This window comes from Coffea arabica, chromosome 2e (genome assembly GCF_036785885.1).
Source record: "Coffea arabica cultivar ET-39 chromosome 2e, Coffea Arabica ET-39 HiFi, whole genome shotgun sequence".
Taxonomy (NCBI): domain Eukaryota; kingdom Viridiplantae; phylum Streptophyta; class Magnoliopsida; order Gentianales; family Rubiaceae; genus Coffea; species Coffea arabica.
In genome coordinates, this window is record NC_092313.1 from 34284583 (window position 1) to 34356671 (window position 72089).

General features: G+C 36.6%; 3 protein-coding genes and 1 non-coding gene across 4 annotated transcripts; 2 read left to right on the forward strand and 2 right to left on the reverse strand.

Moving 5' to 3' along the window:
* Nucleotides 1-4612: 4612 nt before the first annotated feature.
* On the forward strand, nt 4613-7463 carry LOC113729702 ((-)-germacrene D synthase-like). Its single transcript, XM_027253953.2, has 7 exons — nt 4613-4727; nt 4840-5116; nt 5339-5711; nt 5990-6208; nt 6363-6501; nt 6761-7009; nt 7099-7463. The coding sequence occupies exons 1-7, from the start codon at nt 4626-4628 to the stop codon at nt 7390-7392; spliced, it is 1653 nt and encodes a 550-aa protein (XP_027109754.1). The 5' UTR covers nt 4613-4625; the 3' UTR covers nt 7393-7463.
* A 1577-nt stretch (nt 7464-9040) lies between these two features.
* LOC113728999 (probable inactive purple acid phosphatase 27) lies at nt 9041-18704 on the reverse strand. The gene is made up of 14 exons (XM_072081453.1): nt 18059-18704; nt 17631-17718; nt 14497-14763; nt 14056-14164; nt 13392-13506; nt 12917-13049; nt 12628-12815; nt 12082-12268; nt 11904-11971; nt 11013-11112; nt 10720-10908; nt 10092-10172; nt 9326-9410; nt 9041-9283 (listed from the first exon to the last, which is right to left on the reverse strand). The coding sequence occupies exons 1-13, from the start codon at nt 18439-18441 to the stop codon at nt 9354-9356; spliced, it is 1965 nt and encodes a 654-aa protein (XP_071937554.1). The 5' UTR covers nt 18442-18704; the 3' UTR covers nt 9041-9283; nt 9326-9353.
* Nucleotides 18705-33511: 14807 nt separating this feature from the next.
* LOC113733595 (small nucleolar RNA R71) lies at nt 33512-33618 on the reverse strand. Its single transcript, XR_003459100.1, has one exon. It is a non-coding gene; the product is annotated as a small nucleolar RNA R71 (small nucleolar RNA).
* Nucleotides 33619-34512: 894 nt separating this feature from the next.
* LOC113729000 (uncharacterized) lies at nt 34513-35406 on the forward strand. Its single transcript, XM_027253331.1, has one exon. It carries the CDS (start codon nt 34513-34515, stop codon nt 35404-35406), a length of 894 nt encoding a protein of 297 aa, XP_027109132.1.
* Nucleotides 35407-72089: the final 36683 nt, after the last annotated feature.

Sequence of the window (72089 nt, forward strand, 5' to 3'; positions counted from 1 at the left end):
TATTAGAAATATCAATAGCTGTTTTATCAGGTAAGGTTTCATGATATTGTGGTGAAAAACATGTAGTTTACATACAAACATGTTTCTGATCCACTATCAGTATATGCTGCAAAGTATTCAACTTTATAATCTGTATGAGTTATTCCTATAGGCATATAACTATTATATTGACTCATCATTTTCTTTCAACATATTTTTTTTATCGTTATGGGCAATAACTATTCTACTAGTAGTTATATTATAGGGGGATACAATTTCAATCATGAGCTCAGATAATGTCATTTACCGTCTAATTAATCTTTTATTTTGAAACAGAGGTTTAATATTATTTTTAATAAATGCTCTTACTTGAAAATTATCCTTTTGTAACTTAAAATTTTTTAGGTAATAAAAAGTAGTAAAATTTATAACATCCTCTTATTACTGCAAGTAAATCTTTTTCATTTATGTGATATTTGTTTTGTATCTGAGAACGTTCCAAATGCATATCTACATAAAAGATTATTTTCTATTTTTAAAACTGCACTCCAAACTTTTTCAGAAGCATCGGTTTCTAATATAAGATTATTTTCATCGGATGGTAAATTTAAAAATGGTAAATTTTTACATTGCTCTTTTATTTCTTTACTAGAGCACTATCATTTTCAAAGAATTCATATTTATTATTTTTCTTTAGTAATTTTTGTAATTCTTTCCTTTTTTTCACTAAATTACAAATAAAATCAGATGAGAATTGTCTTGCAGATTTTCTCACTAGAGATGAAAGGCCAAATGAATAAGCAAACTATCCTCTTGGATAAAGTCTCGAAATTAGTTGAGCAAATTTCTCAATTGCAGACGTCATTCAATGACGTAATAGATATTGTGAATTGAGATAATTCACAAAGATATTGAATGCTTTTGCGATAGATATTGTCAACCTTATCAAGCATGCCAAAAAAGGTCACGATACAGTCACCTTTTACAATAAGGTTGAAAAATTATTATATGACCTATTCAAAAAGGATGAAATAGAAAATCTTTTCCTTTCACCGAGACAAGAAAATTGTCAACAGACTGAGAAATTTGGAATGAATTCTCTCAATGACGGGATATCGTTGAAATCGAATTTTATCCGAAAACAGACATTTCAAAAGATAACCATAATGGGTAATATAATTACTGAGCACCCGCTCGTTTCTGAACACAATTCTGTCATGAGAGAATTATATGCCTTACAAAATACAGTAATATATTATATGGATTTTGCAGGGATCTATTCTCGAATAAATTGTGTGCAGGGATGTGATAGTAATTTTATTCAAAAATGGTACAATTTTGGAGTAATTAATACTATCTATATGACTACACCTACCTTTTTCTGAATTTTCCAAACTCCCTCGGTGGATTCAAGAAGGAGTTAGGCATATTTATCAAAATAATCTTACATATGGTTTCAAAGACATTTTAATGCTTAAGATTATTTCAACTGGACAAGATTTTGAAAATTCAAATAGATATGATGTTTTTCATCATATTAAAGTTATATATTTGATGAATTGAAGATAAAGGTCTACCCTCAAAGGAAGGAATATGAATATTTTTCTGAAAATAAAATATATTATCGAAGAGCTCTTAGGATAAGGATTATTTTGCAAAATCCTAAAAATACCCCTAAGCAAGGATTTCGTACATATGGAGGAAATGGAACATTTTTTTCAATTATGACTACATATGCAGAAAAGACCCCTGAAGCAGCAATGAATTATTTGAATTGAAAAATACGCTTACTGGAAAGCAGTTGAATAAAATCCAGCCAAAGTTTAAAAAAAAAAAAAATTATCTTGCCTACGGGGCTTAGTCAGCCTTGTAGGCATAGTTTTGTACCGCTGCATTGTCGGCCTGTTTCGGACCAGTATCTGTTTTAAATTGTATTTATCAACATTAGATATAATAGACTTGTTTTCAATAACTTAATATAAGCGATAAACAAATCATTTCAAATGAAATACAGTTGGTTTTGAAAGTTTGTTGAGACAACATGCTTTTGTTTTTCATGTTGGAAAAGCTAATCACTATTTCTAACAACATCTCACGGGCTTTCACAAAAAGCAATTTTCCATTGCAATTATGTGCTTATAGCTTCTTATGAGGTGTTGAGAATAAACCCAATGACTGGAAAAGTCTGCAAGGCCTTATAGTGTTAAATGGGGCATTCAATTTGAGTTGGACTATTTGATTACTTGCTCATAGATTTTGTAATGCAGTTAGCTGAGCGTGAAAAATAGTTTGCTTTTCCAAGAAAATCTTCTTTAAGAAGATAATTTTGACTCTGTTAGGATTTGACTTTTTTGATAAAATTATTAAATATTATTTTGAATTGTAGACACATTTCTCTGATAGTTTTCTTAGAAGTGTATTACTCAATTTGCCTTTACATGAGAATTCTTTTTGGGGGCCTTTTGTTACCTAAAGAAAAGGATCATATTAGGTAATATAAAGGTTAATACACATTAGGGTTCACATGGTCGTTAAGTGATATTTAGTCATTAAACTTTTTTCAGTTCTTTAAACTTTGATTTGAGTTAGTCTGAGGTGCAAATTTTCTGTTTCCTTGCAACATTTATATTTTTTTTTCAAAGTTGCTGGTCATCTTCTAAACTCTTGACAAGCGTGAAGTACTGATATTCTTCTTGAAAGAAAAGGTATTTAATGTTGAGATTAAGAGAAATACATTAACAGGGAGTAACAGCAGAGATTGAAACAACCAAGCCAAATCAATTTTAATAACTCTATTACTTGCTTGATATATCTGAAGCTTGACAAGGTGTCATCCTATGAATCTCTTGCCAAAAGTTACCCTTGATTCATGAAAATAAATACGAAAGAAAGATATGAAAGATGCAAAACTAGACTACTGACTGAGCATTCTTGGTTGTAGATGTTGGTTCTGGTACTTTATTTTCATCTGTTAATGTCTATCTGCTGAAAAAAATGAGAGCTAAGTCAATATTGTAGCTTGGATTTGATTTCTGAAATTCTGAACAGTGAATATAAATCATCGACACACTTTTGATGTATGATCTAGTTTTTTTTTTTTTTTTTTTGGTCGAAACGATATATGATTTTATAGATGAAAAGAACCTTTACAGTTTCAAGTAAAGACTTGAGCGAACTTTACAACCAGTGCATACTAACACTGAGGAATCCAAAATTCCTGATCTAGTTGAAACTTACCTATTTTGTCTTTTCTTCTAGTGAGCAATGGCCATTTAGTACTCTTGGTTGGCCAGACTTGTCGGCAGAAGATTTCAACCGGCTATATCCTACATCAATTCTTGAAACTAGGTATGGACATCTTTTACGTCATTGCATTAGTACTATATTTGAGAATAAAGGAAATGTTATTATTTGCATAATTGCTTCTGATTGCATATTATTTTGCTGAAACAAATTGTTTGTTAAACTAAACTCAAATCTTAAATGAGTGTAAGATAATACAAATTTTCAACTTGTGTTGTTACACCCTACCTGGTGCGTTCCCATCCCGTACAGGCATCAAACATAGCATATAAATTTCTCTATGACATTTCACCAAACATCTTATTAGCATTCCTAGATTAACCACATTTAACATAGATGCCTACATACTGCTAAGTTTCACATAAAGGGTCCGAGTCATCTCCCATGTATTTTGCAAGAAAATCTTGACAATCAAATCAAATGAAAGGTAAATAAATTAAAGCAATATAATCAAACGATTTTCAAGAATGGTCTAATCTCTTGGCTGCAATTTTTCATCTGCTCCCTCATCAACTGCCATTACAGCTAATCCCTATTAAAAATCTCAACTCATTTGTTGGGTCTGCATATGTTAGCATCCAAAACCGATCAATCAGGAAGGAGAGAGGGAAAGTGTGGACTAAAGAGGAAAATTTTGCTAGAGAAAAAATTTCTTCAATTGCTACAAGACAAAGTACGGAGCAAAGAGGAAAATTTTGCCAAGATCATATCGTGAGAAGACAATAAGAAGAAGGCATGTGATTTTAGAGAGATGTGATAACCCACAAGCATTTTAGGAAACACGTCATTTTTTTACTTAAAAGATGCAAATTTTTTACTTTTAGTATTAGTAAGTTTAATTTAAATAAAAATAACTTTTGTCAAATTATAAGTAAATTAAATTACTCAAAGTGTAAATTTTTATTTTTGACTGAAACTTACTATTTCAGACATATACTTACTAATTTTAATTAAAAACTTACTAATGTTAACATTAATTATTTTAATACAATATTCAAAAAAATGCTAAAAAACGTGATCTGTCACTAAAGTTAATAGAGACGTACAATAGTAAATTACCCTAATATCGTTCTGATAATTATAGGCACTGTAGCATTGTCATAAATCGTTAAACTATAAAATTCTTCCCACTTTATTCCAATTTTTGATGGAATGAACAAAACCTAACGAAATAGTTGCCAATTCCTTTACTTCTTGCTATAGTCAAAGTTAGCCAGATCTAATAGGGACATAAATAGCGGAGTAGAGAGAGCGGCGGGTGCATAAAAGCTGCATTGCGGGAACTTTGCAGTCTGCCAGGAAGTTTTACTTATATAAACTCTAAGCATTTCTTAAAATCGATTATGGAGGATGTTGTTGAAAAAGTACCAGTTCCCCGTCGCTTTGCCAATTATCATCCAAGCGTTTGGGGAGATCATTTTCTTGCGTATGCTTCTCAGCATAAGGTGATAGCATTAGCATGCGATTTCCAGCTTTTCTTGTGGCAGTTACTTTCTTGATCTTGCGAATCACAAACTTAATTTTGGAACTGGTTGTTTTTTTTTTCCTTTTTTGAAGGAAAAATTCTTCGAAGGAGAGGGAGAGCTTCAACGGCTAACAGAAGAGGTTAGAAAGATGTTAACTGAAACACCTGACGAGTTTCCTGGAAAGCTAGACATGATAGACAGCATTCAGCGTCTTGGGGTGTCGTACCATTTTGAGAGTGAAATCGAGGCATCATTGCAAAAGATTTTCGATGCCTACCATGAGTTGAATCACAAAGATGGCAATGACCTCTACACTATTGCTCTTCGTTTCCGATTACTCAGACAAAAAGGTTTTCATGCCTCTTGTGGTAAGTAAATCGACCTTTATAACACACATAGATGTAAATCATGTTCACAAATTGCCATGCACTTTAGCTTTCATGGACCAGGGCGTGCTACACCAGAGACTATTATTTCTTTCTCCATTCTCTAATATTTATTGATAACATAAAAGACGTGCACCGTTTATTATACTTTTAGTGGAGGGCATTACTAATTTATTTTTGTTTATTTATTACGTTTTTCAACAGACGTGTTCAACAAATTCAAGAACCCGGAAGGAGATTTTAAGGAAACTCTGGCGAACGATATGCGAGGAATGTTGAGCTTGTACGAAGCAGCAAACTTTGGAGTACACGGGGAGAAGGTTTTGGACGAAGCGCTGAAATTTACTTCTGATAACCTTGAATCCTTGGTTCCAAACTTGAGCAATTTTCTTGCTGCACAAGTTGTTCAAGCTCTTAAGCTGCCGATCCAGAAAACTTTGACAAGGCTGGGAGCAAGGCAGTACATATCTCTCTACCAACAACATGAATCACATGATAAATTGCTGCTTAAATTTGCAAAATTGGATTTTAACAAATTGCAGAAGTTGCATCAGAAGGAACTAGGCGGTCTAACAAAGTAAGTAAATGACTGCATATATCCTATTACTTAGCTTAAAAAGAAAAAAGAAAAAAAAAAGGGACCTGGGCAAGGCTGACGGTCCCGCAAAATACTGATGGGTGCTACAATAATTATTAAAAAAAATTTTCTAAATGATTAATATCCTATGATAGGTGCTACATTAAAATATTCTGAAAAATTTTCTAAACGATTATTCTAAAAGCTTTTCCAAGTAATCATATGTCCAATTGGTAGTGAGTAAAAAGAAACTTCTACCCGGATTCTTTACATTTCAGATGGTGGAAAGGCTTAGATGTTGCAACGAACTTGCCATTTGCAAGGGACCGATTGGTGGAGTGCTACTTTTGGATTTGGGGAGTGTATTTTGAGCCCAAATATTGCTTCGCTAGAGAAGTGCTAACAAAAGTAATCTCCATCATTTCTATCATTGACGACATTTATGATGTCTATGCCACTCTGGATGAATTAATCATTTTCACAGATGCGATAGAACGGTACTTTTACATTTTTGTTTGTTTTTTTCCCCTTTCAAATCCTCTTTAAGCTTTTCAATGTACATGTATGAAGTACATATAGGCTTCAGTCCTAAGTCCCTTCCAATTTTTGTAACAATAATTTGGTCTGGTGGTCTGCATGAATGATACCCAGGTGGCACAACAATGAATTGGATCGATTACCATCTTATATGAGACACTGTTACCGTGCCTTGCTGGATGTTTACAAAGAATTCGAGGAAAAATTGGCCAAGGAAGGCAAATCAGATAGAGTCAATTATTCAAAATTAGAGGTAATATGCTTGGATTAACGCTTTTCTGGGCTAACTTGCAAATTCTGATGGATCGGGATCCCAAGTTAGACCATTTCACAATCAATACATGTGAAGTTGTATTCCAATTTCCACATGTGGGATTCATTATGAGAGTCATATATTTGTTAGATGGTCTATTCGCAGAGTATATATATTACAAATTTGTCACTTGATTTTTGGAGTATGTATGGCGATAGATTAACTCAAAAATTAATGTGATTATTGTTCCATCTTCCAGATGAAAAAGTTAGTGAAGGGATATCTTCAAGAGGCCATATGGTTCCACAATGGCTACATCCCAAAAGTTGAGGAGTACATGAAGGTTGCACTTGTCACAGGAGCATACATGATGCTAGCAACAACTTCCATGGTTGGAATGGGAGATTCTTTGACTACACAAACTTTTGATTGGGTAACAAACGAACCATTAATCGTTAGAGCTGCATCAGTCATTTGTAGATTAATGGACGACATGGCTGGACACGAGGTTTATATCAAATAATTTACAATTGTAAATTAATTGTCTGTTATATACAGGCCTCCCCAATATTGCTACTAATATCTTATGTGGTGCAGTTTGAGCAGGAAAGAGGACATGTAGCCACAGCTGTTGAGTGTTACGTGAATGAATATGGGGTTACAAAGCAAGAGGCATTTGATGAGTTTAACAAACAGGTAGCCAATGCTTGGAAAGATATAAATGGGGAATGCCTCAATTCAAATGCAGTGCCTATGGCCGTTCTTGAGCGAGTTATGAACCTTGCAAAGGTCATAAATCTGTTATACAAAGACGAAGATCAGTATACGCATTCTGCGACCAAGCTCAAGGACTTGATTACCGCTGTGCTTATAGATCCAATCCCAATATGAAAGGTTTTTTTTTTTATTTAATAATTCTGGCTTTTGATTGAAAAAGCAATATTATTTTTCTATTAATAAGATGCTTGTAAGTGAAGATCAGAAGGTGAAACTTCAACGGTTAGTTTTACTTCATAATGTTATTATCCGAGATTATTAAGGAATGCTGGGAATATTAGTATTAGCTAGTAATGGTTGATATGCACTAGCAAGCATCTATCTCTTACCATTTTCTTTTGTCTGTATGGTTTTATAATTAATAGTGGGTGAAGTAAATGCCTTTCCATGTGGAGCACCATTTCCGTACTTCATTGTCTCACACAATTGCAGGCCATATCTCGATTTGTCTGTAATGTTCATTGCATGCTTGCTACTGCTACATCACGCCATGTTGCTTGCTTCATTTAGCACTCCACTCTTGAAGCAACTTGTCCAACTGCGAACTATTACATTTGACACTATGGGTGCAAATGAGTTCAGTTTAATTGAGTAATTCGTGAGTTTGTTCGATCAAAATTCGAGTTCGAAATCGCATTGACCGGATTCGAGCTCGAGTTTAAGCATGTCCACCTACTTGATGAGTCGAGATCGAGCTTAATATGTGAAACTCGAAAACTCTTTGAATTTAATCGAGTTCAATCGAGCTTCACACACATACACTTCTACATCACATCAGGTAGTATTGGAGCAAGTCGTTTGTGAGCCTCCATCTATTTTATCACACTTCGATATCGTATCAATTAGTATCGGAGCAAGTCATTTGTGAGCCTAAGATCAAGGAGGAGGAATTTATCTATGATCTCAATCTTGAAGATGAAGAAGTTGAATTTCCTCCATGCTTGTATGCGATGGATCCTGAAGTGGATCTAAATTCTCCAACCGTTAAATCTGAAGGGTTGGATGAATTTCAAGATTTGGTGGTTGATGAAATTTCTCAGGATTTCTCGCCAATAAATCGACCACCACCACATGAGTTGCCGGTTAAATCTATAGAGCCAGTTGATATCTTGGCTCACCAGAAATTTGATCTTGGTAAGGAATTTAATTTCGGCAAATCTTCTTTTATTGAGATTTTTCCTGCAAAGGCCAAGCATGTTGAGTTCCTTGTCAACCGGGGAAGGACAATAAAATATGTTTTGACAATGGAAGGCAATGAAGTTGTTAGTTTCGAAATTGCCCCAAGATGGTATACAACCTCTTATGTGTATAGTTGGGTGCAGCAGTTCCATTACAAATATTGATCCTACAAAATCCGTGGATGAATTGTAGCCGTGTCTTCTTGTGGTTTGTGTGTCAAGCTCCTTCGTGGAACTCGACAGCGAGTTCTAGTGGCAGTGTTTGATAAAGAACGGTAACTCTCAGATTCAGGAATTCCTTATTTGTATCGATATTACTTAATTTAGTTTTTTCATTAAGATATTTTCTTTAATTTTATTGTTGTATTTATTTATTTTTAATAGGATTATTATTGTTAATGTTTGCATGTTTAACTTGTTGCTCGAGTGGAAGCTATGAGAATGATGATGAGGTAATAAGTAATTAGAACTTCTTAGTGGCTGACGCTATGACAATTTCCTTTTTCTTTTCTGTCAAGGTTAGTGCTGAAACTTGGAAGCATATAATTTAGTATATAGGATGAATTTAGTTAATGAAAAATCAATAAATCAATCCGAATCTTTATATTATTTAATGAATTAAATTCAACTTGGATCATCTTCCTATACATAACTTGCTTTCAATCCGGTTCAGATAAAGTTATGGGGCTTTGCTATGGTTTGCAGCTCATATATGTTTCTCTCACTAGATATTTATATGGATTGTCCTCATAAAGGATTTCTACCAAGGAGTAAGGACAAAATATGCAATTTTGCTAAAGGAATACTTGTGCTCCCTATGTGTATACATATATATATATATATATATATATATATATATATATATATATATATATATATATATATTCTCGGTAATCCTTATGCTTTGATGATTCTGAAGCTATCTTCAACCTTTTTCGTACTTGAATTTACAAACTGCAATATTGAAGAAAAAGAAAAAGTGAGAAACTTCAACTGACAGTCTCCTTTCACTAACTTAACTGTGAGAATTACGGAGTGAAAATGTATAATTAAGCAATGAAAATTAGATGAATACAAATAGTCAAACATTTGAATGTGCACTGTTACCATAGAATCCTGTTTTATTTTTCAGGATTATGGGGGCATTAATCAACGAGTTTAATTTTGCTAGTACAGCAGTACTCAATGCTCAAGGAAAATGCAACATAAAAGGTGTGAACTTAAATAATTATTAGTCTTTCAAATCACACTACTTATCAGGGACAAGGGCAAATACAGTTGGAAAATTTGTACAATTTTCTGGTTGTTTATACTTTTTACATAACATGATTTGCGGTTATATAGCTTTATTTTCACAAATTTTATTCATCCACACCAATTCAATGCATAAATACGGTCACATTTCTAAGTGTATACTCAATTATATACGAAGTACTACAGTCATACCTAACTGTTCCTGTCCTGATATCCTGCTTATCGTTGCTTTTTATCAAACTTTTCAGACATGTTTTTGGTAAAGGGTGTTTGATATATTGGAGATGTTTGGACAAGGGATTATTTGAAAACATGTTTATGATACAAGTAAAAATATTTTTACAAATAAGATCAATATCCAAACAAAATCTGCAACCTTACCTCAAAATTCAGTTCTTTCTTTGTTGCATGGACCCTCACGTACCCAAACTCCGAGACCCGAACTAAACTCCAGCGATCGGCCTGTTGATCACGAGACAAGTGTATTAAAATTGCTTCATCTTAATTCCATTGAACGTAGATGGACACTCAAAACTATAATTCCATGGTAATAATCGAATGAGATTCTTCAACATCAGCGCTTAGATAATCACGTTTGACAAGAATTGTTTGGAAAAACCTCGAGTACATTTAAAATCCCAAAAATTTCTGACTATCATAGCCACGTATAAATTGAAAACAGCTTTTCTTTGGCTTCCATACAGTCTACAGATTGGAACTGTGATTCAAAATGGTTGGACTGGTTTTTAATACAATTGGAATAGGGATTTGTACAAATCATAATTGTATTGAAAAAAGTTTGTGAGGTTCATATAGATTAATTGTTGAAAAAAGTAACTTCATACCTGCTGATTTTTGACAACAGATGTTCTAAAATCTAATTATCCTATCAGTGAATTGATACGAGCAACTGTTCCTGTCCCAAATCCATTTAAAATAGGCGTTTCTTACGAGTCAAGCACGGGGATGGGGGAGGAATTTAAAATTGAGAAAGGTTCAATATGCTTACATTACTTGGAGATTCGTCGAGGGTAAATCCAGCCATTCCAATAACAGCATGAACTGGTGCACTGTAATTGGAATTGTCATATGTATCAATTCCATTTTTATCTTTCTTAGGCATTGCTTTGCAATCGCTCCGGTATACTGCACATGTTCTCTCGTAATTATGAACATGACCAAAGAGAGCTAGGTCGACCTAGAAAAAGAGCATTCCAGGTTGATTTATCAGTAATAGTACAAAGTCTGAAGTAAATAACTATCAAGTAGTAAATGGTTGTTTAACTTTAGTCAGTTACTTACCTTGTTTGCTAATAGCAATGGTTCCACAGCTTGAACAAATTTTTTATCCACACTTGGAATAATGACTGAGCCACCATTGGAGGAGTACATAGGCCTGTGTCTGCAATTTGCAATTTTAATTTCATTACTAATTTGGAATACACGGAAAAACAAATGCGCTAAATGAACATGATCTAGGTGGCCTTGGTAAGATAAAGTACACGTACACGGTATTGGTCTTTCCACAAACACATTTTGCTAATTGACATATTTATAATGCTATGCCAAGGAAGCCTTGATTTAGAAGGTAAGATTGAGATACCAGATATTAGAGGTCTTTGATTCAAATTTCCATGGTTTTCCTGTCCGTATCTTAAATCTCACTCTTTTTCTACTATAAAAAAAAATTTGTTTTTCATAAAAAAAATTGTATATTAGGCTATTCCTAGTTTTACAAAATAAAAGCTTAAATTGCCATGTTTATCCTTGATATGCTTGGTTTGTAGTATAAACTATAGTAAACAATCAATCATAAGTTGATGATGCTAGAAAGGCCAAGATGCAACGTAAGAGCGGAGACGAAGTATTTAATCATCAATTTTTAGCACTGCAAATTTATAACATGAGTTCAACTTAACAAAAATGGAGTAGCAACAGTGGCAGAGCCAGAAAAAATTTTCAGTGGAGGCAAAAGCAACATTAAAATTTCCTACTGAAAATTTTTTACCTGCTCTTTTTCTAGTTTTTTAAGCAAAAAAAAAAAAAAATTCACCAATAAGTTAAAATGAAAAACCTTTTTTAACTTATTTCAAATGGAATTTTGTAGCCCATATATCATTTTAGAATATTAGTTCATAAACTAATTTAGAGAACCACGTAATTCTTTCACTGAGTAGCAAGGACAAAACTTACCCAGTAAAGACTAGCCAAGGAGTTTTAGATCGATCGACTGCAGCCATGTCTTTATTCATCCAATTGTACTGTTATTAATATAGAAGATATTGCATTTCAGTTGGAAATTGATTGGAATGATCAAAGAATATTATTAAAAAAAAAAAGCGAATATTGCACAGCTTAAGAAGAGATTTACTTGCTCAGAATTTTTTGTCCAATCATGTTCGGTTGAGATAACGGTAAAATGAATACTTCCTTGCTCTATAGAGTACCAAGGCTTGTCTTTTGCTGCTGTTGGCATTGGAAAGTAAGTTTCATAAGGCACCCCGCATTCTCCACCTGAGTCTGGAGTAATATAGACTGATCCTGAGCTCACATAATCCCTGAAAATATTTATTATTAATATATAAAGAAGAAATTCTAATGGGCTAGCTATATTTTAGTTTATTTTAGACTGATTATTTTAATCCACTGCAAGTTCTGATTCTGGATATTTTTTAAAAAAAAAAAATTTCTATTGTGCTTTTTTCTAATTTAAATTATAGATTTTTTTAATAATAAAAAAAGTAAATATTCACAATCTACTAAAGAGTAATATTTGCTAATTCTAATGATTCTTCGTAATCATTTTCCCTAATTAGATTTTGCAAAAATTTAAAGCAACAAGAACAAGGCCATAATCAAAAAGAAAATCCTGCATGTGAAAGATTAAGCACATAGCTATTCAAGAAAGTGAACCAACCTCTCATGGTTCCCAATTGCTGTCATGTACGAAACAGTAGAAGCCACAGGGTTAATAAGGTGAAGGAAGTAATCCCATTCTACTAGAAATCCAGTGGCATAACTTATGTCTCCAATGTGAAATATAGAATCTATATTTCCACCAGATACTTCATTAGCTATGGCTTCAATTACTGATATTGATCCCGGCTGCATATGTAACAAAAACCAACTGCTCAATCAACCAAAAAGGTCATGAATTCTAGTCAAATTCTTGAAGCCAATTGAAATGCTATGTGTCTTTTATTTACCTGAATATAGTGTTCGACTGAAGGATCACGAGGGGCCTTGCCCATATCTCCAAATGCAACAAACTTGACTTCATCTGATCCACCAGCAGGTGGTGTTCTGAATGTGATTTTATCACTCCAACCTGCTGAATCACTACAAGATAGAAAAGTTTTAATGGTGCATCAATACATACCAATTAAGGCAGCTAAAAAGCGAGCATAGAAGATCCGTTTTTGGAAATTATATTTCATCCAATTTCTACCAAATCTATCTCACACTTACCGATTCAAAATAAATAATTTAAGAGGGTTAGTGTAAAATATGTGAAGTCCATCTCTAAGTAAAGATAAATCATCTGTGTTCCGAGTATTGGTTTATTCTAATTCCGGGGAGGGATTAGCTAATAAATTCATCAGATCAGACATTTTTTTTACTTCTCTACTCTTTTTAAAAAAATTCAACTTAAATAAAGGATTTTGCTAGTTAGTTTATTACCTGCCATATCTGTAAGAGAATTGGGTTGAAGGTTTAAGTCCAGTCATCACTGCTGAATGAATGTAGCCTGGATCATGCCAGCCGAAATCGCTAGCAGGACTTTTCACAGCCGAACCTATCAAATAGACAAAATTTTTTTAAAAAAATTTTAAGATTGTATCTTAGCATTATTTTCGTTTTCAATCAATAGTAAAATTATTTCCAAGGAATATCAATGTTACAAGAACTGCATGTATACCAATATTAATGTTGAGGAGAGATTTCTTATGTTCTAGTTATGGAATCTCTGATATTGTGCTCATCCAATTTTTCACTTGTCCCAATTAAGGTTATATATCAGTTTAATTTGCAGCGAAGGGTTGAGAAAAAAAAATTGAAAAACTTATTTGCTAAACTATTTTGAACAAAAATTGCAGTCAATACATGAAACCATATCATCCACACTCTGAAAGTTTGTATTGTTATTGAAAAGAATTTCTAAAAAGTTTGAATTTTAGCACATCTCCAAATTAAATTGGCCATACAAGACAGTGATCATGATGAAACTATTGAGTGGATTGATCTTGCAAATGTTTAGTAGTTTTCATTTGAAGATCTTTTAATTTGAGTACAACTTTAAATTCGGAATGAAGTAAAAAAAAGGCATAGGAAACATGTCACTTACTGCACATGTTGTCTTGAGTAAATGTAGTCACTTGTGATGTTTGGGATTGCCCATCTCCATATTGAACCTTCTGTGGCTGTTTATCCCCACTTACCCACGTTACTCTCATCTGTATTTACAAAAAGAAAAACCCAAAAATTTTGTTACACCTTTAATATTTTTTTTTTAGAAATTGTGAGTTTGCAATTTTATCTGAGGCTTACAAACCAATTTTGTCACTAAACATCCATTTTGAACACTTTACCTTTTATAATGTATAAATCCTATTTCATGACAATCTTTTTTTCAAATTAATCACACTATGAACTAATGGGATAATAAACTCAAATAAATATTTTATTAAAACTGTTTATATCGTAGAAAGATGGGATAAAAGGCTCAAAATGAATCTGCATTAATGGGACAAAAAAAAAGCCTAAAATGCAAGAGTAATTTACTTACAGATGTTCCAGTTGAATCAGTGCTGGAGAGGTGCCCATATAGAGGCTTTTGGGGATTGGCAAAGGTAGCAGAATCAGATATTTTTAGAACGCAAGGAGTCTCGAATCCGCCACCATAGAAAATGAATTTTATGTCTGTTCTGATGTTAATAACATGAAATGATAAAGTGGCAGCACAGGTGCTAACTCTGCACTTCCCATCCACGTACTTTTGGCATGTCTTTTTCTTGCAACCCAAATAATCTGGATCTTTGCTTGCATATTGTGCCTGCAAATTATGGCAAAAAAAAAATTAAAAATTTCATTCCTTTCTCTTTGTTTTTTTTTTTTCTTGAATTTAGTGTTGCTTTAGATAAAATTAAATTGAAAATTAGGGTACAACTTATAAAAAGAGAAAGTTGAAATGCCCTGTTATATAAAAATATAAGTTGTGTTCTTTTATTTTATCTGTAGGTGAAACTATAACATTTGATTTCTCCATGTTCTTGGTAAAGCTTGCTCTCTAATTCGTGGTGTAAATGTGGGGGATAAATAATTCCTAGGTATTTAATAAGGATTATAGGACATAAAGAACAATTATTATTGCTGATTTAAAATTGTAGTCAGGACCAATTGAGTTCACATTAATTCAAGCTGGCAATAAAGGCAATTGAAGAAAAAAATAAAGGAGCAGAAAAGGAGTCAAATATGATTAAAAATAAAAACAAGATTTATTTTTTATCTATCTCTAATTATCTCTGAACATTATTTAGTAAATGGAATTCCAAAAAAACAAAACAAGATTAGTTTTTATCTATCTCTAATTATCTTTAAAGCAATTGGAATCCGAGAAGCCGTGTCGTGCAAATAGGTATAGGAACCTTTACGCCGTTTCCGCCGAAGACTTTGCTGCGCGACCCAAAAGTTACGGCATTTTGCATGAAAAGTTCTTTTTTTTTCAGCTTTTTGTTTTGTCTAATTGTATAAGTTAGGATAATGTTAGTCAACATTGAACAATGATTATATAACTTAAGTGCATGTTGATTACAGAATGAAAAGGGTTAAGTTTAGATTATTAACTAGTGATAGGTCGGAAGTGTCAAGAAAAAAAATGCTCTTAATTTACTAATAGTAAGAGATTAGACAAGATAAGTGGTTTTGCTATTAACCAAGATAAATGATTTCTAGTGGTAAAAGTTGAGACTTTGGGACGTAGAGATTTCTAATTTAAATTCCCCTTCACTGTCCATCACTATTTTTTTATAATTTATCTTTTTGGAGAAAGAAAAAACAAGAGAACTATCACGGTACTCTTGTGTGCAAGCAATACTAAGACAATTGATTTGATCTGAAAAGCTCATATTATTAATTCATTTTAGCATCATTTTGCTAACCCATAAGTAAATAACTGTACCTTTAACTCCTGTATATGTAACGTGAGTATAAAAGTCTTACATCTAGAATTACCCAAAAATAGCTTTTATTAATTCTAATTAATCCACCTTTTGAAAAAGCTACTGCAATTAGGAATGGTCCCATTGTTCTAACCTTAGTACCAAAGCATAATTATAATTTGCGTCTTAGTCAAAATGTCGAAAGTTAAGAGACGGCATAATTTGTATCACGTCCGGACAATAAATATGGTGTGCTGCCACCCGTTGGAAAATGAGTGGTTAGGACGGACAAATTAATGGGGAGTGGCTTACTTAAGAGGTAAATGGTTCCATGACCATTAATTTCTTATCGGTAACTGAATAAAAGATTGTTAAATTTTCTTTTTTATTGTAAGTGGAAGGTATTGAATCTAAAACTACATATTTATAATTCTTTCTACCTTATCATCCAACTCAACACTTCCCCTCCTTGTTAAACTATGTTAATTATCCTTGAATATGGTATAAATTGGTGTTTTTGGTACATTCTACTGTAGTTGTTAAATCCGATGCGGCAAGAAACCTGACAGAGGAATTGGATCCAGGATGAGGGGTAGGAGCGATCATCAGATGGACCGTTCCTAAACTGTTCACGGCCAAGATTTGATCCTAAAAAATTGTACGGTCCATATCACTTCTTGTATCTCGTTTTTAACGTGTATGGAGTCCACAAAAATTTATTCTAAAGTTACACGTTATGTAAACAAAGTTACGCTGTCTGCAAATAAAGTTACGCAGTGTACACAATGCACAAAACCGTTCCTACCCGTGGGCCGTGGTCCTTGGATCCATGGGCCTTTTTCTATTTGATGGCCTAACGACACCAAATAAGCACATTAAAAAAAAAGAAAATGTATCGACTATAAAATTATCACCCACCCCTGAGTTGAATTTTTTTCCAAAAGATATTTATCTTTTTATCAAAAATATGATACCGGGCCCACTTTTTATTTGGTGCCATAATGGACAAACCCATTTAAAAACTGTAGTATAAATTTGTTAGGGTTGAAGGAAGTTAGTCTATTGAATTTTAGAGTGAGAAAGAAGGGGAAATGAGAAGTTGAAACTTAAACAGAAAAAAGGGTATTTAAATAAACACATAAAATGACAAATTTGTTTCTAGCAAATGCAGGGGTATTGATTGACATTGATGTAGATTTTGTGATATCTTCTGCTATTCACTGGGATTTTTTTACATACATGCGGAGCTATACCATTATTGTAGCATTATGCATCCTAACTTTTAGGAAATTACTTAAGAAACTTCCATGGAGCCATTAGACAACTATTCCCTCAATTTGTATATCTTTAAAATGACAGTTATCTATTTTTAAAAATTTTCAAATTGTTGCAATCTAAGGTTTAAAAATACTTATTTCACCATCCAATAGTCAATTTAACTCGAGAATATGATACCCAAAATGGACGATAGACAATCTCAATTACTTAAATGTAACTAATGTTTCGTACTGAAGATTACTGAGTTTTTCTATAGAAACATGAACAGAAATTGCTATATGATTTTTCTACGATCGACAAATGCCACTATTTATGGGCCAGTAATGTTACTAAATTTTAATCTTGTTCCTTTGATAGCTAAATACTCGTTGAGCCACAAATTTAGACTTTAGAGACCATTATTGTGGCAGAGAAAATAAATTCTTGTTCTTATCTCGCAAAAAGAAATAAATAAATAAATAAATTCCTCAACTAAAGCTCCTACCTTCACGGGGTAATGGCAGAGAAGTGGAAGTTTACTGAGATCGCCAGTCTGCTCATATTGAATTGCATTGAAGGGACAAGCTGAAATGCTGCAAGTTCAAAGTTCATGGCACAAAAGGAACATAAGTGTCAAACCAAGCCAAAGAATTCGATAATTAACAATTTGTATATATCCTATGCATTGTCTGTAAGATGCATGTTTTGGAAAATAACTTCATGCCAGTGTCTTTGGATGTGCTAAAAACCAAAACAACATTCAAGCCTGAGTAATGGTATCAGAACATCTAAGAAAGTTAAGGCAAAACTATTGATGGATTAATGACTATGATCTGGCACTCCGAGATCAGTGTCCACATGAATTAGTATTGCAAGATAAAGTCCAGTGTATTTCTACTCTGAAATCATTTGAAAAAAACAAAATTTCCTTACTTAGCATGAGAAGGCGAGATCATAGCAACCCAATCACTCTCTGCAGGAAGCAAAACTCCACTGACATTAACCGTGACAAATTCATCATCAGAAAGCAATGGATTTGATGAAATGTTGATTTGGAGATATGGGTTTGGATCAGGACAAAAAATGCTACGTTTTCGATTGAGTAACCGAAATTCATGTATTGCAGTGTAGTTTCGATACTCAAAGGTGATGTCCCCAAGTTCTCTTGAAGACAAATGCGAAGAAGAAGAAGAAGATGATGAAGAAAATCCCAGAAAGATAATGGAGAAAGCTAAGAAAAGTCTCAAGAAATGGGATGATTCCATAAGGGATGGTGGTGAAGATAACATGGTACTTGGTAGTTGGCAGCTTCTCATGTTCGTGGTCTAGATTTATATACATGTGAAATTGTGAATCATCTTCGGTAATTGGTCATATGTGTCAAAAGTGGAATTGTGGTAAGAGACTTCAATAGTTTTGACAAAATGAAAGGGGAAGGTAATGGGTAGTTTAAAGTGCATTATGGTGCCTACTTTGGTGAAGGAAAAGTGGGAGTGGATCCGATTTGAAGATAGGTGTAATTAAGTAGTTTCTCACCTTCTCTTTTCTCTATTTACTTACGAATCTTTTAAATTGTAAATCTTAGAAAATATTTTATTGGATTAGTTGCCAAACATCTTCCCTGGATAAGACTAGTGTAGTATTCAACTTTATACAATTGTATTGCCTTATTTAACTCCGTCATGAATGGTAATTATTAAAAGAAAATATGGAAGTCTAGAATATAAGAAATATATTTCAGGGAATATTATAGTCCCTTTAGAGTAACTTGTTGGGAATGCCACCAGCACCGCATAATTACAAAGAGAACCATAGCTGTTCTTGTAAGGTAGGCTGTTTAGTCCATTTTGCATTGGGCAGAGGATAATTTCAAAGTCAGGTATATTCCACTACAGCTCTTTGGTTAGGCAGCGTGGATTATTGGTTAAGAAGCTATTGTGTTCATAACTGTCTCCTTAGATAATACCTTCCAAAAAAAAAAAAAACTATTTCTTGGTATGAAAATAAAAAATACTATCTGGAAAGTATCTCTTTCACTTAGTGAAAACCAATTTCTTCCACCAAGATGCCATAGTTCAAGGATTAAAGCAATTTAAAATTCATAAAATAAAAGCAAGGGTAGATTGCTTAATTTGCGTCTCTCTGGATATTTTCGAATGGTTCAATTCTTTTTTTTTTTTTTACGAATATTTTTGAATGGTTCCATTCGAACTATTAAAGATTTGGATTAATCCTGTGATTTTATTAAATGGCAGCCTTGGAACCGTTGATATGAATTAGAAAATTATATGCTTATGTGACCTTTAATCTTAGGAATAATTAATACAAAAAAAAAACCTAAGTCACTTTACACTTTTTGTCTAAATTTACTCAATTTTTTTTGTTTTGTTTTGCAATGAATTGTTTTACTAGAATAACTAGTATATGAAGAAGATAATTATTAGGGGTGGCAATTCCTGACACGACCCGAAAACACGACACGAACCTAACACGAAATTAATGGGTTTGGGTTGAGGTTTCGAGAGTTCGGGTCAGAATCGGGTCGAACCCGATGAACCCGAAAAGAAAACAGGTCAATTTCGGGTCAACCCGTGGTGACCTGATATGACCCGATGTGACCCGTTTATGAATTAAAACTAATTTAATAAACATAAAAATTATTTTATCTAACTAAACTAAATCATTTTTTTTCCAAAGGCATTAATTACTTAATCCTAAATGAATTTATTTAACTTGTGTGAAGTTAAAATTATTATATTTGAACAAATAATATATTATGTTATTTTTTACTTTTATGCTGTTTTAATTTATTTTATATTTGGTTTGGGATAAAACACTTTTATGGTGTTTAATTTATTTTAGATTTGGTTTGAAATTATTTATTTAAATTTTTATTACTTGATGATGTAATTAATTTTGTGAAAAATTGATTTTATTAGAAATTACAGTGATAAATTAATAAATTAAAATTAAGTTTCGGGTCATTTCGGGTCGACCCGCCAACCCGCCAACTCGAAATTTTCGGGTTCGTGTCAGGTACCCTGACCCATTTCGGGTCGGCGGGTCGGGTTCGGGTCAGCAGGTTCTTTGTTATACTTAAGCATCAACCCGACCCGCCAACCCGAACCCGACCTGATTGCCACCCCTATAATTATGTATCTAGGTGTTGGGTATATGTTATTGGGGCAACCAAAATTGTAAGGGTAGCCCAAAATGTAAATTAATTACCCATGGCCCAGACTCTAAAAGCCCATCTGCCTTTGCGAAGCAAAAAAAAATTGAGAAACGATGGTTTTGAACAAGTGGAGGGAATGTTCTGCCATCTGTCTTAATTCTGCAGCCCAAATCTCTGTATCAATAGCGCTCTTTCCCGACGACTCCTCGGCCTTCCGTTTCTTCAGTTTCCTACCTTTTAAAATATTTTATCAAAATTTAAGCATGTAGATGTAGAGAATGTATTAATTTTATGTACACATAGATACATAGGATAACCTTATACTTCTAAAATTGTGGCTGGGGAAATGATCATGTAACTTTACTGTTCTAAATCAATGACGTATTACGGAATTTGACTTCATATTTTCTAGTTTGTTTTGTAACTAAGTACTGATATTGACGTTTTAATTGGTAACCAGAGTATGTGAATGTGAATGCAATTGTCGTCTGACTATGTTGGTGGCGGAATCAGGAGCCACGGCCAAGGTATTCAATGCGAAAATGCTTTTCGTAGAATTAAAAACTTAATGTCAATATGAGTTCGGGTAATGTCATTTGCACTCTTTTTTTATTATTATTATACTCCCTGACAGGTTGTCAGTCTGTGCAATAATAAAACCTGCTCAAACTAAAAGTAATTTCTGTAGATAGCGGTGAGCAGGGTCGAATCCACAGGGACTGGGAGTAATTGTTTCTTTTCAAATTCACAGTGACAAAGGGGTGTTTTTATATCAGGGGTGACAATTTAAACAATTCAACTAAAAGTAAAATAATAAAAATAAAATAGCCAACTGGCAATTAAATAACAATTTACTAAAATTAAATGCGTGGTAATTAAGGATCTAGCTAAGGAATAATTTCAGCAATGGTTCACCTAATTGATCATTGAAACTAAGGCAATTCCAATTATTTACTAATAAATAGGTTATAACTACCAAACAAGCGATGACAGTCAACCCCTCCTTACTGAGTCGGTGATTAAGGTACGCCCGTTAATCACTACTCTAATTGAGAAATAATCTTAGGTACGTCCGTAAGATTTAATTCCCCAATTGCCTTACGTATTAGAGGGACCCTATTCTAACCAAATAACACACTACCAGGGTTATTTTAGGTTAGCCCGCGTATTCCCCTGATACAAACCCAATCATGCCAGTTATCACTATTTTGAGACAATTAAACAATTACGAATTTAACGTCCCAATTAACAATAGATTATTAAATTAACTAATTATCCGGATCCAAGACAATCAATTAATTAAACAATCATAAGCACTATAACCAGGGAATATGCGAATACCAATAAATAAAAGAAAAAAATAAAATTAAATCAATCTCACAATGTTTAGGCAAGTCAAAGCATCCGTTGCCCCTTGACTAGATAAAGGGATTTAACTCATCCCCTGTCTACTCCTACCGAAAAGAAAAGAAAAGCAACTAAAGATGAAAGGAAACGTCAAAGGCTCTGCCCTTTGCTCCTGCCATGCTTAAGAATCAAAATGCAAAAAGAGATCCCATGGAAAAAGTCAACAAAAGCTAAGCTAAAGAAGAAAAAGAAGTCCCTGCTCCTAATTCTAATTCCTCTCTACTTGCTAACTCTACAGTCTCTACTGTGCGGCGCCCCTTTTATTGCTATCCTTTGCGGCGGCTCTCCCCTTCCAGGAAGACTTCGGCCAAAATGACTAAAAAGGCCTCGCGTCTCTTTTGTTCCAAAAATGTCCCTGAGTGTCTTCTTTTTGAATTCTTTCCCGATGACTGTCAAATTGGCATTGGTTGTGGCATTTTCATTTTATTTCCTGAAATAAATGTAAATTACGAAAAGTGAGTAGAATCTAATAATTAAGTCACATCAGGTCAAATAATAGGGGAAATTAATAATAAAATAAATGATAAAATCGCACCCTATCACTCCCACTATCTGTTTATGATATAATCTAATAAATAAAAGCATATGATTAAAATGATAATAGGAGTATGATTAACAAAAATAGAAGTGCAAATACAAACACTTTGCCTATGAGTTATAGTACGTATTGCCTTAGGCTTCAATTATTGTGATGACTAAATTATTTAAGTTGAACAAGGTCGAATCTTTATCTTTTCCTCAAAGAAGTAACGTTTATATTTGATCTAAAATAGATCCAATACTTATACAGGAATTATTTATTACAAAATTTTTAAATAAGAATGCGATTCGATGTAATTTAAAAAGGAAATGTAGACAAAATAATGAACTTTTTAAAATTTAGAGGGGGAACAATGTAGTAAAGGAAAGAAATTCTATAAAATTGGTGGGGGGAGGGAGGCAAATAACGTGCAAAACTGAAAATAAGGTACAAAATTGATTTTATATCAATCTTGTTGCGTAATTTTTCAAAAGTTTAGGGGGGCAGTTGCCCACACTTAAGTGTGAATAGCTCAGCCCCTGCGTGTATGTGTGGCAGATTTTTCTTTTCTTAGTTAATAAATCAATGTGTACTGAGTACTGACAGGATTGAGGATTATGACTTTTAGTTAGTTAATAAATCAATGTGTACTGATAGGATTGAGGATTATGACTTTTGAGAATTTATGTCTCCAGCCAAGAGAACTATAGATGAATTGTGGTTTACTGTCAGTTATTGATCTATAAGGTCATATGAGATTGTAACGAAGAATCATCAGCCAATGGTATCAGCTTTGGCTGTAAAGTTTGGTTATAATTGCCTTAGTTAGAAGGGGAATTTTAGCTTGTTCTTTTTTTTTTTATATAAAAATTTCGGCAGAGTTTCCCCTTATAAAGGGACGAAACTTCCTGCCAGCAACTCACAATTCAACAATAAATTTACATCATAGTGAAAATTTTAAGCATTTAAGATCTGAATCTAAGATTAAATCTTCCCTTTTCAACTTCAACTCTTCCAGTCAATCTGAAGGATGATCCTTGAATATTAGCGGTCAATCTCCCCCCCCCCCCTTGATGTCCTCCTAATAGCTGACATTCCTAACCTATCCAGGCGGGATTCCTCCCTAGCTAGTTTTGGATAAGTGTGGATATGCTCATAGACAGTACAGGCACGTTGTTGATGATAAACACCCTTGTTAGTTAGAATGCCTGCCACACGATTAGCCTCTCGGAAACAATGAGAAACCTGCGTCACATCTCCCACCATTTGCCAGATCTGCTGTATTTCTCGACGAAAGCTTGTTCTAACCTAAGGCGAGGTGGATTAAAATGTAAGGTTTGTATGCTAAATTATTAGACAATTCATACACCTTATGGAAGTTTTCTTTGTGGATAAGTTGGATGCTATTGACTTCAGCAATTAAATAATTGTCATAGTGATGTTTTTGCAGATTAAATTGACTCTAAGAAATGCCTTCTGCAGATTCAAAAATTTAGGAAAAAAAAAGGGGGAAACGTAAAGTTTTAATGCCCAATATTTAGTTTGTATGCTAAATTAGTTTTTAATGTTTCGTCAAAACAATTTGAGTCCCCGAAGTTTATGATTTTAGACAAATTTAGGATAATTGACAAAAAATTCATAATAATTAACAATAAAAATCAAAGTGAGATTCTTCAAAAGTTTTGAATTTTCATTTTTGATCTGTAATATTTGAAGTTTGAATCACTATGGCCTCTTTTTTTTTTTCAACAAACGATATCATTTTATAGATATTAACACTTGACCTTATAAGGATTAGTTACAAAAAGAGGATACTACCCTCATATCCGCCCTAGCTAAGTCAGTCAGCCATATTGGGAAATCATTCTTCCATTCAATATCGTGTACAAGCTACACAGCATATTGTGCTAATTCATGGCTGATTTGATTTTCAGTTCTAGGTATAAACACAAAGGAACATCTTTCAAAAGCTAGCTAAGTTCCTGCATGGCTATTGAGTTTCCAATAATAAGTATTTGTTGTCAAAATTTTGTGTGGGCCAGGCTCTTCTATTGTTGGCCTAATATGGGTTCAACACAAAATAATATGATATTGACGCCAAATTAAACATATTAAACAATCTTCTCATTCTTGTCCATGGCAATGATTTTACACGAGACGTCAGAATGGTAACAAACATATAGTACCGGCTCACATTTGATTATATGTATCTATGTATGTATGTATTTTATTTTTTATTTTAATAGTGAAAGTACACATATATATTTCTAATATTTTATTATTCATTAAGAAAAATTATTATTTTATTCATTTTTTAAAAAATAAAATTATTTTATTTTATTTTTTTTAAACTTGGCTGGGCACGAATTTGTGATTGAGTTTGAAATCAAGTTTTAAGTTGAGAACTCATCGAACTTAAGTTCATGTTTGAATTTGATAAAATTAAGTTAAAATACAATTTAATTAGATCAAAACTTGACTCAACTCGATTTGTTTGCTATCCTAACTTGAATTGGCCAAGATGTCACTACATAGAGTTGACAGGATATTGATATACAAGATCATACGTTAGTACTTGAATTCAGAAATCCTTGTCTAATTTTGGACTGTGGAGTACTCGTAAATATACTCATTGTCTAGCAATGTGTCATGATTATCGAACTATTGGACCCCGAAAGGGTCTTTTGTTGTGATTTTGGGCCCTTCCGAACTGGTTTCTATTTTGTTTCATGTGATTGTGGAATTGACTCCATCTGCAGCAGATCAATTTTATTGTTATCGAGAATTTTCCGGAAAGGGGCATTGTGACTATAGTGTTCAGACAATGTGCTCAATTCCAGTTATAGCTATATTGTAAATAATTATATTATTGAGTAGTAGTTATTATAATATTTCTTCTAGTTGTTTTGATCAATAAATTTTTACTCTCAGAAAATGCATGCCTTGCCTGCTAGATAGGCTTGTGGTGTGCTTATTGGGCTAGTGAACTCACCCCAACATAGAACTATCAAGCGCTTGTTTATAGTCATTAATTTGACTATCTAACCTTATTGTCAAGGAGGTTTTGTGAAAGAATAGTCCACCAACTTAGGTCGTAGTAGATTTACAAGTGATAGGAGAGTCAGAAAATGTTTACTAATTTCAAGTGTTTTATAAATATTTTTTTTTGAATGTGCATCACTTGGGACTTATCAATGGCCTGTCTGCAGGAATTTCTCGAGCTATTTTATCTTTGAAACTTGCACTTTATAAATGCTCCTCAAGAGGGGTAAAACATGAGCCATTAATACTCATCTCTTGAGATTCAATGTTAGTTCCAAAGGAGCCATCATGCAAAGTGGGCATTTCATCATTAACAAAAAAAATTAGATTCATCATCATCATCACAACATAATCTACTTGCACATGTGATATTTCTACCATTCAGGCTAGGATTCATATCATTTGAAGAAATAACTTTACACAAAACAGGCAATTGGTCATACATTCTATTAAAATGTGAAGTCAATTCTTCCATTCTATCCTCTAGCCTATCAAAACAGTTGTCTATTTCATTGGCTAGCTTTTCAAATTTTGAATCCATTTCACTAACAAATTTTTCTATAACTAGCCCCCAATATGATGTAGATTTGTTAGCTAATTTTTCTATTTCTAGCTCCCCAGGAAAAGGCGTATTAGCCAACTTCTTAATTGCCAATTCCCAAGATGGCCTATAATTTTGTTGGACATAATTAGGTTGGAAGTCATAAAAATTTTGAGAATCATTATAAACATATTGATTAGACCAACCATAGTCATGCAAATAACCCCAATTAGGGTCATGTTGATCAACATGAGAAGTGCAATATTAGAGTAATCTACGTGTTGTGGTTGTATACATTGATAACCATCATGCTAACCTCCACACAAGACACAAATCCATATAATTAGAAGTCAAAATATTAACATTCCTATATTGTTCAACCAAGTGCATCAAACTATCCATTTAGCATTTAACCTCAACATGCCATCATCAAGGGTCAAATCTGTGAGATTTCCTTGCACTCCACTACCATTCATTGTGCATTAAAAATACTGTGGATTAGATCCCCAAATTCCTTCTCTCACATGTTGACCTCCAAAATGACTTATCCTGCTCATTTCTTAAAAATGCCTTCAAACGCCTCAAAGTAAGATTAGGCAAGAAAGATAGAGTCTAGTAACACACGCTACAAAACAAAATGAAACACAACAATACAAATTACACACAAACACACAAGCATGAACGAAAAAAATATGACAAGAATAGCACAAAAAATCAAGTAAAAGTGTCTAAACTAATAGAGTCACTCTTCATGTCAATATTGCCATAAATCTTCCCCAACAATGGTGCCAAAAACTTAATAGATTTGGAATGTGTCTACAAAAACAATCTCTTGCTATGCCTCAAGTTTTAAAATTTTAAATTCTTAAATACCCCACACAACACTACAAGTGTACAGGTCATGTTTTAGTATAGGTATAAAGGGTCGAACTCATAGAGAAGACGGACAACTACAGACACTACTAAAGATTCTCTATTATTTGAACTATCATCCAATTAGAACTAATATGCCTAAGCTACTATTGGGAAGAAAAATATAAATGAAAGTTTCTTGGTAATGGAACCCCTATCTACTCATGTTAGTGCAATTTCTTGATTGATTGAGTGCCAAAATCTCGGCTAAGGTATGCCTAAATTTCCTAATGTTTGTGACACTCATTTTGTAGGTGTAACCTCTATACTTATAATTAATAAATACCTACTTTCTTGGATATGAAACTCGATGAAATTACTATAGAATAAGCCACAATAGTGCACCTCTACATGCATGAGTGTATTTTCCAGCATTAGCACTTTCTTGAACTAGTGTCAAATTTCAATTCTCATTACAAATCTAACACCTTGATATGATCACAATCAATGGCCGGTTAATCTTGATTATATAAACAAAAGTGCTAAAAAGTTTGTTCAAGATAATGGCATCAAAATACCCAAGGAAATATCACATAACTATCATAGATAGTACAACAAACACCCAAGGCATAAACTTTAATAAAACATAAAGCAAATGGAAATGCAATCCAATCTTGTATTATAACTAACAAATGAATCAAATACAAGAGTTAAAATGCTAGGAGAGACTAAATCCTTGTCACTAGGGGTCAACGTCTCTATTTTCAACCTCAATCCTCATCCAAGTTAGCTATATACGAAGACTAGATGACTAATCTACCCCTACACTAATATAATCTAACCTAAGATATAAGAATTTGGGTTGACATCTACATTTTTGCTGGTGTTTTGTGGCTAGTTTCCTCTCTTAGAAGTTATTCCTTCATTCCTCTCTTGTGCTATATATAGGGGGCGACCAATTATGAAGAAAATAAGAGAGGAAGCCCTAAAAATCGCATTTGCTAACACATATTTGGCTCCATATTATGCACTAAACTGGGCCTGATAGCCATGCTCTGTTATAGCTGCAATACTTTAGAATCTACCAAGTATCCGGCCCTAGTATTCATCACACAGTTTTATGTCAATTCATTGACAACTCATCACTTTGTGATTCTAATAATCACAATTTTAATTGATAGGATTCTTGTTTGATCACTTGTCGTAACACCAACAACAATCTGACAATTTTTTGACCAATCTTATAGTCAAATTCCTCACCATCTGCATACTTCAGAGCCAACATTGTGGTCTAATTTGATCAATTAATTTCTTCACAGCAATTTTTATACTTTAACTCAGACAGTAGAAATGTCTAGGACTAACATCGTAGTCTGGCAAATTTGTTAATGTTCACAGGAGATATTAGATCAATTTCTTGAATGTAGAGCTCTGATATTAGATGTAGAATCGAAATAATTGTACCAAAAAATTTATAGGAGATAAATTTTAGAAACCATTTATATAGGGAGACAATTCACATATATACAAATATGTGTGGGAGACGAGGAATATATCAACAATATAATACCAATAACACCATAATATCAACGATGCTCTCAAACTTTTACTCTTCTCAACTAATCACAATAATATGACTTCCTATTCCTATTTATACACCACAAGAAATTTTCTAATAAAATACCAATTTCTAAATAATAAAACTAAAATAACTTAACTTCAATCGAATTACTAAAACCCGAATTTGCCTAAAACACTATTAAATGATAACATAGAAATTTCTATTTTTGAACTTAATTTAATATGCCAACATTTAGGGAGGCATTGTTGACTTATTTTAAATCAAACATATTTAAAATTTTAATAGTTTTAGAAATTGATTTGTTATTTGGTAACTATATTAGATTTGGTATCACAGTTGGTTTAGGAAATAGAGTTCAGTCATGCTCTAGTACTATAAATAGAATAGTGTTGATCTTGATCCCTATCTTTTGATGTTTACAAAACAAATGGATGATACTAATATTTCTTCAAGATATACTTTCAGTTTTGAAGTTGTTTGATTCCATGAACAAGTGCAATTGAAAGGGGACTAAGTATGCTGAAGCTGTCGGACGCTCAAATAGTCAGGATCGGACGTCCGAAAGGATGAAGAACATCAAGAAGGAAACTCTGTTGGACGCTTGTAAGGAAGCATCAGACGTCCTGAAGGATCGGACGCATTCTTCGGACGCACATCAATCTCATCGGACGTCCTAAAAATTCCACGAAGATTTGATAACTCTCTGGACGACGTTCGGACACAGAAGCTCGGACGATAAAATCCCATCGGACGTCCGAATGACAACTTGGCTGATTTTCGGACGATGGGATCGGACGGTGATTAATCTGTCGGACGTCCGACGTCCCCAACGGCTAGTTGACTGTTCAGCTACTTTCTATCCGTTGGATGCTTTAATGAGGCACTTTCTTGGTCCTATATAAATAGTGGTTGGTCAGATACTTCAGATAACTTTTGCACACTGAAGATACAAAAGATCTAGAGTAATTTTAGTAAGAAAATACTCATCAAAGAAGATTTGTAGTCTTAGTGGTGTGAGGTTCATTGTAAGCTTTTCATTTGTGAGTGAATCTTTCATGAGTGTAGCTCTGTGAGGGTTGTCCTGAGGGATAGTAAAACGTCCTGGCTTGACCGAGTGGAGTTCGGGGCAAGGAGGAGGTGAACCTTCCTTTGTACACAAGAGTGATTGTAATTCATCAAATTGAAGTAGCTTATTTGAATTAATCTACAAGCTCAAGAGGAGTTGGGTAGTTAATTGGTTTGCAAATTTCTTCCTTTTTATTTACTTACTGTTACGTTTGTGCTCTTTAAATTGATTATCTCTTCTACTCCCAAGCAGCCTTGCTTTCTTGTTAATTGTCTCATTGGTTGTTTTCGGGCCTTACAAATAGAATTTATGATTATGTTTTTTTACATTTATGGACTTGAAGTCCTACGTTTGTAGGTTGAGGAAATTTGGTTATCAGTAGAATAGTAGTTGTTAATTCCTCCGGTGCCTTCTTCATTGGTCTTGTGATTAATCAACAAATAGCTTTACTCTTATTCTTTTGTTTCATGTTTTTGTGACTAATCAAAGTTGACTAATAAAACACACCAAAACTAAATAATAAAACATACTTAAATACTCAAAATGCATACTTATCAAGTCCACTTGCATCCATAAATATACAGATAGGTATCTGTTGCAAATTGGAATTGCATTTGAGTTACACTACTAGAGATTGCAAAGGAGATTAAATCTCATGATGGCAACATCAAGAACTTAATTTAAGGGAAGCATTGTTGATTATTTAAATCAAGCGTATTTAGAATTTTAATAGTTTTAGAAATTGATTTGTTATTTCATTATATTAGATTTGGTATCACAATTAGTTTAGGAAATATAATTCAGTTATGTTTTGCTATTATAATTAGATTAAGATTCATGGTTATGTTTTTTCTATTTAAGGACTTGAAGTCCTACATTTGTAGGTTGAGGAAATTTGGTTGTCAATAGAATAGTAGTTGTTAATTCCTCCCATACCTTCTCCATTGGTCTTGTGATTAATTAGCCAATAGCTTTACTCTTACTCTTTTTTTTTCATGTTTTGGTGACTAATCAAAGTCCATGGCTCGATCGATATTGTGAGTTATTTCTTGGTTTATCAATTATTCATCATCTAATATTTTAGCATGATATATTTACTTCCAGTGCATGATTTTTTGTGCTAATAAGTGGTATCAGAGTTCTAAATTTAAGAGTTTGATCCTGGAGTATCTGTGGTCTCTGAAGGGCGTGTAGAGTTTGTGATAAAGTAATCTATGCCATAGAAGGTGCAGAGGTTGCAGTACAGTACTCGTATATTGAAAATTGAGCCACGAGAGTTGGTCTTAGAGTGCTCGTCTCGTTCATTGATTGGAATTAGGAAAAAGTGATATAGAGGTCTAAAAAGAGGGACTTTGCTGAGATTGTTGGTGTTGTGTAAAAAAATGTCCTACCAGATTATTGATTGTCATAATGGTGTTTGATCAAACTTGAAACAGGTATGCCAAAACATTCAAGCAAGGAAAAAATATTTTGTGAAGGTACGTAAATTGTTTTGAGTTGCCATGGAGAGAGAATTTGTCAATGGTGAAAATTTTTACCATAAAGAAAATTGTGAAATGCATGATTTATTAGTTGAAAGTTATGTGGATTGTTATTTGAGAAAATATGGTGGCTCTAACTGCGAAAGGGTCAATATGGATAACTTTTTGATGAAGGAGAATTAGTAGAAAAATTGTATGCCAATAGTCCTGAAATTATATGGAACAAGCCATTATAACCACAAAGGTGCTCCTCTACTCTTGTGAGTGAACTTCCTAGGTTTAGAACTTCTTTAAACTAGTGTTAAATCCCAATTCTCATTGCAAACTTAACACCTTAAAATTATCACAATTAATGGCCAGTTAATCATGATTAGTGATAAGTGAATATTTAACGTATACTTTGTACAAGTTTTGGCATGAACTTTTGGTATGTTTTGAGAAGATTAAAGCCATATTTGAACTCTTTTGGTAATAATTGCTTAAATATTATTTAAGTGTTCAAAACTTGATAAATGAGTGGATTAATGCATTAATTTTGTGAAATTGTGAAGGATATTGATGTATGAAATTCATGCATGAGATGAAGAAAATGTAAGGATCGTCCAGAGGATAAAGTACACAAGAAATTAGGAGCAAAAGTGAAGAAAAAGGAAAAGAAGTGAAAAACTGGAAAAAAAACCAGCACGAATCCGTGTGAATCAAGGATGATCCGAACCCTCGTCTGTACTTCTGGAGCAATGCATCCGAGGCCAGATGATCCGAGCTCGGATCATTAGTGAAAGGCCTCGGATCAGCCTTGATCTGAGCTCGGATCTTTGTGCACCACTCGGATCCGAGACTCGGATCTGCCTCTCTCTTCTGCAAGTGGTACAACCGTTTTTTCTCACTTTTCACACAACTTTTCAGCTATTTGGAGTGAGTGAATTCGGTGGCACATGCTTTTACAACAAAAGGGAAGACAAAATGAGTTAAAGAAAGTCAAAATAATATTTCTTTTGACTTTCTTTACAAAATTTGAGTTGTTGGAATCATGAACGAGAAAAAAAGGTGTCTTTCTACCACCTTTTAAGGAGAGACAAAAGTGAGAAGCTGAGGACCACACGTAGCTAGTTTTCCTTCTTGTAACTAGTTTCTCTCTAGCTAGGAGTTCTTTGAGAAGCATTTGGAGTTTTCACTTGTAATCATCTTGTACAAGAACATAGCAGAAATTGGAGGGCTTCACCATCAATTGGCTAAGCTTTCTTCTATCTTTCTTGTACTTGTACTTTATGATGTTTTGCATTGATAAACTTGTGAGTTTGATTGTTAAATCATTCATGAGTAGCTAATTTTCTTTATCTAGGGAGTAGATGAAACTTATGGCTAAATAATATGAATTGAATGTGATTTACACTTGTTATATCTTGTATTAATTTGTCTATTTGTGCAGTTGTAATTACTTCTTGTTGTTTGATCACCAATAGCATGTTCATAGTTGTTATTAGTCAATGAGAATTGATAGTAACAATGGACAAACATGAGTAGAGCTTGAGTTGTATATTCATGAAAATAGATGTGCACTTAAAGTGGATTTTCCAGCATTTCATGAAGGAAAACAGAGTAAAACTAGTATTTCACCATGAAAATAGAAAAAACTATATTGCTCTAGGCCATTTCATCATGAGAATGAGATTTAGTAATATTGGAAATGAATCCTTGGTCAAACAAGAAAAATAACAAGAGGTAAATCTAGTCATTTGTGTTGTTTATGCCATAAGTGGAATCTACATCCCATTTTTCAATCTTTAGTGAAATTTCTCCATTTGCATTTAACATTGATTAAACCAGAATTGTAGACAATAGCATTATAATTTTCTTGCTCAAATTTATTGTAAATCTAAATAATAGAGAAAAATAAGAGCCTAGTGCTTGTATAATTTGCTTCTTATGGGATCGACCCGATACATACCCTACATTACGATTTCGGCCTGTATACTTGCAGTCAAAGGGTATAAAATTGAAATTTAAACTTGCATTGATATAGAAATTCCGTCAAGTTTTTGGCGCCGTTGCCGGGGAGCGGCAATATTAGGGGCTAATCATCTCTATTAATTTAGATATTTCCATTGTTTTTATTCAAGTTGTTTATCGTTGATTTTAATAATTAAAACTGTAAAATTTCTCTTATTTTTATTTGTAGTGTATGCACCGATCAAATCGAGAAGTTGCACTTTTCGATCTTGAAATTGAGAGGACACTACGGAGACAAAGGAGGAATACATCGCATCAAGAGGAACAAGAGGTTTTTGCAGCCGATAGAGGAAATTTTGATAGAATTACCATTTGAGGAAGAAATGGCGAACAATGACCCAAATAGGCGAATTCTACGAGATTTTGCTTTACCGGGAACACAAGGTTCTCAAACTAGTATTGTAAGACCAAAGGTAAATGCTAATAATTTTGAGATTAAACCATCACTAATTCAAATGGTACAACAATTTCAATATGGAGGTAATGCTACCGAAGATCCAAATTCTCATTTGTCAACATTTCTTGAAATCTGTAATACAATTAAGTTTAATGGTGTTAGTGATGATGCAATTAAACTTCGATTGTTTCCATTTTTGCTAAGGGACAAGGCCAAAGTTTAGTTACAATTTTATCCTTCAAATACTTTTATTACTTGGGCTGAATTAGTTAAGGCGTTTCTAAATAAATTCTTTTCACCTGGAAAAACTGCTAAATTTAGAATGGATATAACTAGTTTCTCTCAACAGAAAGGAAAGACATTATACGAAGCTTGGGAGCGCTATCGGGAATTGCAACGAAGATGTCCTCATCATGGTTTACCAGATTGGCTAGTAGTCCAAACACTTTACAATGGTCTCATCTATCCAACAAAGACGCATGTAGATGCGGCAGCGGGAGGAGCATTGATGGGAAAGACAGCCGAGGAAGCTCAACAATTGATTGAAGAGATGACTGCTAACAACTATCAATGGGCAAACGAACGAGGTAATACAAGGAGAACTGCAGGTATGCTTGAAGTAGATATTTTGAATATGTTAAGTGCAAAAATGGATAATGTGGTTAAGATGCTTAATAGGCACGTTGATTCTAACTCTAATCAAGGAGTAGTTGTTGCATGTTGTACTACTTGCGGCGGAGATCATGATGATTCTATGTGTTCTAGCAGCAAACAGGTTCAATATCTCAACAATTACAACCGTCCACCCCAGAATAATCCATACTCCAATACCTATAATCTAGGATGGCGTAATCACCAGAATTTTGGATGGAAGGATCAAGGGAACCAACAAAGACCAGTTAATTCACTGGGTTTTCAACCGAAGCAACCACTTCCGGAGTCCAAACCAGCTTGGGAATTGGCAATTGAAAAGCTAGCAAATGTATCAAATGATAAAATTAAAAAGTTAGTCAGTGCCACTACTCAACGGTTTGAAAGAATTGAGGGACGGATGGACCAACTCACTAATATGTATAGAAATGTTGAGATCCAATTAGGGCAAATTGCAAATGCAGTTAACAATCGCAACCAAGGAAATTTACCTAGCAAGACTGAGTGAACCCAAGGGAGCATGTGAAGGTTATAACCCTCCGTAGTGGTAAGGAAGTAGGTGAGTTGCCTGTAGTTGAATGTGAGAGAGAATGTGAAAGAAGAGAGAACAAGCAGTTGAGTGAGTTAGGAGAGGACGGCCAGCAAATCAAAGGGAAAGAAAAGATGGAGGAAAATGAACCACAAATGGGAGATACAACACCAATTCGTCCACCGGTGCCATTCCCTCAAAGATTAAAGGCTTCGAGAAATGATAAAGAATTTGAGAAGTTTGTTAACATTTTCAAACAATTACATATTAATATACCTTTTGTTGATGCTATTTTGCAGATTCCTTCATACACAAAGTTTCTCAATGAGATAATGACTAAGAAAAGGAAGTTAGTAGATAGTGAGACAATTGCATTAACGGAAGAATGTAGTGCCATCATACAAAATAAATTGCCACCAAAGTTGAAAGATTCAGGGAGTTTCACAGTTTCTTGCACTATTGGTAATGTAGAATTTTTTAAAGCACTTTGTGACCTTGGTGCAAGTGTTTCATTGATTCCTTTAACTGTGACTAGGCAATTGGGGTTGAAAGAGTTAAAGCGTACTAACATTTCCTTGCAATTGGCTGATAGGTCTATTAGACATCCAATGGGCATATTAGAGAATGTGCTCATTAAAGTGCAGAAATTCATTATTCCTGTTGATTTTGTTGTTTTAGACATGGAGGAAGATGTAAATATACCTATTATACTTGGTAGGCCATTTCTGGCCACCGCAGGTACAATAATAGATGTTAAACGTGGTAAGTTCAAGTTCCAAATAGGTGAAAATGAAGTGGAGTTTGATTTGAGTAAAATGGAGAAGTATCCCTCTTTTACTGACCATATTTATTCTGTTGACATATGTGATGAATTGGCATTAGAGATGAGTCAAGTTAATTTTGATGATGATTCTCTTGAACTTTGTCTTAATGGTGTATGTTTACAAGAGGAGCAAGTTGCAGAAATGACTGAATTTTTGCAGGCACAGGTTCCTTATAAAAGGAGAAATGCATATGAGGAGTTATAACTGAGCAAAGGGCTACCTCCACCATCGTGTGAGCAAGCTCCACAGCTTGAGCTTAAGCCACTGCCTAAACACCCCAAATATGCGTTTCTTGGAGAAAAAGAGACATTGCCGGTAATTGTCAATGCAGCACTAGATGAGGAACAACTAGACAAGCTCTTACATGTTCTGAGGAAACATTTAAAGGCTATAAGATGGACGATTTCTGATATCAAAGGAATTAGTCCAACTATTTGTATGCACAGAATTTTGTTGGAAGAAAACTCTAAACCGGTGGTTGAGACTCAAAGAAGGTTAAATCCAAATATGAAAGAAGTGGTAAGAGTAGAAATCCTTAAATGGTTGGACGCAGGTATAATTTTTCTAATTTCTGATAATGTTTGGATTTCTCCTATTCATGTAGTGCCAAAGAAAGGGGGGAATAACCATAGTACATGGTAAAAATGATGAAATGATTCCCTCTAGAGTTGTGGTTGGGTGGCGAGTCTGTATTGATTATAGAAAACTGAATGCAGCCACTAGAAAGGATCACTTCTCTCTACCTTTTCTTGATCAAATGGTAGAAAGATTGACCGGTTATGAATTTTATTATTTCTTGGATGATTTTTCAGGATACAATCAAATAGTAATTGCACCGGAAGATCAAAAGAAAACCACATTTGTGAGAACCTCGAAAATATGCCTACAGATATATATACGTATAAAAATAAAGGTGTACTTATGTATTGCCTTTGCATCTTGGACTTGTAAGAAATCCTACTCCTAACCTTATTCGTTCTTAAACAAGCAAGGGAAAAGTATATATATATATATAAATACATAATATAAAATATATGAATTGCACCTGCATTTTTAAACTGTTAATAAACTTCATATTTCTCTTTATTTGATTTTAATTAAGTACGTAAAAGTAGTTTTATGCTACAAACAGCTTAATTGTGCAAAATATTAAAATTATTTGATCCTTGCCATTATAAACTAATACTTTTTGGCGTAAATTATTTTAATGCCTTGAAGATAATTCTTTGAGTTCCGATAGCCAAGTCTAAGCGTTAATAATATTAAGTGTTAGCGGAAATCCTTTACAATTACATCCAGAACATTAAAATCTCGATAATTGAACCTTTGCAAGAATAAAATACTGGTAGGCTAACAAATTTCATTTGAAGTAAAAATGTTGGAATTAGCTTATAAATGAGAACCCTGAAAATATATACAAATATCATTTCGTATTTCACTTGCATTTTTAATTCATTAGTAATTTTAGCATTACTTTCACTTGTTTGCAGATAAGTACTTAAAAACACTTTTCATGTGGGAACTAATATAATTTTTCTAAGTTATGAAATTTCTTGGTTTTGCTTAAATATATTAATACATTTGGAATTAGAATAATTTTATCGCCTTAACATAAAACGTTAGAACACTTAGTCTCCATTACGCTAAATCAACGTTACTTGAGCCGATTAATCTTACTACCTTAAAATAAAGTATTTAAAGTCCAATAATAGATTTTAATTAGTGAATAACGTTAAAACTATAAAGCCGACAAATTTTAGACAAGAAATAATACAAGTATACCAACTACTCGAGGGACGTAAATTTTTCGATAATAGAAGCCTTGCAAGATTAGTACATCATTAGGAATTTAATTTACGTTCGGAATAATTTTTGGAGTTAAATTGGAATTGGGGTCTTAAGTGGTCATTAGGAGGGCAATATGAAATGTCTAAACTACCCTCCCAATCTCACCAAAACCACCATGCAAACCCAACAAATTCCGGACAACCTGATTTTCTCACCTCCCTATTCGGCCAATCCCATATTCACCAACTCTACACTCAAGCTCATTCCTACACTCCAACTTCCTTAACCTCGCACCACTCCACCCTCTTCATAGCTTCATTCCCTTCTCTTCACATCACCACAACCCTTCACCTCGTAAACATCGACCGGAAGTGAGAGAGAGAGAGAGAGCTCCATTCCCTTCCTGATCAGAAGCTGGAACAAGGAAGGAATCGCGAGCTGCAACCATTCTGTTTCTGTCCGTGAGCTAAAGGGGAGAAAGGAGAGGGACACTACGTGAGCTTCATTCCTGACTGTACCCTCAACCAGCTGCAAACCATTCTCTAACCGCCACACCATCGCAACTGCAACATCAACAGGACAACCATTCAGCCGCAAGCAAGCCGAGAGGAAGAGAGATAGAATTTCTGTTCGGTCACGCGTACAAGCTTTCAGCAGAGGTAGATTCTGATTTTAGAGTAGCTTATTAGAGGTAGATGGTAGTGTTTAAGAACTTGCATGTGGGATTTGTGCATTCGAATGATAAAATTAAAACATGAGAAATCTGATTTTGGGAGAAAATGATGTTGCCGAGAAACAGAGATGGAGATGCAGATTTAATTTTGTTTCCCCGTGACAATCTGGGCTTAACTATGTGATTAACCAACCAAAAACAAGAGGTTTAAGCTAGATATAGCCGTGCATGTTGAGTTTGGACAGCCGGATGAGTGGGTTAGGAAAGAAAATCTGATATGCGTAAGAATTTGTTTCTGCCGAGAGCTTGAGCTGGAAATTTTGGTTTTTAATTTGTTGGGTGTGATGATTTGAGCTTAATCTTGGATCAACCTGATAGATAAGTTCCTTACTTAGTGTTGCATGTGAACTTTATGGCTAGGAATTTCGGTTGCATGGCTGGAAAACTTATTAGAAAATTTCTGGGCTGCTGAACTAATTTTTCCAGATTAGCCGTTGAAGTTGTTTTGGAAATTGCTTGGGTATTTTAGCATGAAATGTGCTGGAACGTGTTTGACTTCCACTTGGTTAGGTGTTTGACTAATTAAAATTAAATGATTAAGCCTTGCATGAAGTGTTTTGGTCCGGCTAAGCTAGAAACAAAAATAAACAAGAAAATCTGCTGCATGCAAGATTATCCAAGAAGAGCCGAATGAATTCCTGGATTTTTGGGATGTTTGTAGTTGTTAATTGAATCTGATTTCGACCGAGAGATGTTAATTACCTAGCTAAGTGTTTGCATGTTGAATTTGAGTAACGAATACCCTGCTTTGGCCAAGGAAAAGTTGGAGTTAAGAACATACAATTGCTGGAAATTTCTTTGTGAACTGCCGTGAATTTGAACCTGGAAATTTTGAAGATTATAACAGTTGTTTAAATTCAACTCTTGAACTGGAAATGTTCATTGTTTAGCTAAGAAATTGTATGATGAAGTTGAGAGGTTAATAGAGTAATGCAGTTTCTAATCTGTCCAATTCTGATGATCCGAGGTTGAGGTCATGATTATTTAAATAAAAAGTGAATGATTAAGTAGATTAAGGTGTTGCATGTGGAAGCTAGATTCGGATGATGATGTTAAGGCTCAAGAAAATTCTGTTTTGATAAGGAAATGGTTGGCCGAAAACTGATTTAAGAATTGCATGATGTAATCTGCTTTGTTGTGATGATAAGCAACCGAGATTATGATTAGTTAACTGAAACTTGGATGATTTATACAATTAAGGCCTTGCATGTGGAGTTATGTGATTGGATGATGGAATCAGGAACCTGGAAAAAAATTCTGATTTAGTGAAATGGAATTTTTGTGCACCAGAAATCTGAATTGCAGTTGTAATCTATTTAAATTTGATAATCTGAGCCTGTATTGTGGATTATACGACTAATCACTAGTTGATTTACCTGGCTATGGCTTTGTATGTTAATTTTGTGCATTCGGATGATGAATTAAGGAGCATAAGAAATTCTGTTTTGATGGAATGGAACTACCGTGAGCTTAAATTGGAAAGGTAGTTCTTAATCTTCTACATTATGAGGATCTGAGTTGATACCTATGTTTATCTAGCTAACAACGTGATGATTGAGGCTTGCATGAGGCTAGGTAGCTCGGCTAACCAAGGAAATAAAATGAAAACAGAAAATTTATGCATGCAACTTCATCCATGACTAGCTGGACAAATTTCTGGATTTTTGGGATGGAGGTAGTTGTTATTCGAAGTTGATTTTGAACCAGAAATGTAATTAGCTAGCTAAATGTGTGCATGACAAACTTGAGTATCTAAAACCATGTTTTAGCCGAGGAAAAGTTGGATTTATAAACATCTAATTGCTGGAATATAAGTACTGGAATTAAGCGTTATTTGCCTTGGTATATGCTGGTATGAATGTCATACTTAAATGTACGGATGGTTTGAATAAAAGTCTTATGGTTTTAAAGGAGAAAAAGGAGTTTTTCACAAGTGAAAAATGAGTTTCCAGATTTTCGGATTTCACTGACCAGTCTCAGTAAAATGCTTATATCTTGGTGTAGGAAAATCCGATTAAGGTGCCGTCAGTGGCATTTGAAAGTAGATTCATGGGCCTTTGTTCTGTAGAAATTTCATATTTTTCCTCCATATGTACTGCTGTCCGTGACTCCTCAAAGTAGACTGTCCTGCTTGAATGTCCTGTTTCTTTATGAAACTGAATTTTTGACTTGGATCGAACATTTAGCTTATTTGTGGTTTGAATTCTTGATTGAATTGTGGTTGGAAGTGATTGATGTTGTCAAGGGCTAATGATTGATGAAGCCCTTGGCCATTTGAATGGTTTTATAAATATTAAAGAGTGATGAACTTTGATTGCTGGAATTTCTTGAAGGCCTTACCTTCATTTTTGTTTTAGTTAAGATGTGATATGAGCTTGCCAAAACCAAGTGCTAATGATTGACGAAGCCTTGGTTATTCGTTTTATTCTTGATCAGAATTGAATCTGTTGAAACCTAGGGCTAATGATTGACGAAACCCTAGTGAGATTTCTATTTGAAATGTGAGTTGGTTATATTGACAAATCTGAAATATTATGTGCTTGTAAATCGAAATCGTAAGGAATCCGTTTTGGTCTTGTGCACTTGAGGAAGTCTTAAGCAAGCTATTTAAATATATCTTCACTCTAGTATGGTTCGATAAAACTTAGCACTGTATGTTAAAGTTAGAAATTTCGTATAGGGATTTTCTAAACCTTGCCAACTCGATATCTCTCCTTTAAGCGTAAACTAGCCTTATTACTTTTAGAAAATGATTTCACTAGTTTTAAAACCCTAAGTCTTGATCTATTTTCTTTTCTTTCCTTGAAATTGTCCCTGGCTAATTGTCTAGAGGAAAATTTCCAAAATACAAGATTTTAGTGGCTTTAACTAAAAATAGCTGAAAACTTCCTCGGCAAGAAAACTTATTCTAAATAAAATAGTACTAGCCGCACTCGTATAAAGAAAAATATTTTTAAGGAAAGCCATATAAAACATTTCCTACTTTTACTAAATTTCAATCCTAAGTGGATGGTCGAATTGTTTCAAGAAAATAATACTAGTTACCCTTCTATAAGGAAAAGTACCTCAAGGAAAACTATAAGAAACATTTCTTCTACTTTTGTCAAGTTTCAACCTAAATAGATTTTTGAATTTACTGTGGGAAAGTAAACTAGTAATATATTAGATAAACCTCGATGTGTATAAGCTTAAAAACTGAATAAAAACTCATAGTTTCAACATTTGATATTCTAGGATATTGCGAGGACGCGGAATTCGATTTCCAATTTGACATCTGAACTTCACTCTTGGTGAGTGTCCCTGCCTGTTCTATGCTTACTTGGTTAAAGTGCTTTCTTGACTCGGTATGTGATAATTTGCAAAACTAGTTTTGATCCATCGAAGTGAGCAGTGTGTACTTTATCGCACTAGCCGTTCGAGTGGTGACTTGCGTGAATCATTTTTCTCCTGAATCCTTGAATCTAAATGTAGTTACGTCGTTGGGTGAATCCCTCGACCAATTATCTACGGGTATATCTCGAGTATACTGCGTCCTTAGTCGACGTTCGGGCCCGGGACAGGGGTATGAATGGTGACGGGTTAGGATTAAAATGAGTGGATCTACATGGACTATAAGTAGTGAGAGTTGACGGAGGGTCAACTACGCTGAATGGTGATCAAGCGAGGAAAATGGCTCCTGAGAGCCCCTGTATCCTACCTTGTGCTGTTATACGCTTTCCTAACTGTTCAATTTGGTTAAGTTATTACTCGCTGTTTGATTTACGTGACTGCATGTTTTGGGGCACCACTGAGCTTTAGCTCACCCCACGTTTATTTGTTTTCCTTGACAGGTTCTGGAAATTGAAAGCTTTGAAACTTATCCATGTTTCGTTTTGGGATGTATTTGTATACTATGACTATTTGTGTGGGCTGTAGTGTGTTAAATTTGGATAATGTACTTTTTATTTTGGATTGCCACTTGAAGCTGGAAAATGTGTAAAACTTAATTTGGATGCTTGGCTTGATCGTTGTATTTTGTTGTATGAATTTTTTTTTTAGTTGGGACGGTACGATTCTATTCCGCAATTCGCAACGCGTGAAATGTTTAGGAGCCGTCGTTTGGCTATTTTAAATCACTGCTATCTCTGAAGTTAATGTGGTTTTAGTGGCGGTCTTCTTCGGAGGAATTGTTTTGTAATAGATTAGGTTATTCTTCGAAAGGTTTTGGATTAGAATGCTTGCGTGAGTCCTGGCGAGAGCTGGGCAGACGGCCCGCCAACCCTTTGGTTCGCCTTAGGGGGAAGTGGGGTCGCCACAACATTCACTTGTCCTTACGGTACTTTTGCATTTCGAAAGATGTCTTTTGGACTGTGCAATGCACCGGCTACCTTGCAACGATGCATGATGGCAATTTTCTCTGATTTTAATGAGAAAATTATGGAAATTTTCATGGATGATTTTTCTTTATTTGGATCTACTTATGATGATTGTCTTAACAATTTAGATCTAATTTTGCAAAGATGTGAAGAAACAAACCTTGTACTCAATTGGAAAAAATGTCACTTCATGGTTTGTGAGGGAATTGTTCTAGGCCACAAAATTTCTTCAGAAGGTATTGAGGTTGATCAAGCCAAAATAGAGGTTATTGAGAGAATGCCTCTACCTACCAATGTAAAAGGCATTTGGAGTTTTCTTGGACATGTGGGATTTTATCGGTAGTTTATGAAGGATTTCTCCAAGATTGCTAAACCTTTATGTGAATTACTTGCAAAAAATGTTCCTTTTCACTTTACTAATGAGTGCTTATTTGCTTTCAATAGGTTAAAGAAAGAACTTATCTCCGCACCCATAATAGCATCACCGGACTGGAGTTTGCCATTCGAATTAATATGTGATGCAAGTGATTTTGCAATTGGAGCTGTTCTTGCGCAAAAACATGATAAATTACTTCGTGTCATTTATTATGCAAGTAAAATATTAAATGAATCCCAAGTTAACTATGCAACAACAGAAAAGGAGTTACTGGCAGTGATATTTGCATTGGATAAGTTTAGATCGTACTTAGTAGAATCTAAATTTGTCATTTATACCGACCTTGCAGCACTCAAATATTTGCTAAATAAGAAAGATGCAAAACCTCGACTAATTCGATGGATTTTATTATTGCAGAAATTTGATTTGGAGATCAAAGATAAAAAAGGATCCGAGAACTTAGTTGCTGATCATCTTTCTAGACTGGAAAACATGGCTCAAGAAGACCATTCATTCATTAAAGAAGAATTTTCAGATGAGTTTTTAATGGCAATTTATAAGTCACCATGGTATGCTGATCTAGTTAACTTTGTAGTTAGTAGAGTGATACCATGTGATTTGAATTCTCATCAAAGAAAAAAATTCTTAAATGATGCTAAACATTATTTTTGGAAGGAACCATTCTTTTACAAACATTGTGCAGATGGAATAATTAGAAGATGTGTTCCGAAAGAAGAAGTACATAGTATTCTAATGCATTGTCATACTCTTGAAACGGGATGTCATTTTAGTACAACTAAAATCGTAGCAAAGATATGGCAATCTGGATTTTATTGGCCGACTATGCACCGAGACACCAGAAATTGGGTTAAAAGTTGTGATCAATACCAAAGAACCGATAATATCTCAAGAAAGAATGAAATGCCTTTGACTACATATTTGGAAGTTGAGCTATTTGATGTTTGGGGTATTGATTTTATGGGACCATTTCCTAACTTATATAATAATAAGTACATCCTTTTAGTAGTTGATTATGTCTCTAAATGGGTGGAGGCCATTCCTTCACAAACTAATGATGCTAAAGTGGTACTTAAGTTCCTTAAACGGAACATATTTTGCAGGTTTGGAGTCCCAAATGCAATAATAAGCGATGAAGATAAGCATTTTTGTAATAAAATTATTAACACCTTGTTACTTAAATATGGATGCAGGCATAAAAAGTCACTCCCCTATCATTCTCAAGCCAATGGCCAAGCAGAGTTGGCCAACTGGAAAATTAAAATCATTTTGGAGAAAACGGTCAATCGATCGAGAAAGGATTGGACAAACAAACTTGAAGATGCTTTGTGGGCGTATAGAATGGCATTTAAAATGCCGTTGGGAATTGTGAGAACCCGTAATTTGCATTTTCTTGGTTTTCGCATTTTTCATGACTTGTTTTCTGCACTTTCTGTATCCGGAAAATTTTCTAGATAAATTTTACGAGTAAATATAGTTTTTAGATGATTTTTTCTAGTATCGAATAGATTTTGAGAAATTAAGAGCGTATACCGGACGTGGGACCCACTAGTGCGAAAAGTTCGAAAAAATTCGGCCAACTAGATTAAGTTTTGAATACTGGAATTATTTTATCGGGTGTTAAGAGATAATTAGAGGAAGCTATTTGGATTGATGTGAGAGGAAACAAAGTGATAGACTTGCATTAAAAAGGTGACAAGTGTCACCATAAGATTTAGTCTTGCCATTTGATCACTATTCATGCCTTTACCAATTTAAGCAAAAATTGACCAAAAATCCCTCAAATTTGCAAGCTTGAAGCCGGCTCTCTCTCAAGCAAAAAGAAGAAAACTCTCTCAACTTTCTTGGTTCTAATCTTGCTCAATCTTCAAGATCAACCGTTTAATCTTGCATTTGTTCCATAAAACTCCTTCTATTAGTGTTAGTGAGGTGATTGGTGAAGTTATTTGGAAGGTTAAGGTGACCCATAGCTCTCTCTCTCTTGTTTTAAAGGTAAGTCATGAAGAACCCCCATCCTCCTTTAATTGATGCTTAAATCATGCTTAGTGGTTGTATAAGATGCAAATTTATGGATTAAATCTTGATTTTGGTTGAATTGGTGAACTTTTATTATTTTTGGGGATTTTTCTGTTTTAATATGAACATGATTGTGTGGCTATATATGATGATTGGAATGGTATATAATGATTCTAGAAGGTGGAAAAAGTGGAAGATTGCAAGTAATTTCTATTTTGGAAGAAATTTCAGAAAATCAGGTTTTGTGAAGGAGCATTCTGTCCGAATTTTTAGCTCCTAGTTAGAGGCCGAATTGGCCTTGGCTTAAAACATAAAAGTTGTAGGGAATGACATTTTAAAGGTGCCTACAAAATTTCAGGTCAATCGGAGTAGCGTAGAGTGAGAAAAGTCGAAATTACTATTGCTGTTCTGGTTTTACCCGAAATTGGGATTTGCGACTGTAATTGGTTGTTTTGGCTAGAATTGCTTCCGAATTGGTTGTTGAGGTCTTCTGATAAAATTTATCCCTGTTTCTTAGCTTTCATCTGGTTTTGGAATTTCTGGATTTGGACTTGTAGAGCCTGAGTTATGATGTTTCCGCTAGAATGCGTTTTGGTGAATCTGTTTTACGTTGTTGATGTAGTCTCTTGCATTTTTGACCTGTTTGCACTCAAAACTGGGTTGAGTGACCTTCTGTGATATTGTACCCCTGTATTTTAGCTTCGAGATGGTGGGTCTTGTACCCTCATTCGATAAGCGTAGTGAAATTGGTGCCATTACCGCAAAATGGGGACAAAAACTGTTTTTTTTTTCAAGGCCAAAGCTAGCTACATTTCCAAAATTTCTGGTTTCCTTTAATGTTTATACATGCTTATGGAACCCTATTGGGGTCATGTTTGGCCTTGGTTTATGACTCGTTATCGAGTCTCCTTGTACTTGTTTGCATGTTTTAGGGCTTGCTTTCATTCCGGTCATTTCCTAGCTAACTTTTGTACTTGTACTACTTTGAGCCTAGTGAACGGCTTTTGGGAAACGAGATGACTTTTGTGTGAGATGTTGGGACTGAGTTGAGGAAATAATGAAGTCTTAATGGCTGGAAAAGTAAGAATTTTAGGGGAAGTGCTGCCCGATTTTCTAGGCCGTTTGGTTCCTTTAAGTTGGATTTGCCTTTTGGTAGAAATGAAAGGCTTTTGGGTTGTTTGCGCCTAGGTCTTCATGTTATCTTTTCGTTTCCAAGAAAATCATGTTTTTGCACCCTTGCATTAGTATTTATTTGGCAAGGCGTACGACGTGTAGTCAAGCCTCACTTGTGCATTCCGTTTACTCGATTTTGGATATGAAACCTTCAATTGGTTTATTTTGATTATTTTAGGGTTTCTTGGCGATTAAGGCCAATCTGAAGTAAAAACTTTTGAGGTATCTGTACTTGAACCGGTGAGTGTACCACTCCCCTCCATTGCTGTTTAACTTGATTTCTGCTCTGCAATCTGTTTAATTTGTTTGAGACGAGGGTGTACTTTATCACACTCGTTCTCTTGTCTGTTCATATGCCAATTTACTATGCAAAATTTGAATCTGTTATCTGTGTCTGCATCTGTTCGGATATCTATGACCTATGAGCTCAATCCTGTGGCTAAGTTATTCGAGTCGGGCCGGCAAGGGCCTGGACGATTAGATAACGAACCACGGTAGTCTGTTTTGGGATCTTTGGGTATTGAGACCCTTGATTCCGGGTATACTCGAGTATTACCATTTCTGTTCGTTTGCGGTGAGCGGGCCCGGTAAAGGGGTGTTTGGTGAACGGGATTCGGTGTAAAGAGGGGTCTACGGACGTTGGTTCTATATACGTTGACGGAGAGTCAACCAGCTTGGATCAAGTACTGCGCTGGAAAGCTGGCTCCTGAGAGCCACCCGTATCCTTCCTATTTGAGTCCTTGTGTTTACCTGTCTTACTTTATAGCAGGCATGTATATCTGATTTGTATAACGTGTAATGCCATGATTTTTCTGCTATATGTCTGGTACCTCATTGAGCGCAAGCTCACCCCTTTCTGTTCCTTTTGTTTTCCTTACAGGAACCTCTTTTGGAAATCATGATTTTGAGAAGCGAGTTGAGCTAGTTAGATAATCTTTTGTTCTTTTGTATAGCTCCTCGAGGGGAAGCAAACTTTAAATGTACTTCGTTTCACTGGTTCCATTTGAATTGTAAACCTAGCGACATGTATATATGAAAATGTTTTTCCCATGTGATTTTAGTAAGTTACTGTTAAGTTTGGCGGTCTTCAATCATTCAATTCTTTTGGGTCCTATCTCGCGTAATATCGGATTTGTGTGTTTCGACTCCGTAGTCCTGGCGAGAGCTGGGCAGGCGGTCCGCCGAACCCTTTGGTTCGCCTTAGGGTAAGGTGGGGCTGTCACAGGAATGTCTCCATATAAACTTGTTTATGGGAAAACATGTCATTTACCTGTAGAAATAGAACATAGAGCTTATTGGGCTATTAAGGCTATTAATTTTGATTTTAAATCTGCAGGTGAAAAGAGAATGTTCGAGTTGAGTGAATTGGAAGAATTGCGATTGACTTCGTACGAGAATGCCAAGATTTACAAAGAAAAAGTAAAATTTTGGTATGACAAACATATTCTTCCTAACCATTTTGAAGAAGTGCAAAAGGTGTTATTGTTTAACTCAAGACTTAAATTATTACCTGGAAAACTTAAGTCTCGATGGTCTGGGCCATTTGAAGTGGTTCATATGTTTCCTTATGGGAGCAGTGGAAATAAAAGGAGAAAACGGTTCTCCATTCAAAGTAAATGGTCAAAGATTGAAGCCCTATTTAGCTGGAGAAAAGGTTCCTAAAGCAGTAAGTTACTCCTTAGGAAACGCAATGGAGAGTTAAAGAAGCTATAAGAGAGTCGAATTTAACGACTCTAAACAAAGCGCTTGTTGGGAGGCAACCCAATAATAATATTGTAGTTGTGTGTTTTTATGTTTTTCTTACACTTTGGTGTGATTTAATTGACTCATTAGATGTATTTCACTTGTTTGTACGAGGTACCAGAGTTTCATCATCCATTTTGGAGGTACAATTGAAGAACAAGTGTAAAAATGGAGGTTTTCTTATCAAATTGTGCTTTAAGTGTTTAGAATTACCATTCATATATACATTGTACATTTCAAGTATATTCAAGTGAGTTTTGGTGATAACATGTTTATAAATGGTCATGGACTCATTTGATGTGCATTTAATGCCCAAAAATGCTATTTTGGTGTAAAAGTGCAAAAATGATCAAAGAACCTCATCCCTCGATTTGCAATGTAGATGTGTTTGATGTGTTGGATATTGTGTTTATGGTATATTATATGTGCGTGAGAGGTTGGAATTGATAACAATTTTGTCCAAAGTGTGTTTTGGAATTGGATGGAAAAGGAAGAAAAAGTTTGAAAAATTGCAGTTTCTTCAATTAGTGCAGAGAAAGACAAATCCGAGCTCGGATCCGACTCAAACCAGAAGGATCCGACCTCGGATCCATAGCTACGATCTTGGATTTAACAAAATCCAGATGGATCCGAGGGCTTGTCTGTGTCTCTGGTGAGACGGATCCAAGCCTTCAGGATCCGAGCCGTGACTAGAAATGATCCGAGGTCGGATCGTGAGTTTTTGAAAAATGCAAAAGGGAATCCGTGCTCGGATCCAACAAAACCAAGTAGGTTCCGAGCCCTCGGCTAAATTTCTGGAGTGATGGATCCGAGCCCTGTCGGATCCGAGGTCTTCCAGAACAGATCCGAGCTCGGATTGGTTCGCGGATATAGCAGAACCGAAGCCTCGTTTCTGCATTTTTCAAATTCCTTCTTCCCTCTTCTCACCGAAACCCTATCCCTCTTTCACTATTCTTTCATTTTGTCCAATAATCATCCAATTTTTCACTAGAAAAACATCTCCCAACCTCTTTTGAGCATAAACCCTCAGTTTTCTGAAATAAAAAATATCAATTTGAGGGGTTTCGATTCTCAAAACTAGAATTCGGTTTTCACTGAATTGTCGCTATTTGTGATCGAATTTAAGGTTATTTCTTCATCATTTTTGCATCCTTATCATTCTCCACCATCAATCTACACATTTGAGGTAACAATTTACAACTTTCTTTGAGATTTTTATATTTCCTATTTTTGCATTTTTCTAGTTTTTGGGCATATTTTGATAGATGCTTATTTGTTGAAAATTCTTGTTATAAATGTGCCACATTTACTAGAATATGTTGTTACTATTATTTTTATGCTTAGTATAAAGAAAATTGTGGATTTGGTGATATTTTTAGTATTTTTTATTTATTGGGCTTGAGCATTTTGGTGATTTAAACTTGTGAATTTTTGCTTTCATTGAATATATGAATTTGTTCTAAGGAATATAAATCACTGTTGTACCAATTGAAAATGATATGCTATCATTAAAGCAAATTCGATTTAGTAAAAGGGTATGTTTCTTATTAAGTTAAGCACATTAAACCTTTTTGCTTGAAATTTCTTGTCTCTTTGAGTTATTTTGCAATTGATTTGAAGAATTGGAGCTCACTTGTATGCAAGTTGGGATTAATATGTAAATATAATGGAGTGTTCTGTATTTCTTTGGGAAGGTTGCTAGACGTTGAGAATTGTGGATGTTTTGGTAATACATATAGAAATGTGGCTTTACCAGAATGTTCCAAATCTGATGTTATAGCACATTGTCATTGATAGTCTACTTTACTTTGAAATATTATTCCATTTTTGCAAATGGCTTTAATTCTCAAGTGTTGGACTTATTATGCATCCTTGTTGGTAATATTCATTCTACATGCGGGAATTGGATTTGAGAGGTGTTAGGAAGTTTATTTGTTTGAATTTGGGTAAATGTTGGCAGGAAGTTTAGCCCTTTTTCAAGGGAAAATTCTGCCGAAATTTTCTGAAATTCCTATTTAACATGTGTGAGCAAGTTTATATTGCTTCTAATAAATATTCATCTTGTTTGTGTATAGGTACTATGGCTCGCACAAGGAGAGCTTGTATTCGTACTCTTACACCATCTTCAAGCGAGGAACACACTCAGTCACCTGAGGAGTCACCAGTTGAGAACTCTCCCTCACCTGAGTCACCGCCTCACTCCAGGCGTAAGACAGCGTCCACTAGCCGTGACGAGCCACTTCCTGACTATGATACCACTCGTTTCACCTCGCTTGAGAATCAACAATGGTACGATGCCGGTTTGAACAAGGAGATCATTATTGAAAAACATTTGGCACCGGAGGTGGATGACTATTATAAGATCTCCACGGCATTCAAGCGACTCGGATGGGAGGATATACTACAGTTGCCTAAGCATTACTATCCCAATTTGGTCCGAGAGTTCTACGCCAATGTAGAAAACAAACAGAGTCACAGTGGCAACCTCATTGTTTCCTAGGTTCGAGGCAAGAGAGTGGCTCTCAATTGGGATACAGTCGCCAAATTTGCCAAACTTAAAGACGAAGGAGTTGATGTCAAATTGACCAAGGAGTTCAAGGCACGTGACCCTTGGCAGGTGGGAGAAGTGGTAACAAGCCTAAAGGGTTAATATAGGAAGCGAGGAAGTTCGAAGAAGCTCACTATATATGCCGACTCCTTCGAACCTAGGTACCACTTGATATTCTATTTCTTCACCTTCAATGTGGTACCAAAAAGAAGTGGAAAACGAAATCTCCGCAACAGTGACCTTTATTTCCTAGACAAGATGATGCATGGTTTGGGTGGACAGCTAACTGGTATTCCACTTTCTAGCATCATCATCAACTACATGCGGACCACCGCTTGAATGAGGGCCGGTGAAACCTGTTTTGGGTTCCCTCGCCTTCTCTCTCTTCTATTTGAGAAGCTCAAAATTCCTCTTGGAACCGAGCGAGCCACTATCACTAGGGCTACCGAGGAGATCAGTGCCTCGATACTCAAATCTTTGAGTATCCCTACGGATTTTGGAACTGCTCTAGTTCAGGACACTGGAGAAGCATCAACTTCCGCTCAGCCTCACACTCAGCAGGAACCAGTAGTTCAAGAGATGGAGGCGCAACAGACTCTTCCTCCTCCAGTTCCACGATCACCACCTCCGCCGCGATCCAAGTGGCAAGAGCTCCTCAATGCCATTTGCTGTATGGAGACACGAGTTGTCGAGCGCATTGACCAAACCAAGCAGATGATGACGGAGCGACTCGACAGACATGATCGCCGTTTTCGTGCGATCGAGGATCATTCCATATCCGCCGGTCACCTACTCCGACGCCTCAGCAGGAGAAGGGACATATTGGTACATCACAGGGTCCTCATGGAACTGAGGAGGCAGTAGACCCTCGTTCCAAGTAGCTATGAAGATCTTTAGTTGATCTTTATTTTTCTTTTATTGTGTTCAGCTTAAACATTGTAGTTTTCTTTTGGAATATCCTGTGCTACTTATGGTTTTTCGTACCATTTTGTTTCATTGTGGACAGAATTTGGATGATCGTGAGGATTAATGGCTTCAAATTAAATCACCACTTATTTTGAGGAAAGTTTCAGTTTCTATTACCTTCCTTACAATGAGGACATTGTTAAATTTAAGTGTGGGGGAGGGATTACTTTATCTTATGGTGATTGTGTCTTGAAGTGCATGATTTTAGTTGTTTATGGCTTAGAAATGTTGGAATCATATTTGAAAATATTGTTATAAGGATAATTTTCTTGAACTTGAGGCTGTTGGCAGGGAGTTTTGTCCAATTATATGGGGAAACTCTGTCAAAATTTTTCTAAAATATTATCCAATATTTCATTGCAATTCTTTCAAATAATGGCCAAAATGTTCAATTTTAAGTGTCTAATTCTTCCATTGGATAAAATGTTATATGTATTTTGAAAAAGTTTAGTCCTTATTTGACTTGAAATTAGTCATTATGCAATTAGGATTTTTACATTTTAGAAAGTATATTCGGTTAAATAAGAAAAATTATGCTTAGAATTTTACATGTTTAATGATATTTCTCATTTTTACTTAATTTTATAAGTAAGTGATTGATATAGTCAAGACAAGACCAGATTCTTCCTTTAATTATGCTTAGAGGGAAAAGAAAAATTTATTGTTAAAAAAAAATATATATATATATAGATTTTATTCTACTCCAATGATTCACATACTGAGTAACCGGGGGTTAGCATTTACAAATGTCGACATTTGCGTAAAAAGGTATTGGAATTAAGAGTATGCTTAACAATTTGAATAAGTGAAATGTTGAATAACGGAAATCTTCACCTAAAAGTGTTGATTTTCGCGTAAAAAGGCATTTTCACTATTTAAATAAAATGAATGTGCGGATAAATCCCTCTCAACTGTTAAGTTTTGATGGTCATGGGATGAGGAAGGCCATAGAATTGACTATGTGATTTACTTATTTGTGGAATTAGGATAGAATGAGAGATTGAGTTGAATATTATGAGTATTTAGTGTAATCTGAGAAATGGTACAATGATTGGTTTCTAGGTTTTGAGGAATTAAATTTGATAAAATTATATATATTGTTTTATCTCTTGGATCATTGTGATAAGTTATGCGTGAAATTGCTTGAGAACAAGCAATGATTCAAGTGTGGGGGAATTTGATAAGTGAATATTTAACGTATATTTTGTACAAGTTTTGGCATGAACTTTTGATATGTTTTGAGAAGATTAAAGTCATATTTGAACTCTTTTGGTGATAATTGCTTAAATATTGTTTAAGTGTTCAAAACTTGATAAATGAGTGGATTAATGCATTAATTTTGTGAAATTGTGAAGGATGTTGATGTATGAAATTCATGCACGAGATGAAGAAAATGTAAGGATCGTCCAGAGGATAAAGTACACAAGAAATTAGGAGCAAAAGTGAAGAAAAAAGAAAAGAAGTGAAAAACTGGAAAAAAAACCAGCACGATCCGAGCTCGGATCCGTGTGAGTCAAGGGCGATCCGAGCCCTCGTCTGTACTTCTGGAGCAATGCATCCGAGGCCAGATGATCCGAGCTCGGATCATTAGTGAAAGGCCTCAGATCAACCTTGATTCGAGCTCGGATCGTTGTGCACCCCTCGGATCCGAGACTCTGATCTGCCTCTCTCTTCTGCAAGTGGTACAGCGACGCCCCCACTTCTCCCTAAGGCGAACCAAAGGGTATCCGCGGGACGCCTGCCCATCTCTTGCCAGGATTCAAGACAATTCTCGTTCAAGTTTAATACAATACTATCTATCGTAACAAGGCAGAGTAAGAAAGATAAGTTGCTTTCATAAGTAACATTAAAATTTACACTACGAGTTCCACAATATAACAATCATCCAATTCTTACATTTGTTCCCAAAAGATATCTTAATCTCCAAGTACAAAATAGTCAAAAAGTCTTGTCAAATACATTTGGAACCTAATACAAAAGTACATCAAAAGGGTTTCCATCAAGTTTCACATCCTCCATCCCTGTTAAGGAAAACAAATCTACGGGGTGAGTAGAATGCTCGTGAGGCCAAGAACACATATGCAAACACATAGTCCAAGTAGCAAGTCCAAATAACAGGTCAAATGATAAAGTGCGAGTAGTTAACAATTTCAATGAAATGTAACCAGAAACAATTCAAGGATATGGTAGCTCTTAGGAGCTAAATTCCACTTGCTTTGTCAATGTTATTCGTATACCTTCCCGCGATAACTCTCCGTCAACCGGGTCGGTATTTCCAATCCGTAGATCTCCACTTACTTCTCATGTCCGTCCACCGTACATCACACCAGGCCCGCACGACATTTAAAAGGTTATACTCCACGAGTATGCCAAGCGAGATCTCTCAAATAGATCAAGTTTATCAGGAAATTCTCATGGCTCACTAAGGTCCCCGACCAAGCCATGCCGGCTCGAGTTCCAAGGTCGGCCTATGAGTTTGGGCGTCCCCCATATACATTTGGGTGTCGAGGAGATTCACTTCAACGACGTATGCAGCCATAGCATACTATTTCATGATATTCAAGCATTTGATATATCCAAGCATTTGACACATTTTCAAGCATTTGATACATTCCAGCATTTCAAGCATGAGTTATTCGTTTCAAATGAGAACGAATGCGATAAAGTACACACTCGACTCCATTTTCAAAATCTCAAGTCATGGATAACAGGTAAGCATGTATCATGTTCACAGGATTTCAACTAGTCATACACTTGACACTCACCAAGTAAATAAGAAGTAATGCCCCCTTGAGGGTTTAAGCGTCCACTGTAGGATCCTCTTGTGTGTCTGAGCAATTAATAATAAACTATTACTTATAAATCCCCAATTATCATAAAAGATCATACACTTGTACAATCTAGAAGATAGCGCGAATATGAGCCTAGATTTTTCTTGTAAATCGAGGTTTAAAAGTGGGGTTCAAAACTCAAGTAAAAATCTGATTTTTAACTTTAAAATCATTGGACGGAAACGAGTAGGTATGAAATCATGCAATTAAATTTTCAAACGATCGATCGAAGATGAAATGAAACTGGCCACGTCACTATCCGGCCGGATACGAGGCAGAGAGCAAACCAAATTTTTTCAATTTTCACCACCAATCCGACCAACTATCCGGCCAAGAACTGGCCGGATACGCGGCCGGATTCTTTGAAAATGTTCCCGCGCAAATTCTTTTCAAAACGGTTAAGATTTATCGAATTTGCGACATTCTTTGAAAAATCATAACTCACTCTCTATATGTCCAAAATTAGAAAACTTGGTACCGTTGGAAACTAATTCCAAAGTACTAAAAGTTCCTAGAATACACTTTTCCATGATTCCCAACGGAAGGCATTCAAAAATTGGCTCAAAGTTGATGTTCTAGAATATCAAGACAGATTTGGGTTGTTTTTCGGTAAAGTTTGGAAATTCGGCAAAATTCATTCAATGTGAAATAGTCTCTCAAATTTGAAACTCAATTAGAATTACAATCAAAGTTTAAAACAAAACAAGCAGAACATGATTCGGAGTTTGAAATACCACGATATGGTAGCTCAAAGTTGCTGTGAAAGTGAAATGGTTAAGAAATTTCCAGGTTTAAATCATGTACTTCGGGACTTTGTTTGAACTTCGAAATGAACTCAGAATGGCACCAAATTTGGCAGTATTATCCTACCACATAAGGGCTATTCCTCTACCAAATTTCATCGGAAATTGCATTCGGAAAGTTGGTTAATAAAACCATCAAAGTTTCCAAATCTCCAAGGCAAAGCTGCCTTGCACCTCTAGTTTCCCTTTTCTCAACTTTTGGCCAATAAAATTGCCTAAAACATATCTCATTTATGATAACCAGGTCTAATAAGGATCCAAGATACAATTGGTAGGTGATTTACATCAAGACTTTCAAGTAGCAAGTCCCAAATCAAGATTGGTTACAAATCTGTCCAAAATGAGGGTTTTCGCCTACAGAGTCGGTTTCGAAATCTGGTCATAAATTACTCAATTTAACTCAGAATTGAGCATGGTTGATGGCGTTGAAAACTAGATTCATAAAGCTACAATTTCATAGAAGAAATCATTTCCAAAATCTGTCCATAGCTAGCTCATTTTTGAGCATCAACTTGCTGCTCAAAACAGAGTTCCCAGTGTAAACGAGAAACAGGACAGTCATGTTCAAACGATTGGTATGGACTACTTAGGTGGAATCAAAATATACATTTTATACCGTTGGAAAGCTGAGAATGTCTAGTTTCCAGTACCATAAACGGCACTCGATTTTGACATCGAAGCAAAAAGGTATAGCCAAAAAAATAACACTGCCAGAGCAATTGCAGGAAAAATTTCCAGTTTTACTGGTTTCCGAAAACACATCATTTGGCCAACCAAATCATGTTGTTTTTTGATGAAACTTTCTACACAACCCACACAACATATATAAATCATAACCAAGTCATTAGAACCACGAAAAATCACTCTAAAGGTCACGGACAACACAGGGGCAGAAATGGAAAATTTTCACCTTCACTCTCCTTTGAACTTTCATCCATAATATCACTCATTTCCACTAATTTAAACACTAAACCAACATTAATATCATCAAAACATAACAAATCATCCAACCATAGTGGGAGTTCATAGAGCCCATGTGAGAACCCGTAAAACCCTAATTATTATCCTAGGATTTATTTCCCCTTAATTGCATGTTTTCTGCATTTTCTGGCTTAGAAATATTTTCTTAGTGGATTTTATGAGCAATGATAGTTTTAAGATGATTTTTCTAGCATTGGTGAATTTTTAGAAAATTAAGAGTAAATAGTGGACGTGGGACCCACTAGTGCGAAAAGTTCGGAAAAATTCGGCCAATAAGGTTAAGTTTCGGATACTGTTTAAAATTTATCGGGTGTTAAGTGATAAGTAGAATGTGTGAAGTGATTGATGTGAGAGAGGAAAGAAAGATAAGAATGCATTTATGGAGGTGACAAGTGTCACCTCCTCATTGGAAGTTTTTTAAGAATTACTATTCCCATTTTGACTTTTTTGACCAAAGGATTATATATCAAAAAAATGCACAAAAATCACCATTTTTCTTCTCTTGTTGGCCGGCCACCTTGAGCAAGGAAGGAAGAAACTTTCTTCACCATTCAAGCTTCTACTTGTTGCAAATCAACCAAAAACATTGGTTACATCCAATTCCATTCCATACAATCTTACCTTCTAGTGCTAGTAAGTTGTTTATTGAAGCTTGGTTGAAGGTTTAAGGTGTTCAACAACCTCTTCTCTCTTGTTTCTTGGTAAGTGAAGCTTGAACACCCTCTTACACCCTATGAAGCTTAAATTATGCTTAGTAGTGCTTGAAGTGCTGAAATTTCTGGTTTTATTTTGGTTTGAAGTGATTTGGTGAAGTTTTTCATTTTATTGATGATTTTTCTGGTTTAATATGATCTTGATGTTGGGTGCTTGTATGATGGATTGTAATGGTTGGAAATGACTCTAGTGAGTGTGAATTATAGTTAAATGCAATCAATTTTGGTTTTGGTGTGAAAAATGGAAAGTTAGGGTTCATAAAATCCCAATTCTGTCCGGTTTTGGATCATAGGGTTAGAGGCCGAATTTGACTTTTCTCAAAACATGAAAGTTGTAGGTATTGGTGAGTTTGATGTGCCTGCAAAATTTCAGGTTATTTGGATTAGTGTGGAGTGAGATATGACGAAATTACTGTAGCTGTTCTGCTTTGGACAGAATGCGAAAACTGCGATAGTAATTGGCTATTTTGACTGGAATTGGTTTGGATTTTGGAGTTGGTGTCTTCTGATGAAATGTATCTGGATGACTTAGCTAACTTATGCCTTTGGAATTTCGGAAATTGGACTTGTATGGACTGAGATATACTGATTACAGTTTTTGGTGATTTGCAAACCTGTTTTGGTATTTCTGGTTTAGTATTTTGCAATTTTGACCTAGTTAAGCTAGGAACTGGATTGAGTGCCCTTCTACATTGTTGTAGCCCTGTTTCATAGCTTCGAAATGGTGGGTCTTACACCCCCAACCGATAACCGTAGGGAATTTGACGCCATTACCGCATTATAAGATCAAACACGGTTTTTCTATCGAGGCTTAAGTTAAGGCCATATCTTAATTTCTGGTTTGCTATCATGCCTACTTATGCATGTGAAACCCTATTGGGGTTGTGTTCAGCATTGTTTGGTGACTCGTTCTCGAGTCTCATTGTATGTGTTCCATGTTCTAGGGCTTGAAGGTAGTGCTCGACGGCTTGGTGATCGTGGTACATGAAATACCACTTACTTGCTTGGTGAGTATACTACTCACTTGATGGATTACTATGTGGCTTGTTAAATGTTATGTGATGCCTTAATGGCTTACTTGGATATTGAAATTGATCAAGGTGAGGGTGTACTTGACCGCCCTCACCTCTTTTGATATTGTCACTGATTGGTTACCGCTTTATTGCATTACTGAACTTGATATATTGGTTGGCGAATTCCATTTCATGGAAACTGAATTGTTGTCGTTTGGATGATGTCCAACGGCCATACTGCATTACTGAGCTCAACCCCGTTTGGTAGTCAATTGGATCGAGCCGGCGAGGGCTTGGTCGTGACGATTGAATTGCCACGGGGACTGTACTGGGGAACCTTGTGGTAATGAGACCCTTGGTTCCGGTAAACTCGAGTCTTACCAAAAGCTACTGAAATGGAGTGCGGGCCCGGTTGGGGTATGTTGGTGGAAGGAATGGAAGTAAAGAGTTGTCTACGGTTTAGTTTTATAACATTGACGGAGAGTCAATGAGGTTGGTTCAAGATTTCAAGCGTGGAAACGGGCTCTTGAGAGCCGACCGTATCCTTTTACCGTTTTACTTCATTGCTTATTTGTGCACTTTAAATGAAAGTTCATTCTTATATGACTTTGATTGCTTATTGGGTGGTATACCACTGGGCTTTAGCTCATTCCGTGTTATTTGTTTTCCTTACAGGGTGATAATTACTTTTGAGAATGAATTGGATAGTCAATTGCCGAATTGAGCATGTAAATGTCTTTTGTATTGCTCTTGAAGTGAAACCCTAATGTAACGGGTTCATTTCCTTTTGATAGGCAAATCGAATGTGTACTTCCTTAGTGAATGGTTTTGGCTTGCCGTTGTGGCTTGTAAATGGCTAATGTTATGTTGTATATGTTTTTCGATGCTTGGTTGGGTTTCGGACGGGTCGGTTACTATTCATGGCCGACTCTGGAGTTCGTTTCTTTTATTTTGGGATATTTTGCCCTTTTGCCTTGTTGCGCGCGTTATAAGTTTCAAACGTGATAGATCGCTTTATACTGCACCGTTAGTCCTGGCGAGAGCTGGGCAGGCAGTCCGCTAACCTCTTTGGTTCACCTTAGGGGAAGGTGGGGCTGTCACAGGTGGTATCAGAGCCTAGGTTTGAATTAGCCTGGGTGTGATCGGATTGTTTGACTTGCGGATTGTTGCTTTTGGCCTTTAAGTTTATATTGATTATTGATGATTACATGTTCTTGTGATGTAGGATGGCCGAACAGGGTGACCCTAGTGCTAGTCCTTCGGGGGCTAGACCTCGTAGAGTACTCCCCGTGATTCCCTATCAGATACGGCCGGGAGGGGCCGTCATTCGTTGGAGCCCTTCTAACCGTCTACGACGGTGCCCGTGTAAGGAGAGGTATGCCTACCCGAACACCCTCGTGTTTGCGCTAGATAAAGAGCGCAAGGGGTTGGCGCGAGAGAATGCTCGACTAGAGGTCGATGCTATCCAGGATAGGGCGACCAAGGATAAGCAAGCGGCGCGTATAAAAGAGTTAGAATACGACGTGCTTGAGGCTGAGGATCGAGTGGATGACCTTTGCGCTCAATTAAAGGAGGCACGAGAGCGAGAGCTTAAGCGAGCTCGCAAGGTTAGGGGTCGCGCTGAGGCGATTCTTAATTTGTGTGACGATGGCCTGGAAGAGTGTAGTGACGAGGCATCGTGTGCGGAGGCCGACCCTGGGGAGGAGTCTACCCCATCGCCTGGGTCCCAGACCCCAGCGACTGACTAGGCCCTGACTTATAGGGCACCTTGTGGATAGTGGTGGTTTTTGGATGTACATAGGGATACGGATAGAGCCTTAGCTAACCGTTTTGGATGTAGAGTTAGCTCCGTGTAAATTTCTTTTGATAGGCCTATCCTCAGGTGGATCTTTTGTGTACGTACGTGCTTTGGCCGTACTTGACTGACTGCTTGTATAACTGTTTGGCTTGTATATATGTGTGTTTGTGCTCCTGTTTGCGACGTATAACTGTGTGTTGCTGTGAAAGTTTATGTGTGACTTACTTGCTTTCTTACTGCTTTGGTTTAGTACTTTTGCCTAGACCGAGTGAACTCATGGAAGGTACACGAAGTGGTCGGGGACGTGGGCGCGGTATTAGACAACCCACACCGGTTAGGGAAACTGGGGAAGCTTCTACTGGCCCAATTCCTGAACCTCAAATAGACCCCAATGCTCAAATAGCTGCTGCTATGCAGCAAATGACAAACCTACTCGCACAAGTAGTGCAACAACAGGGCCAGAACCCAAACCCTAACCCTGGAAACCCCGGAAACCCTGGCCATCATAATGAGAGCGATGATAGAGCTCTAGAACGTTTTCAAAAGTTTTCCCAGCCAAAGTTTATTGGGGGACCCGACCCTGACGTCGCCGAGAAGTGGCTTGAGAAAATGGTTGATATCTTCGCGGCCCTACACTACCCAGAGGAACGGCAGGTGACATTCGCCGTGTTTCAACTCGAGGGAGCTGCCCGTTCCTGGTGGAACGTCATTAGGCAGAAATGGGAGCGGGAACAGACACAGAGAACTTGGGTGAACTTCATCCGCGAATTTAATGCTAAGTTTTTCCCTCCTCTAGTCCAGGAGAGGAAGGAGGACGAGTTTATCCGGCTCCGGCAAGGGGCTCAGACGGTGGCGGAGTACGAGAGCCAGTTTACCCGCCTGTCCAAATTCGCGCCTGAATTAATGATGACTGAGCAACGACGCGTGAGGCGCTTCATTCAGGGTTTGAACGTTGAGATCCAGAAAGACCTCGCGGCGGCTCAAATCACTACTTTTAGCGAGGCAATGGAAAAATCCCAGCGAGTGGAGAGTGCGCGGCTTCAGGTCCGAAACTTCCAGGCTAAGAAGCGTGGTTTTCCTGGGAGTACATCCGGACAAGGTGAGAAGAGCACTCCCTTCAAGTTTGGACGAGGAACTGGGGGTGGACGACAATCTGGATCAGGCAGACGGACTCCGTTCAGGGGCGGCCAAGCTGGGCGAGGACAAAGGGGAAACACCCAGAGTGGCTCGGCTTCGGCACCTCGTGGTCCCTGTGGGCACTGTGGAAAGACAAACCACACCGAGGACAATTGCTGGAGGAAACTGGGGAAATGTCTGCGGTGTGGAAGTGCGGACCATCAGCTGGCTACATGTCCGGTCCTGAAACAAGACGGAAAGGGGAGTCAGCTACCGCCGAGGACTAATACTGGACCAGTCAAGGGAGACGGATCTAAGCCTAAAGTTCCAGCTAGGGTATATTCCTTAGAGCCTCATCAGGTCCCAGATTCTTCCGAGGTGGTGGAAGGTACGATCCCTATTTTCCACCGCTTTGCCAAAGTTTTAATTGATCCTGGTGCCACTCATTCGTTTGTTAACCCTGATTTCATGTGTGGCATCGATATAAAACCTGCTAGTTTACCTTATGACCTAGAAGTTAGTACACCTACGGGGAATCAACGGTTGGTGACTAGTATGGTTTATAAGGATTGCGATGTATGGGTAGGAGAGAGGAGATTTTTAGGCGACCTGATTTGCTTGTCTATTAAGGGGTACGATGTGATTTTGGGTATGGACTGGCTAGCCAAATATAACGCCCAACTGGATTGTAAAACGAAGATAGTGGAATTTCGCATTCCTGGTGAGGCAACCTTAAGGTTGGATATAAGGGGTAGGTTAGCCTCATCTGCTCTTCTTTCGGGCATTCGAGCTAGGAAACTGATAAGTAGAGGGGCGCAAGGTTTTTTGGCCTTTTTAATTAATACCCCTACGGATAAGTTAAAGGTAGAAGATGTAGCCATAGTGAGGGACTTTCCGGATGTTTTCCCTGATGAGTTAGTAGCCTTACCTCCGGAAAGAGAGATAGAATTCCGAATAGATCTTTTACCTGGAACCGCACCTATCTCTAAAACCCCTTACCGAATGGCGCCTGCAGAACTTAAAGAGCTTAAGTTGCAATTGCAAGACCTTTTGGAGCGGGGATTCATCCACGAGAGTGAGTCTCCTTGGGGAGCTCCGGTCCTATTTGTGAAGAAAAAGGACGGAACGTTGAGGATGTGTATTGATTATAGGGGGTTGAACAACGTTACGATCAAGAACAAGTATCCACTGCCCCACATCGACGAGTTGTTTGACCAGCTGCAAGGAGCAGTGGTCTTCTCGAAGTTGGACCTCCGACAGGGATACTACCAGTTGTTGATTAGGAAGGAGGACATTCCGAAAACTGCTTTCAATTCAAGATACGGGCATTACGAGTTCGCCGTTATGCCCTTTGGACTGACTAATGCTCCCGCCGCCTTCATGGACTTAATGCATAGGGTTTTTAAACCCTACCTGGACCGATTTGTCGTGGTGTTCATTGACGACATTTTGGTCTACTCTAAGTCACGCGAGGAGCATGAGGAGCATTTGAGAGTGGTGTTGCAGACATTGAAGGAACATCAACTGTACGCCAAGTTTAGCAAATGCGAGTTCTGGTTGGAGAGAGTAGCGTTTCTAGGGCACGTGATCTCCCGCGAAGGTATTTCGGTGGACCCGGCGAAGGTGGAGGCCGTGACGAATTGGAAGAGGCCAGAAACCCCCACGGAAATTCGTAGATTTCTAGGGCTAGCTGGGTACTACCGACGGTTTATTAAAGATTTTTCCAAACTGGCAGGACCTTTAACTGATTTGACAAAGAAGCATGGCCAGTTTATCTGGAACGGCCGATGCGAAACAAGTTTTCAGGAATTAAAGAAAAGACTGACCATGGCTCCGGTACTGGTCTTGCCAAATGGAGTGGACGGGTTTGCAGTATATGCAGACGCGTCGCGAGAAGGATTGGGATGCGTTTTGATGCAGAACCGGAATGTGATTGCTTTTGCCTCTAGAAAATTGAAGCTTCACGAGCAGAACTACCCGACTCATGATCTGGAACTAGCTGCAGTGGTGTTTGCTCTGAAAAAATGGAGGCACTACCTGTATGGGGTGACCTTTGAAGTGTTTTCGGATCACAAGAGTCTTAGATATCTTTTCTCCCAGAAGGAACTGAATATGAGACAACGGCGATGGATGGAATTCTTGGAAGATTACGACTGTACGATCAATTACCATCCGGGAAAGGCAAATGTGGTAGCAGATGCCTTGAGTCGTAAAGTGCAAGTGGCAGGGCTAATGATTAAGGAGTGGGATTTACTAGAATCCGTGTGCGAGTGGAAACCCTGTCTTGGGAATCATAAGGTAATATTTAGCAATGTAAGGGTGACCTCCACTCTACTGGAACGTATAAAAGAGGCGCAAGGCGAGGATTTGATGGTACGGAAGTGGAGAGAGAAAGTGGAAAAGGGAGAAACAACGGACTTCAATCTGAGTCCTGAGGGTATGTTGAAATATCGAGATCGAATAGTGGTACCAAAGGAGGAATCGTTGAAAACAGAAATTTTGGAGGAAGCTCATAGGTCCAAGTATACAATCCATCCGGGTAGCAGCAAGATGTATCAAGACCTTAAAGGAACCTATTGGTGGGACAATATGAAGAAGGAAATCGCACAATATGTACAAAAATGTCTCATTTGCCAGCAAGTGAAGGCAGAGCATCAAAAACCATCGGGTTTGTTACAACCCTTGGAGATACCCGAGTGGAAGTGGGAAAACATCACCATGGACTTCGTTTCCGGTTTACCGAGGACGCAAAGAGGACACGATGCCGTTTGGGTGATCGTTGATCGATTAACCAAGTCGGCCCATTTCTTGCCGGTGAACATGAAGTACTCAATGGACAAATTGACCCGATTGTACATGGATGACATTATAAGGTTACACGGCGTGCCGGTGAGCATTGTCTCTGATCGGGATCCACGGTTCGTATCTCGGTTTTGGCAGAAGTTCCAAGAAACCCTGGGGACGAAACTCAATTTAAGCACTACCTATCACCCTCAGACGGATGGCCAGTCAGAACGGACGATTCAGACTCTTGAGGACATGCTACGAACCTGTATTCTGGACTTTGGAGGCAATTGGGGTCAGCACATGACCTTGGTAGAATTTGCGTACAACAATAGCTTCCATTCGTCAATTCAAATGGCTCCGTACGAAGCTCTCTACGGACGCAAGTGCCGCTCACCGATTTACTGGGACGAGGTTGGTGAAAAGAAAGCACTGGACCCGACAACTATTCCATGGATGGAAGAGGCATACGAGAAGGTTAAATTGATACGGCAACGAATCCAAACTGCCCAAAGTCGCCAAAAGAGCTACGCGGATAACCGAAGAAAAGACTTGGAGTTTGAAGTTGGAGACTACGTATTTCTCAAGATCACACCCTTACGAAGTCTTACAACGGGCAAAGGAAAGAAGCTTCAACCACGGTACGTCGGACCCTATAAGATCCTTCAGAGGGTTGGAGTGGTCGCGTATCGATTGGAGCTACCATCCAGTCTCTCCCGAATCCACGATGTATTTCACGTCTCGATGCTAAAGAAGTACCATCCTGACCCATCTCATGTTTTACAACCGGAGGATATCGAAATAGATGAATCACTGGCCTATGAAGAGAAACCGGTCCAAGTACTCGATCGAAAAGTCAAAGAGCTCCGAAACAAGCGGATTCCTCTAGTGAAGGTGCTATGGAGAAACCACGGAGTTGAGGAAGCTACCTGGGAAATGGAAGAGGAAATGCGAAAGAAATACCCAAACCTTTTCGAGAATTAAGGTGAGAAATTTCGAGGACGAAATTCTTTTAAGGGGGGGAGAGTGTGAGAACCCGTAAAACCCTAATTATTATCCTAGGATTTATTTCCCCTTAATTGCATGTTTTCTGCATTTTCTGGCTTAGAAATATTTTCTTAGTGGATTTTATGAGCAATGATAGTTTTAAGATGATTTTTCTAGCATTGGTGAATTTTTAGAAAATTAAGAGTAAATAGTGGACGTGGGACCCACTAGTGCGAAAAGTTCGGAAAAATTCGGCCAATAAGGTTAAGTTTCGGATACTGTTTAAAATTTATCGGGTGTTAAGTGATAAGTAGAATGTGTGAAGTGATTGATGTGAGAGAGGAAAGAAAGATAAGAATGCATTTATGGAGGTGACAAGTGTCACCTCCTCATTGGAAGTTTTTTAAGAATTACTATTCCCAATTTTGACTTTTTTGACCAAAGGATTATATATCAAAAAAATGCACAAAAATCACCATTTTTCTTCTCTTGTTGGCCGGCCACCTTGAGCAAGGAAGGAAGAAACTTTCTTCACCATTCAAGCTTCTACTTGTTGGAAATCAACCAAAAACATTGGTTACATCCAATTCCATTCCATACAATCTTACCTTCTAGTGCTAGTAAGTTGTTTATTGAAGCTTGGTTGAAGGTTTAAGGTGTTCAACAACCTCTTCTCTCTTGTTTCTTGGTAAGTGAAGCTTGAACACCCTTTTACACCCTATGAAGCTTAAATTATGCTTAGTAGTGCTTGAAGTGCTGAAATTTCTGGTTTTATTTTGGTTTGAAGTGATTTGGTGAAGTTTTTCATTTTATTGATGATTTTTCTGGTTTAATATGATCTTGATGTTGGGTGCTTGTATGATGGATTGTAATGGTTGGAAATGACTCTAGTGAGTGTGAATTATAGTTAAATGCAATCAATTTTGGTTTTGGTGTGAAAAATGGAAAGTTAGGGTTCATAAAATCCCAATTCTGTCCGGTTTTGGATCATAGGGTTAGAGGCCGAATTTGACTTTTCTCAAAACATGAAAGTTGTAGGTATTGGTGAGTTTGATGTGCCTGCAAAATTTCAGGTTATTTGGATTAGTGTGGAGTGAGATATGACGAAATTACTGTAGCTGTTCTGCTTTGGACAGAATGCGAAAACTGCGATAGTAATTGGCTATTTTGACTGGAATTGGTTTGGATTTTGGATTTTGGATTTTGGATTTTGGATATTGAAATTGATCAAGGTGAGGGTGTACTTGACCGCCCTCACCTCTTTTGATATTGTCACTGATTGGTTACCGCTTTATTGCATTACTGAACTTGATATATTGGTTGGCGAATTCCATTTCATGGAAACTGAATTGTTGTCGTTTGGATGATGTCCAACGGCCATACTGCATTACTGAGCTCATCCCCGTTTGGTAGTCAATTGGATCGAGCCGGCGAGGGCTTGGTCGTGACGATTGAATTGCCACGGGGACTGTACTGGGGAACCTTGTGGTAATGAGACCCTTGGTTCCGGTAAACTCGAGTCTTACCAAAAGCTACTGAAATGGAGTGCGGGCCCGGTTGGGGTATGTTGGTGGAAGGAATGGAAGTAAAGAGTTGTCTACGGTTTAGTTTTATAACATTGACGGAGAGTCAATGAGGTTGGTTCAAGATTTCAAGCGTGGAAACGGGCTCTTGAGAGCCGACCGTATCCTTTTACCGTTTTACTTCATTGCTTATTTGTGCACTTTAAATGAAAGTTCATTCTTATATGACTTTGATTGCTTATTGGGTGGTATACCACTGGGCTTTAGCTCATTCCGTGTTATTTGTTTTCCTTACAGGGTGATAATTACTTTTGAGAATGAATTGGATAGTCAATTGCCGAATTGAGCATGTAAATGTCTTTTGTATTGCTCTTGAAGTGAAACCCTAATGTAACGGGTTCATTTCCTTTTGATAGGCAAATCGAATGTGTACTTCCTTAGTGAATGGTTTTGGCTTGCCGTTGTGGCTTGTAAATGGCTAATGTTATGTTGTATATGTTTTTCGATGCTTGGTTGGGTTTCGGACGGGTCGGTTACTATTCATGGCCGACTCTGGAGTTCGTTTCTTTTATTTTGGGATATTTTGCCCTTTTGCCTTGTTGCGCGCGTTATAAGTTTCAAACGTGATAGATCGCTTTATACTGCACCGTTAGTCCTGGCGAGAGCTGGGCAGGCAGTCCGCTAACCTCTTTGGTTCACCTTAGGGGAAGGTGGGGCTGTCACAGCCCACACATCAATTTTCCAACAAAAATAAAGCTACCCATATGCATGCATGAGCTTATAAGTGCACTACTATTTCCATAAATCAAGGTTTTCAAGGTTGATCATCACTTACTTTAGTTGATGAACCAAGCAGAAATTTCGGTCCAATGGAGCTCAAGAAAACCGTGCAAATGAAGCCTCTTTCCTGGCTTATGATGCTCTCCAAGTGATTAGCAAAGTGTGGTTAAAGTTTGGAGTAATTTGGTGAAGATTTAGTGGTGAAATGAAGGAGAATTTGGAGCTATTTTTCTTCCTCCTTGGCCGGCTGTTTGAGTGAAGAGAGAGAGGGCAAAAATCTGGTGGAGTTAGCTTCTAAAGGAAGCTTGATGGTTGGATGTTTTGTGCACAAAAGTCAACCGTGAATAGTGCGCATACGCGCGAGTTTCGGGCCCGGTTCCTCTCAGTTTTATTTCACTAGTGCACTAAACCTCTAATGCACTTGTATTCATACTATTATTATTCACTCTTAATAGTCCCAAAATAAAGGTTTTAAGTCTCTCAATTAATCGCGCGCGTGAAAACGCGTACTTCCGATTTTTGCGCGATAAAGCGAAATTTTTAAGAAATTCTTATAACGATTGTATCACTAACTAATACTTGAATAGTTAAGTATAAAAACACCTATTTAAAACTAATGTACAAGTCTCCAATTTTCCAAACTTATTGTATCTTCGAATCGATTATTGACTCCAATCGCGTATTCACTATTTTCACTTAACGAGCTTCCAAAAATTAAATTTTGAAACAAGTCACTTTAAAAATATAACTAAGCTATAGATCCATATAATTAGGTCTAAAAAGGTTAGAAAATAATATTCAGGGCAATTGGCCAATTAAATAATTAAATGAGCTAGAAATTAGGAATTTAAAATAGATAAATTTTATGAGTCTTCACAGGTACAGCCGTTTTTTCTCACTTTTCACACAACTTTTCAGCTATTTGGAGTGAATGAATTCGGTGGCACATGCTTCTGCAACAAAAGGGAAGACAAAATGAGTTAAAGAAAGTCAAAACAATATTTCTTTTACTTTCTTTACAAAATCTGAGTTGTTGGAATCATGAAGGAGAAAAAAAGGTGTCTTTCTACCACCTTTAAGGAGAGACAAAAGAGAGAAGCTGAGGACCACACGTAGCTAGTTTTCCTTCTTGTAACTAGTTTCTCTCTAGCTAGGAGTTCTTTGAGAAGCATTTGGAGTTTTCACTTGTAATCATCTTGTACAAGAACATAGCAGAAATTGGAGGGCTTCACCATCAATTGGCTAAGCTTTGTTTTATCTTTCTTGTACTTGTACTTTATGATGTTTTGCATTGATAAACTTGTGAGTTTGATTGTTAAATCATTCATGAGTAGCTAATTTTCTTTATCTAGGGAGTAGATGAAACTTATGGCTAAATAATATGAATTGAATGTGATTTACACTTGTTATATCTTGTATTAACTTGTCTATTTGTGCAGTTGTAATTACTTCTTGTTGTTTAATCACCAATAGCATGTTCATAGGTGTTATTAGTCAATGAGAATTGATAGTAACAATGGACAAACATGAGTAGAGCTTGAGTTGTATATTCATGAAAATAGATGTACACTTAAGTGGATTTTCCAGCATTTCATGAAGGAAAACAGAGTAAAACTAGTATTTTACCATGAAAATAGGGAAAACTATATTGCTCTAGGCCATTTCATCATGAGAATGAGATTTGGTAATATTGGAAATGAATCCCTGGTCAAACAAGAAAAATAACAAGAGGTAAATCTAGTCATTTGTGTTGTTTATACCATAAGTGGAATCTACATCCCTAGATTCAATCTTTAGTGAAATTTCTCCATTTGCATTTAACATTGATTAAACCAGAGTTGTAGACAATAGCATTATAATTTTCTTACTCAGATTTATTGTAAGTCTAAATAATAGAGAAAAATAAGGGCCTACTTGTATAATTTGCTGCTTATGGGATCGACCCGATACATATCCTATATTACGATTTCGGCCTGTATACTTGCAGTCAACGGGTATAAAATCGGAATTTAAACTTGCATTGATATAAATATCCCGTCAATTAGTTAAGCAAAAATGCTAAATAACTTATTCAAAATGATATCATCAAATAACCAATTCAATATTACTAACAAGTTATAGAAAGTTCATCTATAACTCTAGGCATAAACTTTAGTTAAGCACGAAAATAAACACCAAACTTGTATTATGGCTAAACATAAGAATTAATACAGAAACAAAGTGGTAGGAGAGAAGTCACCCCTATCACATGAGTTCCAAGCATCTCCATCTTCATCCTCTATATCATCCATGTTTAGCTAGTACCAGAATGGATAGAAACTATACTATTCTATACTAGACTAATGAACGAAGAAAAACTAATGAAAACTACATTTTTGGTAGTGTCTCTAGCCTTCCAAAGTTATGAAACAAGTTCAACAAAGGCCCTATTTATAGAGAATTAAGCCTCCAAGTAATCATGTTTCAAGTTGTACAAATTGTGTCTGGAATTTCCAAAAGTCGTTTCTCCAAATTTTCAAGATGTTTCATGCAATTTCCAATTGAAATTTGTTCAAAAAATTGGTCTGCAAGTTGAAGTGCAACTGGTTCGAGCTATAAAGCAGCCAAAATGTGAATACATAGCCTAGAAACGCAGGTTAAGGTCACATATTGTGGGTGCGTATTACCTCTCCTGCAAGTTTGCACTTTTCTGGTCAGTCTTCAACATTGTTCTATTTTTACACCAATTTCAACTGATATTTTCTCGATGATGGACAATGAACTAGCTCTTATACAAAACATGAAAATGGTAGCCCTTTGAATTACTTTTCCATGCTTTAATAATCATGTAATTTAGAGCTCTGTAGATTGAGAAATAACCAAAATACCCTTGACTAGTCAATCCTTTGCTTCAACTTTTGACAACAAAAATGGCTGACTGTATTTCGACGTTTTGATTAGGAAAAATCATAAAATGGATTTGTGTCTCATGATGAATGTAGAGCTACTTCTTCACTTCAAAATGGCTCAAGAATCACCTCAACCCGATTTCTGTAACTCAAGGTATAGTCAAAATACCAAAAGGTGTCAAAACTGTCAAATATTTCTTCTTTTATACTTGATTGTATTTCATCCTTTGAACATTTTACACTTTATATTCTCTTTAAATCATTTCAAATTATCAACAATTATCCAAATATCTTCTCAATTCATTCCATTTGACGATTGATTCATTAAAACCTACAAAAACATGAAGTTTTCACCATTTTGAACGCATAGAAATGCAATTGTTCACACTTAAACCTTAAAATACATAATTCTTTTTTTTTTTTTTTTTTTCAAATGAAAAATGCTTTATTCCATCAAAAAAGTGTACAAACGTCCAACCTAGCCTAGCCTAGTGTTCCGCTTTAACTGCCGTCGCCTAATGGACGGTATTCCTATCCTATCACAACGAATTTCACCACGCGCCAAAGCTGGTAATTCATCAAAATTCTCGTAAGTGATAATGCTCTGTATCTGTCGAGAAACGCCCACGTTTGCCAGCCTATCAGCCACCCTGTTTGCCTCCCTATAACAATGCGAAACCTGGCCCGCGTCCGGGATCAAACCCCAAATCTGTTCGACCACAACACGAACCTGCCATGGACACTAGACCCTTCTCTGCAGAATCCCTACCAACACCTGAGAGTCCACCTGAATGGTAACATCTGTAAATCCCCTCTGCCTGCAAAGACGGAGGCCCGTTGCCAGGGCCAGAACTTCTGCCCGTAGACTCGTTGTTACCCCGAAAGATTCCGAGAACGTAAAAAGCGGCAGCCCTAATGAATCTCGTAACACCCCCCCACCACCACTAGCTCCAGGATTTCCTTTCGCGCAACCATCAGTGTTCAAAATCAGCGTTCCCCCCTCAGGCGCCCGCCAGCTTACCGCTTGAGCATAAAATCTCTGGGGCGAGGTTGCGAGACCCCCCAGAAACTGAAATAGAACGTTCCTCCCCACACGTTGATGAAATTTTCCTTCGGCCACCCCTTCCAGATCCTGAAGGATGTCATGACAAACCTTTGCATGACTCATCGGAACCCCCTCAAAAAATGCCCTATTACGCCCCTTCCAGATGTGCCAGCAAATAAAATTAGGAATAATTCCAAACAGAAAACGACCCTTCTCCGCCCTTGGATGCGCCATCCACCAAGCCGCAAGCCAAGACCGAACAGAAATCCCCCGCCGTGACACCCCCCCACTCCTACCAAAAAACTCCCAAACTTCACGCGCAATATCCCCCTCTGAGAAGACGTGATCAAGTGTCTCCTCCGCCCCCTCCAAACAACAAAGACACTTTGAAGCCAAATGAACCCCTACCCTTCCCAAGGCGGCCGTCACCGGTAATTTCCCCAAAAGCAATCGTGTCATGAAGAAAGATATCTTGAGCGGAAGCCAAGAATGCCATACCCGAGAGTGCAGAACGGAATAATGACTTGCGCGACGAACCTCCTGAAAAGCGGACGCTAGAGAAAACCTTCCTGACGCCGTGTGACGCCAAACCAGCTCATCCTGCTCTTCCCCCTCCGGAACCGGTTGTTGGGAAAATGAGTAAATCAGCTCAGCCGGAATTACTGATCTAAGCCTTTGCCAATCCCAGGACCCATTCGAAATGAAATCCCGAAACGATAACTCCGGAATAACCGGAACTTTAAGACACAAAGCTCCACTCCCTAACCAGTTATCATACCAAAAGTTACATGAACCCCCTTTTACCAACCAGACCATGGATAATTCCGTCTGCCGACTGATGTTCACCATTCTTTTCCAAGTCATCGAATCCTGCCTTTTTATCTCCACCTGACACGGATGCTGCCCCTTGCAATACTTCGCCCGCATGAACTCGGCCCAGAGAGATGTGCCTGCCCGTAAGTTCCACCACAACTTACAAGAGAAAGCCGAATAAACCTCACTAAGTTTTCGGATTCCCACACCTCCCTCATCAACAGGGAGACACAATTGAGGCCAACTTATCCATTGGAATTTTGACACCTGCCCTGACGACCCCCAAAGGAACCTTGCACATACTTGCTCAATTTGCCTGAACACCGAACCGAAACCCACCGCGGCCGACAACAAATGGACAGGAATTGCCGAGAGCACATGCTTTATCAAGACTAACTTTCCCCCTGTGGATAACAACCTTGACTTCCAAGACATCACCCTAGCCACAACCGACTGACACACCTCACCGAAATACGCTGCCTTACCCCTTCCTGAGTACAACGGGAAACCCAGGTACCTTATTGGAAAAACCTGCCTTGAAAAATGAGTAAGCCTCTCAATCACCCTCCTCCGCGACGGGGAAATAGACGGGTGTACCAAATATCCACTCTTCTGGGGATTGACCAACTGACCAGAAGATTGTTGATTCTTCTCAATCACTCGTTTCACTTGCTGAAGCGCCATTGAAGACCCATTTGTAAATACCAGGATGTCATCAGCAAAAGCAAGGTGAGTAATGGCCTGGCAGCCGGTTGGGCCCCTAAACCCTATATAATTCCGACGACTAGCTAGCTCATTCAAACCTCGCGAGAGTAGTTCCGAGCCAATGACGAACAACACAGGCGAAAGTGGGTCACCCTGGCGTAATCCACGACTAGATTTAAAAAACCCCTGTGCAGACCCATTAATGATAATGGAGAACCAAACATTCGAGATCAGGCGCCAAATCATATCAATAATCTGCTCACAAAAACCAAAAGCTCGTAACATGGAGATAACATGGAACCACGACATCCGGTCATACGCCTTAGTCATGTCCAATTTAAGAGCAACGTTCCCCCCTCGCGCCTTCCTGCCTATAGATGCCATGAGCTCC

What these genes read in the sequence shown, in the direction of transcription:
- LOC113729000 (XM_027253331.1), top strand. Translation starts at nt 34,513, where the DNA reads ATGGAGGAAAATGAACCACAAATGGGAGATACAACACCAATTCGTCCA.
- LOC113728999 (XM_072081453.1), bottom strand. Translation starts at nt 18,441, where the DNA reads ATGAGAAGCTGCCAACTACCAAGTACCATGTTATCTTCACCACCATCC. An exon ending in ATCTCGCCTTCTCATGCTAA is followed by an intron (nt 17,719 to 18,058) that starts GTAAGGAAATTT and finishes TTGAACTTGCAG; the next exon opens with CATTTCAGCTTGTCCCTTCA. An exon ending in TACTCAAGACAACATGTGCA is followed by an intron (nt 13,507 to 14,055) that starts GTAAGTGACATG and finishes TCTATTTGATAG; the next exon opens with GTTCGGCTGTGAAAAGTCCT.
- LOC113729702 (XM_027253953.2), top strand. Translation starts at nt 4,626, where the DNA reads ATGGAGGATGTTGTTGAAAAAGTACCAGTTCCCCGTCGCTTTGCCAAT. An exon ending in AGGTTTTCATGCCTCTTGTG is followed by an intron (nt 5,117 to 5,338) that starts GTAAGTAAATCG and finishes GTTTTTCAACAG; the next exon opens with ACGTGTTCAACAAATTCAAG. An exon ending in GAACTAGGCGGTCTAACAAA is followed by an intron (nt 5,712 to 5,989) that starts GTAAGTAAATGA and finishes TTTACATTTCAG; the next exon opens with ATGGTGGAAAGGCTTAGATG.